Source organism: Phyllobates terribilis, unplaced genomic scaffold (assembly GCF_046119375.1).
Source record: "Phyllobates terribilis strain yellow unplaced genomic scaffold, ASM4611937v1 Scaffold_2__4_contigs__length_985480577, whole genome shotgun sequence".
Classification (NCBI taxonomy): domain Eukaryota; kingdom Metazoa; phylum Chordata; class Amphibia; order Anura; family Dendrobatidae; genus Phyllobates; species Phyllobates terribilis.
Window position 1 is genome coordinate 793930524 of NW_027362762.1, and position 72089 is coordinate 794002612.

Consider the following 72089-nt stretch of genomic DNA (forward strand, 5'->3'; position numbering starts at 1 on the left):
CTGCCTTCCATTTCATTGCAGTGTGTCGGTCAAGCTATTCACACTAGGTGTCTGTGAAGAATACTATTAGTAAATTACAGGCCTGCTATTTAAAACCGTGGTTCTCTGTCAGACATATCACATATAACAGTGTTCCAAAATCAGCCATTTCTAGTGAACGTGGAAAATATTGTCCTCCATTTAAAATGGGCAAGGTGCATAGCAAGGGATGGAGAAGTGGACGTGATGGTGATGGTGCATGCAGAGGCTGAGGCCGTGGGCAAGCTGAAATTGTGCGACAATAAACACCCACATCTTGTCGCCCGACCTTCCTGTCCCAATTGCTAGGGGACCGCAGCACACCACTATTGAAACCAGAGCAATGTCAAAAGGTTGTTGGTTGGATAGCAGATAATGCTTCCACTCACTTTGCCACCACCACCACCACCCTGTCTTCCACTCGGTCAAGTCTCAGTAGCCGTGAGTCTGGACTGCATATTCCTCACCCTGATCCTCCTTCCTCCCACCATGCCGAGTGCCCGGAGACAACTGATCCCACACTTGGACACTCAGAAGAGCGGTTCACTTTTCCATTTGTAGATTCGGGCCTCTCGCTCAGCCAGCTTCAAAGGAGTCAAGAGGAGAACGCGTATAGCGGTGCCCAAATATTTGAGCGGGCAATGGTGGGAAAGTGCAATTACTGTCACAAGAGGTAGATGATGATGATGAGACACAATTGCCAGAAAGTCAGGAGGGGGACCAGGAAGCAGAAGTGGAAGACGAGGTGGTGGATGTTATTGTAACTGACCCAACCTGGCAGGGAGACATGCAGAGCAAGGACAGCAGCACACAGGGGGAGGGAGGCATAGCACCACAATAGGCAGGAAGAAGCAGTGTGGTGGCCGCAGACAGAAGGCGGGAAAGCATTCCCCGTAACACCAACACGATGGAAGTTGCCAGTACAACTGTTAGGTCTTCCCGAGTCAGGTTGTATTTCAAAGAATCTGCATATAACCCCAAAATGGCCATTTGCACCACCTGCCAGGCCAGAATCAGCAGGGGTAGCAAAACTAGCAGCCTGACCACCACCAGCATGATCAGGCACATGGCAGCAAAGCACCCTACTAAGTGGGCCGAACACTAGGGTCCAGAAACAGCGTCTGTGGGTGACACCACTGCTTCTTCTGCTGTTGTGTGTGCACTCCAATCCCCTGTCCATGGCGCATGCGAAGATGCCTCCCGCCCTGCACGTGTCGGTGCACACTCTCAACTAGCACCATCAGCAAGCACGTCCACTTCCTTGTCCCAGCACAGTTGTCCATATTCCAGTCTTTGGAAAGCAAGCGCAAATACGCAGTCAACGCCCCACAGGCCAGACTACTAAATTCACACATTTCGCGCTGCTTACGCTCGAAATATTGCCTTTTAGGCTCGTGGAAATGGAATCTTTCCGCAACCTGATGGCAGTGGCCGTCCCTCGGTACTTGGTCCCCACCCGCCACTATTTCTCCCGGTGTGCGGTACCCGCATTACACGTACACGTGTCCCACAATATTAGCCGTGCCCTCAACAACGAAGTTACTGGGAAAGTCCACCTAACCACGGACACGTGGACAAGTGCCTGTGGGAAGGGACGGTACATCTCGCTGACGGCACACTGGGTTAATATAGTGGAAGCCGTGACCCAGTCGGATCTTTTGACCAAACACGTCCTCCCAATGCCGAGGATTGTGGGCCCTGTATCAACATTCTACATTCACATTCTACAGCTCCTGCATCTCCTCCTCCTCCTCTTCAGCCTCCATCTCCAAAATGAGCATATCAGTCTGAAGCAGAAAGCACTTCAGCACTGCCTTGGCCAAGCAGCAACAGGCTGTGCTGAAGCTAATATGCTTAGGTGACAAACCGCACACCGCTGAAGAGTTGTGGACAGCTCTGAAAGAGCAGGCAGATCTGTGCCTGACACCACTGAACCTACAGCCAGGCATGGTCGTGTGTGACAATGGCCGGAACCTGGTGGCGGTTCTGAAGTGAGGCGAGCTCACACCCGTACCATGCCGGGCCCATGTGCTTAACCTCAAGGTTCAGCGGTTTCTCAAAACCTACCCAGATCGGTAGCATCTGCTTATCAAAGTACGCCACGTGTGTGCCCATTTTAGATAGTCAGCTACAGCTTCCGCCGCCCTTGCCGTGCTTCAGCAGTGTTTGCAGCTTCCAGTTCACTGACTGGTGTGCGATGTCCCCATACGTTGAAACTCTACATTGCAGATGTTGGTAAGGATTTGTGAGCAGAAGAGGGCAGTTGTTGACTACCAGCATCAACACGGCCGTTGGTTTTCAGGTCAGACTCCACACATAAGACCTCAGGAGTGGATATGGATGTCAGACATCTGTACCATACTCCAAAACTTTGAGGAGTCCACCAAGATGGTGAGCGGCGATGAAGCCATAATTAGCATCACCATCCCGCTTCTCTGTCTTCTGAAACACTTTCTGCTCACAATTAAAGAGGATGCATTGCAGGCAGAGCACGATGAGATGGCGCAAGGAACCATACAGGGTGATTCCACACAGCCCAGCCTCATCTCATCCCAACGTGGATTGGGTGAGAAGGAGGAGGAGGAGGAACAGGAGCTAGTTTCCTGCGCTATAGACGGTACTACCTGCACAACTGTCATACCGTCTGTTCAGCGTGGATGACCTGAGGACAGGGAGAAGGAGGATGAGGAAAAGAGCATGGTCAGTCGTCCTCTTGGTGAGGATATGGAAGTCTTGCCTCTTTGCAGTCTGGTACACATGGCTGAGTTTGTTACACTGCCTTTCCCATGACCCTCGCGTTGTCCAAATTTTGGGTGACAGTCATTACTGGTTGGTGAGACTTCTAGACCCACGCTACAAGGAGACCTTTCTGTCTCTTATTCCCTTGCCGGACAGGCCTAAAATGGGGCAGTACCAGAATGCCCTTGTTGCGGAATTCTTAAAAAAAATCCCATCTGAAAACGCTGGCGGCAGAGGTCACAGTTTGTTGGACAACCAAGGAGTACAGGCGAGAGAGACACAAATGCAATCCAGCAGAGGCAGAAGAACACTGTCAAAGTTCTGGGACAGTTTTCTCAGACCCTCCTATCGCACAGGCCCTGAGGCGCAGGGTACTCTCCCAAGGAGGGAAAAGTTTGAGGAAATGCTGAGGGAGTACCTTGCCGACCGTACCAATGTCCTCCGTGATTCCTCTGTGCCTTATAATTATTGGGTATCCAAGCTGGATACATGGCATGAACTGACTCTCTACGCCTTGGAGGTCCTGGCCTGCCCTGCCGCTAGCATTTTGTCAGAGTGGGTTTTTAGTGCCGCTGGTGGAATTATAACCGATAGGCGCATCCTCCTGTCAACTGAAAATGCTGACAGGCTGACTCTTATAAAAATGAACAAGAGAGCTGGATTGGGCCAGACTTCTCAGCAACACCGAATGATAGGAGCGTAGCATAAACTCAAATACAGTCTCTTTTTTTTGGGAGGTCTAACTCTATTTGCATGCACCTGTCTTCACACCCAGACATGGTATAAGCTCCTGATTTTTTCTATTTGCTCTTGTCCTCCTCCTTCTCCTCATCCTCCACCACCATATCACCACAATATCTACCATATCCCCATATCTACGTCTCTTGCAAGGGGCTTTAGAGTTCCTCCAAATTTTTGGCAGCCCTTGCATTCACTGCATAGGCAAACAGTACGGGAGACCCACTCCTTTCTAATGGGAACATGTCATTACTGTGGCCCAGCTCTATGTGTCTTTAAATTGGTATTTTTTTTTTTCCCAAATTTTGGCAGTCCTTGCAGTCACTCAGGGGCGGACCTACCGCCCGTGCAGCCGGTTCATTGAACGGGGGCCCCGGAGGGAGAGGGGGCCCCTCCAGCCTCCAGCAGGGCCGCCATCAGGGCATGACTACCCTGACTCCAGCATGGGGCCCGGCCGGTCGGGGCCCCCTCGGAGCCCCGTTGGGGCCCCCCTCTTGTGCGTCTCCTCATGGGGCCCCCCCACAGGAACCCCCGCCATCACATGACCGGAGATGTCCCTGCGCTCAGCATGGGCCCCCGGCCCCATGCTGAGGGCAGGGACATCTCCGGTCATGTGACGGAGCCGGCACAATACTTACCCCTCCCCGTGCCTCCGCAGCGTCCTCTGACTGTGACGTCTCAGGTCAGAGGGCGCGGTGATATGTTTACACCGCGCGCGATCTCCCCTGAGCTGTCACAGCCCGAAGACGCGGGCTATGCTGGAGTCCGGATCAGCATCAGGTGAGAAGTGAGGTGAGTATTTGATTTTTTTTTTTATGTATGGGGGCATGGGGCATTATATGGTGGGGGGAGAGTGGGTGTGACATCCTGCATGGGGCATTATATGGGGGGGTGGTGTGACATCCTGCATGGGGCATTATATGGGGGGGTGACATCCTGCATGGGGCATTATATGGGGGGAGAGGTGACATCCTGCAAGTGGCATTTTAAGGGAGGGGGGTGTGACATCCTGCATGAGGCATTATATGGGGGGGTGACATACTGCATGGGGCATTATATGGGGGTGTGTGACATACTGCATGGGGCATTATAAGAGGGGGAGGGGGGAATTGACATCCTGCATGGGGCATTATATGGGGGAGGGGGGAATTGACATCCTGCATGGGGGCATTATATGGGGGGGTGACATCCTGCATGGGGCATTATAACAGGGGAAGGGGGGAAGTGACATCCTGCATGGGGCATTATAAGAGGGGAAGGGGGGAAGTGACATCCTGCATGGGGAATTATAAGAGGCGGAGGGGGGAATTGACATCCTCATGGGGCATTATATGGGGATGGGGGGAGTGTGACATCCTGCATGGGGCATTATAAGAGGGGAAGGGGGGAAGTGACATCCTGCATGGGGCATTATAAGGGAGGGGGGCATGGCATCCTGCATGGGGCATTATAAGGGAGGGGGGTGACATCCTGCATGGGGCATTATAAGAGGGGGAGGGGGGAATTGACATCCTGCATGGGGCATTATAAGGAGGGTGGGTGTGTGACATACTGCATGGGGCATTATAAGGCGGGGGGGTGACCTCCTGCATGGGGCATTATAAGGGAGGGGGTGGTCTGACATACTGCATGGGGCATTGAAAAGGGGGGAAGTGACATCCTGCAAGGGGCATTATATGGGGGGGGGTGACATCCTGCATGGGGCATTTTATGGGGGGTAGAGGTGACATCCTGCATAGGGCATTAAAGGGGGGTGTCATCCTGCATGGGGCATTATAAGGGGGAAACAGCCTGCATGGAGCGTTACATGGGGGCCAATATTCTGTATGGAGTGTTATATGGGGGTCAGTATCCTGTATGGAGCGTTATATGGGGACCAGTATCCTGTATGGAGCACTATATGGGGACCAGTATCCTGTATGGAGCATTATAAGGGAGTCAGTATCCTGTATGGAGCATTATATGGTGCCCATAATACTGTATGGAGGACTATACTGTCCGCTCTGCACTGTGCGCTGTGAGGATTCGCCGGTTTCTGAGCTATTGTAGAAGTTACAATAGATATCGCTCATGTAATGTAGTAAGTGAAATCCTTGGTCTTGTACTATATATATATATTTCTCTGTGGTATCTGTGCATCATAAATCATGGTATGTGTTAAAGGGGCCCACTGAGACTCTGTCGCCGAGGGCCCACAAAAACCTGGAGCCGGCCCTGGGGGTAAGAATAACAAGTTTTATTTTTTTTAAATACAATTAATTAACTAGGAGTGGGGGGAATCAGAGATGCACTGGGGGATGAGAGATGCACGGGGGGGGGGGGGGGGGCCCAAAAAATTCTTGCACAGGGGCCCACTACAGTCTGTGTCCGCCCCTGCAGTCACTGCATGGGCATTACCACTATGGGAGACCCATTCCTTTATAATGGGAACTTTTTTTAAAAAAGGGGTATTGGGTTGCGTCCAAATTTTTGGCAGCCCTTGCAGTCACTGCATACGCAATAACAGTATAGGAGACCCACTCTTTAATAATGGGAACAACAAAGCATAGCCGACTGCTGTCCCTTTAAGAATAGTAAGGGCTGCCTGATGGCCCTATAAAAATAGTGTTTGTGACTTTCAGTGTCCCTCCTTCATAAATGAAACAGGATGTGTCTGATGATGTCTCACACACCACATGGCCACATTTCCTGGTGAATGCATTTTTCACTGTTGAAAGCAATGCAAAAGTGCAAAGATGCATCAAAAACGCTACACGTGAACATAGCCCAAGGTGTGGAGGAGAATTTTTGTTTTTGGTTATTTATTTTGCCTTATATACAAGTCATTACCCTGGAAAGCATGTTCCTTAACATTTCTTCCAGGAAAATTCATCTTGTTTTTGTTTTTGTATGTTTCTTTGTGAGTCCGTAAAAGTGGCATAATACCTCTGACAGCGTGTTGACAGCAGTGACCTGGGGGTCAGACATTCTTCCAGGGGTCTTCCCCATGCTGTTCCCATGTCATTTGAGCACTGTTCCCATCGATTTGGGCAATTTTTAGGCCCTCTGCAGACTGCTGGGGGGGCTGCCAGAAAAATGCTTGAGTTTCCCATAGACTTACATTGGACTCGTTACTTGGACCGAGCACTCGAGCATTCCAATTTGCTCGACCCGAGCAACGAGTACCCGAGCATTTCACTTCTCCGCTGCTACATCAGAGATCAGGGGTGTGTGGATGGCTTATTGCTGCTTTTTATGCAAACCAGCCTCCTGACCAAGGCTTATTACAGTCTGTGTGGGAATGATGTCCCTCCTTCCCCTCCCTCTTGTTCTGCACTGCCTTTCACCTTTACAACTTTTATATAATCTGTCAAGAAGCATGGAGTGAGAACTGTAGAAACAGGTAGATAGAAATGACAGATCATATACAAGCTGTGAAGGTGCAGGCAGTGTAGAACGAGAGTGAGGGGAAGGGGAGACATCAAACCCGCTCAGACTGTGATAAGTGTTGGTCATGGGGTTGGCTTGAATAATCAGCAGGATAAAAGTCACACTCCCTGAACTGTGACCGAGGGGAGGGAAAAGACTTGGGAGCAGCAGCTGTGCTGTGATGTGAAGTCACAGTGAGAAGTAGTAATATCACATGAAGTTAAAGAGGTTGTCCACTACTTTTACATTGATAACCTAGCCTTAGGATAGGTCATCAATGTCTGATTGGCCGGGGTCCGACACCCGGCATCTCCGCCGATCAGCTGTTATCGGTGTTAGCGGCGACAGCCGCCGCCGGAAGTACTCACTTGCCAAGCTGCTCCGTCTGCTTATAGTGGCCGAGGCTTGTTACTGAACATCTGCCTCTTATTCAAATCAATAGAAGGCGGATGTGTAGTACACTGCGGCGGACAGTGAGAAGTAGTAATATCACATGAAGTTAAAGAGGTTGTCCACTACTTTTACATTGATAACCTAGCCTTAGGATAGGTCATCAATGTCTGATTGGCCGGAGTCCGACACCCGGCATCTCCGCCGATCAGCTGTTATCGGTGTTAGCGGCGACAGCCGCCGCCGGAAGTACTCACTTGCCAAGCTGCTCCGTCTGCTTATAGTGGCCGAGGCTTGTTACTGAACATCTGCCTCTTATTCAAATCAATAGAAGGCGGATGTGTAGTACACTGCGGCGGCCACTACAAGTTGACGGAGCAGCTTGGCAAGTGAGTACTTATGGCCGGCGACACTGGTAACAGCTGATCGGTGGGAGTGCCAGGTGTCGGACCCCGGCCGATCAGACATTGATGACCTATCCTAAGGATAGGTCATCAGTGTAAAAGCAGTGGACAACCTCTTTAAATACAAGAACAAGTAAAGGGTTATAAGCCTTAAAGTATTAGACAGGATGTAGATTAAAATGCACTTTATCTCCGAAGAGTATCCCCTTCATACTATGCTGAATATAGCTATTCAGGCCATGTTGTAAATACTGATGGGTGAGCATGCTCGGCACTGCTCGATATTCGATCGATCATCGGGGTGCTAAATCGAGTAGGGAGCATTGCCGAGTATTGCGTGGTGCTCGAATGCTCAGAATCCTGTAAGTGAATTAACTGAGCCTGGTGCAGAGAGAGAGAAGAGAGAGAAATATTTTCCGTCCTCTGGAAAAATGCTGGAGTTTGCCATTCACTTCCATTATGCTAGCTACTTGAGTCGAGCACATCCGACGTGCTCAATTCGAGTACCGGGCACTCAAACATTTCCCTGCTCAATCAACACTAGTTGTAAAGTTTCCCATGCTTATTATTTTTATACTTACTTATATAGTGCCATCATATTCCAAAGCGCTTTACAGACGTTGTCATCACTGTCCCCATTGGGGCTCACAATCTAGATTCCCTATCACTATGTCTTTGGAATGTGGGAGAAACCGGAGAAGCCGGAGGAAACCCACACAAACACGGGGAGAACATACAAACTCCTTGCAGATGTTTTCTTGGTGAGATTTCAACCCAAGACCCCAGCGCTGTAAAGCAGCAGTGATAACCTCTGAGACACCGTGCTGGCCAATATTAGAAAAAAAGCGGCCAAACATGATGCTTTCAGCATGATTGGCTGACCATCTAATATGTATAGGGGCATCCCAACTGCCCCCCTCAGATTAAGTCCGGGAACATATTTATTGGGCGGTTAGAATTCAGTCACAATCCTTTTGTATTGACAAAGAACGCATCTTTAGCGTTCGAAACGCGTTGCCCTGGCTATACTATGTGACTATGGAATCTGTTTTTAAAGAGCTTTTTTCACAATAAAGAAATCTATTTTTTTTAACTATTCATGAAGCTGGTAATCTTTTCTTCTTTTGCTGTGGAACTACTGCGAATGGTTCATCGCACCTTGCTTCAGGACGTCATTGCTCAGGTGAGCTGGTGTTACCTTATTACTACACAATCCTTTTGTTTTTGAAGAGATGTCTCTGCACTATGATTCAAGCAGAGCATTTCAGTACATGTAGGCATTGAGAGACATAGCTGTTGGCCAAAAAATGGTTAGGCAAGCTGATATCTAATGTGTTTGGCCAGCTGTGTAGTATCAGTCCTATTTAATATAAACCCTTTTATTGTCTTTTCATTGTATTAATGTACTTCATAAAAATGGAAGAGAACATTTCCATCATACTCACATTTTATGAAACACCTGTCTTTATTTTCCGGAGTGCCATTCCAAAGCTGCTGACCGACCAGAAATATCCAATGCAAAAACCACAAGGATGATGTGGTACAGGAACCGCTCTGACACGTTTCTGGCGCCTACTGCACCCTTAGTCATAGAGCTGTTCCTGTACCACATCATCCTTGTATGGATTTTTAAAGATATGTATTTGGAATAAAGCTTGACAATTTTTTTATTATTGGATGTGCCTGTCCACCTCTTTTTTGCATTGTATTAATGTAGTTTATAAAATGAGTTAACTGGAATCTATGGCAGTCAGCTGGATTGTAATTTTGCCCACACCGAAGATTGGCGCTGCTGACATATCTTGCCCGTAGACATATATACTGTCACTACAATATCTGCATTCATGAATAGCTGTGAGTAGGTAGGTAAGCGATAAGACTTCCTGACAAGTAAGGCACTAAAGTATAATGGCTGTTCATGCAAACATTACACTTGATTGGCATGAGAACCCATTATTAACACTTTATTTAGCCGTGTTGTTTGTATGTAATATGTGAAACCAACTCCGTACACAATTTTACGTTAAAACAATATATAAATCAGACAAGAGCGAACACGCAACCTGCATAGCATGGCTCCCGTTCCTGCTGCTGGTAGGCTGAAGAATTATTTGTACCGCCTGGAGATTATGTCAAGAGTCAAAAATATAAAATAATGAGCCAATTACATTGCTATTTGCAGGGAGCGCACAGACAATTAACGGAAAAAGAATGGGGATTGATTTTTTTTCTCGAAAGTCAAACAAAGACATGATTTTCCGAAAGTGACATTAGGCACAGAATAAGCACTTTGGGGTATTAACAAGTGACTTTGACTTTTCAAGTTCTCTAAACACGGAGTGATTGGATTTAGAAAGTACCAATCAGTTGAAGTAACAATCAGCAACATATCACAGTCTATCGACTGAGATTCTTGTTGTGTTCACTTAATGCTCCATTAGGGTAATTCAAAGCACCACCAATCTGAGTAGGAAATAATTGAGTGCTTATCAAGGAAAGCCCCAGTGTTCCCCGGTGCTGCCGAGTTCTGTGACCTTTTAAACATTGTGATTAGCATGCCCAATATACGTGTGCAGCAAATGATGGCTGAGAAAACAAGTTGTCCTCAGTGTTCAGCTGTGGTTTCTTGGCCTCGGTTTAGAAAACTAGGAAAACTTTCTTTGTGTGAAAAAATTAGGCTTCATGTGGATTTGAAGCCATTGTCTGGATGCAAGAAGTGGTAACCTATCTTTCGCTATCTGAGCCCTAACGTGCTGATTAAATGAAATCATCTCGCTGCAAGGGGATTCGTGACAGCCGCATGCCCGGATTAGCATGACAATCTAATGGCGGGCAGAGCAGAAAGCTGCGGAAGGACAAGAACTTCTTATGTCTGAAGCTAAATGGGAAGAGAAGTGTTAGACATCAAAGCTGGATCAGTAACTTCTACTTATTAAAACTACCTGTAAGTGATTATTATAGATTAACAAATTAAATTAAAAACTGTAACATTTTAATCCATTATTCCCACAATTTCATTTTATCGATCTCATATAGAACTGTTTGTACTAATATTCCTGCAAAATGACAAAACCTAAGTTATGAGCAATGATATAAAAAAGGGCCGGAGGTTACAGGGTTAATAGAGCTAGTCATTCAGAATCAGGGAACATATGTTGTTAATGTATGAGTTTTGCGTAATTTGTGTGTTGTATGATTTTTGCTCTGAAAGTAAACTAAAGATATAACATCTATATTTCATTCATTATATTAACCCCTTCATGGCATGGCGATTTTCCTTTTTTTTTTTCCTTTCTTCTCCTTCTTCAAAGAGCCATAACTTTTTTTTTTTTTTTTTCCAGCCATATAGCCATAGGAGGGCTTGATTTTTTTTTTGCGGGACGAGTTGCACTTTTCAATCACATCATTAATTTTACCACATAGTGTACTGGAAAATGGGAAAAAAAATCCAAGTGCATTGAAATTGCAAAAAAAAAGTGCAATTCCACGATTGTTTTTTTGGGTTTTTTATTTACCATGTTCACTGCATGGTAAAACTGACCTCGCAATATGATTTTCCCTGTCAGTACGAGTAAATTATCTTTATTATAAATGGCGGGGGAAAAAGGGGTGATTTGAACTTATATACAGCATATATTTTTTTAAACTTTTTTTTGCTGTTTTTATTAGTCCCCTTAGGCGACTTGAACCCATGATCATCTGATCGCTTGTGCTTTATGCTTGTGCATATAGTAAAAATCACAGTCACCTTTGAAGCCCAGCCACAGGCAGGGTTTCAAGGGAGCTCCATGATGACAAACACAGAGGTCTTCAACAGACCCCGACTGTCATAGCAACCCATTGACGACCCACAATCGCATCACATAGAGGGCCCAAAGGCCTAATTCTGTTTTTAGTTAGTGCTGGATCTTACCTGCCCTTTAAATTTGTAGGCTTTTAGCCCTTGAGAGGCATGATGCTTGGTTAGGGTCCCATCAAAGAAAGGTCGTCTTGTGGCTGTTAGTGGGCTCTCATGAATTGGCCAATTTATGCTCTAAGAACCTTCACTTTCATAAGTATATAGCAGTAATGCAGTACATCTTAGCGCTTACAGCGTGCTGCTGTATTCTTTTGTTAGCCTAAGTTCACATGATGAGTACTTGGTGCGTTTTTGACGCTGCATATTTTCTCTTCACAAAAACACAGCATCTTACAATTAAAGTGAATGGAATTTAACCCCTTACGCATTAAAACGCTAATGCTAAGGGGCATTATTCCCTCTTCGTCGTTTTAAAACGGTAATCGGGAATAAGTGAATAGCGCCTCCATAGTCTGAAAATATCCGTGGGTAGGTGAGACCCTGGAGAACATGATCAAGGCCGATATTTTTGGTCACAGATCACGTGATCATCATTATTCAATGGATAACGGCGATATAACATGTCAGAGGAGAGAGAAATGATGTCCCAAGCTCCCCACCGTACCTCCACCATCCCACAGGCTATACTGCTCCGTCCCCTGAACCTCCACCTCCTCTTCATGAAAAAAATGGCATGCTTATGGAAAGTGCGCCCGCCAAGATCTGCCAGCTGCCACCCAGCAACAGCAGGGAATTTTCCTATTGGTTCCAGACTTTTGACCACAGTGATCAAAAGCCTAATACTTAGTAAAACATCTCTATGGGATCTCTATGTCATCCCCTTTATCAGATTAAATGTTTTTTATTTTATCATTTTTATTTCTTTCATTCTTTGCCATTAGGGTTAGGGTTGGGCTTGGGGTTTTTTCAAAAGTAAAAAAAAACAGGATGTTGATATGACGAGTATGCACCGAGTATCGCGAGTGCTCGAGTGACATGCTCGAGCCCCCACCTTGCATGTTTTGCGGCTGTTAGACACCCAAAAAATGCAGGGATTGCCGGCCTACACAGGCAATCCCTGCAAGCCGCATTTGTGTGCATTTGTCATACTACACAGCCCCTCACATATCTGCCAATTCATGAAGGGGGTGGAGATGTCATCAGTATTTCTCACTTGTGCTGCCCCCGCCTTTATCATGGGGGTCTGCTGCATTCTGCTTGTGCATTGGTAATTTGACCTGGTGTTGGTAAGGCTGATTTTTTTTCTGTGATGTTTTTTTAAAATGTTTAACCCCTTTAACATCCTAACAAAATAAAATGACATTTGAAAAATGATTCAGATGTAAAGTAGATATATGGGAAATGTCATTTATTAATTATTTTGTACAGCATGACTAACTGGTTTAAGGATATAAAGACTGAAAGTTTGAAAATTTCGATTTGTTTTTTCTAAGGGGTAACATTTCTGCTTGTGGAGAGAGACATGTTAATCATGTCAAGGTGAGGAGACTTTTAAAGCTGCAATGCTCCTCTGGGAAATATGCAAATTGTCTCTTCAGAGAGGATGAGGACTAAAGTTGACGCGCCCCTGGGCCTGTGTCGCGCAGCGTTGCGCACGCGGGAGCTTACCCGGAGCCGGATCTGTTGAGGGTTGTAGTCTCGTGGCGGTGACCCGGTCCGTGCCCAGGGAGTCAGACTAAGTGGCGCTGTATCAGCGGTAGATGATGGACGACTACGCCACCCGTTGAATGCAGCTATGGAGCTGCCGCTGCAGGGCAGACCGCTGAGGCCGGTGGTAGGATAGTGCAGCGTAGATGGTATAACCCCCAACGGGAGGGGTATGGCCTCAGGGCAGCCGACGTGGATGATGGGGGTAGCAGGAACCACTCAGAGACGATGCGGTGTAGTTCAGGGTCTTTACTGGTGACAAAGATAGACCCTCCCGGAGTACTGGCTAGCGGTTGGGGCCTTGTCAGTCCTTGAGCAGATGGGATCTCCCCTGGCCAGGCGGAGTTGTAGGCCTCCCAAACTGACTGTACTCTTCTGGCTACCTTGCTAGAAGCGAGTATAAGTAGCCCACGTCCCTGAGTGTACCGTGTGGTGCTCACCCGTATGGCCGGTGACTCGGGGCCTTCTAGTAGCTTCCGCTCCACGACGGCGGTGCTGGTCCCATGCGTGTGACCGTGCCTTCGGGTTTCTTGGCCAGAGGACCTGAAATCCCCTGCCTGACGGATTCTGCTGCTGGGTAGGAGTTAGTCCCCACAGCCTCGGACTCCGGGTCCGGTAAGAAATCTTCTCAGTCAGGGCGAGCTCTGCAGCTGCCAGCCCCTGACTCTTTGTAACACTGCTCCCACAGAGCTCCTGTTGTTTCTTCCTATATTTGCTTCTTTTCTCTACTTCTGGCATGGCCCAGGAGCTGGGCCCAGCCGGAGCCACAGCTCCCTGTCAGCCCTCCTGGCTGAACTCTCCCTCTCAACTCTCTAACCCTGCCTCAGCCCCAGGTTTATACAGGGGAAGTTCTTCCCCTCCCAGGACTGGGCAGGAGGTGTGGCATGCATAGGATTCCTGACCAAGAGACCTCCCACCTGCTCTCAGACATAACATCTCTATCACTGTGGCAACCAGACCCCTGGGGTGTCACATTCCCCCCTAGTGAAATTTAGTACTCCGGGACTAAACATATTTTTAGAAAAACATAACCAGGTATAAACAATAATAATACAATAAGAAAAACACATAAAGATGGTTACGGCGTGTCCGCAACCGGGTGCAGTCTTTGAAGAAAACAAAGGTGTCCATTTCACCAAAACAGGGAGACGTAACCAGGTAGGGGTCTGTCCTGCCCCGAGTCCTTAACAGTCTTTTAGTCCATCCTGGGTTACGCTCCACTAACTGTACAAAGGATTCCCGGTAAATCCACCAAGGACTCCTATAAATTACTAGAAACACATAATTATTTACAGGATATGGCCGCTCTCAGTCCTCGGCCAGTGGGGATAAGGATTGGCTGCTCACAGTCCTCAGCCTGGTAAGGGATAGGGGATGGCTGCTCACAGTCCTCAGCCTGGTAAGGGATAGGGACACACGGGGAACAATTCACTAATCCCAACGGGGACCATATTTTAATTAGCAGCAGTCCTTGTACCCTAACGGGTAACTATGTACAGCTCTTTATTCACGCTACTTCCCTTCAGTAGCTATGTCCTCTTTGTGCTCCCTCCTGAGGGTAGTCCTCAGACCCGTCCGGGTCCTCTTGGCTTTCCTCGTATTGGTAGTACTGCAGCTCCTCCTCGGTTAGCTGGGTTAGTATCTCTGCGACAGTCCTCCTCCCAGGTGGCCAGGACTTTACCCCCCTTTGGGCTGCCCCGGTTAATTGGGCCACCAGGATGCTCACTTTTTGCTCCTCTGTGAGGGGGTACACCTGGAAGAGGCTATCCAGCTTTTCTCTAAAGTCATGCAGGGTATGTGACTCCCCTGAGTACTGGGGTAGCCAGGCTGCCCCCGGGATATAGGGCATGGTGAAAGCCATGACCGCAACAGCGGTGGCGCTGGCGGGGGTTGAAGCGGTGAAGCTCTCCTCCGTATCCGGCATCCTTCTCCCCTCTAGTGGACCGTGGCCTACCTTGCGATGATCCTCTTCCGTAGGCCGCGGCTCCGCAGTGGATCGTCAGGGTTGAGGACCTTCCGTCGCGCTCCTGTGACGTCGGCGTCTGCTGGGCTCCTTCCAGGACCTTACGCAACGTCCGGACGTGAGGCGGGGCTTCAGTTCTCGCGCGCTTTCGGAGTCCACGCCCATCTTCTTCCCGCGCGGCGTCCTCAAGATGGCGTCCAATGGCGGGAAAACTCCACGTGTGGCGGGAAGAAGGCTGAAGATGGCGGGAAAACTCCACCGATGGCGGGAAGGAAGCGGAAGATGGCGCCGGATGGCGGGAATCTTCACCACAGGTAAGTTTGAACAGTCTTTTTCAGGCACGCAGTACCCGGTGGTTGCGGGCACGAGATCCTGCCGACTACGCCAAAAGTTGACGCGCCCCTGGGCCTGTGTCGCGCAGCGTTGCGCACGCGGGAGCTTACCCGGAGCCGGATCTGTTGAGGGTTGTAGTCTCGTGGCGGTGACCCGGTCCGTGCCCAGGGAGTCAGACTAAGTGGCGCTGTATCAGCGGTAGATGATGGACGACTACGCCACCCGTTGAATGCAGCTATGGAGCTGCCGCTGCAGGGCAGACCGCTGAGGCCGGTGGTAGGATAGTGCAGCGTAGATGGTATAACCCCCAACGGGAGGGGTATGGCCTCAGGGCAGCCGACGTGGATGATGGGGGTAGCAGGAACCACTCAGAGACGATGCGGTGTAGTTCAGGGTCTTTACTGGTGACAAAGATAGACCCTCCCGGAGTACTGGCTAGCGGTTGGGACCTGGTCAGTCCTTGAGCAGATGGGATCTCCCCTGGCCAGGCGGAGTTGTAGGCCTCCCAAACTGACTGTACTCTTCTGGCTACCTTGCTAGAAGCGAGTATAAGTAGCCCACGTCCCTGAGTGTACCGTGTGGTGCTCACCCGTATGGCCGGTGACTCGGGGCCTTCTAGTAGCTTCCGCTCCACGACGGCGGTACTGGTCCCATGCGTGTGACCGTGCCTTCGGGTTTCTTGGCCAGAGGACCTGAAATCCCCTGCCTGACGGATTCTGCTGCTGGGTAGGAGTTAGTCCCCACAGCCTCGGACTCCGGGTCCGGTAAGAAATCTTCTCAGTCAGGGCGAGCTCTGCAGCTGCCAGCCCCTGACTCTTTGTAACACTGCTCCCACAGAGCTCCTGTTGTTTCTTCCTATATTTGCTTCTTTTCTCTACTTCTGGCATGGCCCAGGAGCTGGGCCCAGCCGGAGCCACAGCTCCCTGTCAGCCCTCCTGGCTGAACTCTCCCTCTCAACTCTCTAACCCTGCCTCAGCCCCAGGTTTATACAGGGGAAGTTCTTCCCCTCCCAGGACTGGGCAGGAGGTGTGGCATGCATAGGATTCCTGACCAAGAGACCTCCCACCTGCTCTCAGACATAACATCTCTATCACTGTGGCAACCAGACCCCTGGGGTGTCACAGAACTCTAGTGCCACCTACAGGAAGTAGCAATCCTGAAAGTCAATAGTGACCCTTTAACGAGCCTTATCACATGACTTCATGATGCATAGATACGGCAGAGAAATATAGGTATGTAGCGCCCCGATGGTTCGGCCACTACAGGGGCATTGCACCTCAGCCCAGAGGTGTGATATTCCACTCCCAGGTAAGGATGGAGTATGGACCAGGGCTCAGTTAGCTGCATACAGCAAACACACCCCATTTCCGAGGGACAGCTCAACGGTGCTCCCACTAGACAGAAGTGCAGGCACGACCGACTATGTCCCTGGCTGGAGTGGGGAGGGGGGTGGAACACCCAGTGCTGTAGGGGCAGATAGGGGTTGGTTCCTGAGCGTAGGTAGGAGCCCATTGGTTGCTGGTCACCTGGGCTCATGGTCAGAGGGAGGTATAAAAGGTGGGCACCATCTTAGATCTAGGTTCGTTCGTTCGTTCAGCCAGAGGAGAAGACAGGGAGTAGAGGCTCTGTAGGAGCTCTACTCCAGGAGGGCCTAGTGAGAGGCCGAGGAGGAGGTGAAAGGGAGCTGAGATTTTGGCTCATCTTAGCTCCAAGAGAACGGAACAGAAAGGAACAGGAAGGAACTGAAAGGGAGAAGAAGAGACAGAGAAACAGAAGAGCTCAGGAACAAGAAGGTGGAAGGGACCCTAAGAACCCACGAGAATCCAGGGTGCAGGGTCAGGCAGATTAAGGGTACCGGATCCAAAGTTGGTGGAGGAGAAACAACCCTCAGCCAAAGACCGGTCGTCGTGATCATCTATTGGTGCGACACCTCATCAAACCAGCTAGGAAGGCACCATATAGGACAGCGGAGGACGGGGCCCACGTTTAACCGCACAAGTCCGCGGTAGCTGGACAAAAGTGGGTCACTGGTGAGGCAGGCCAGAGAAAGGATTAAAGGGGGTCCTGTGCCATGCTCCTGAACTGCCTGGGAGTTGACCGAGCCCCACACCTGGTGGACGCAGCACGGCTTGGGCGGTCACTGCTGACAGAAGTGACCCGGAACAAATGAACTGTGAGTAAAGACCCTGGGCTGTAACTTGTTGTCTGTGTGCTCCTTCGCGCCTCCAGCACTACCGGTACTGGGACTCTCACCACCATCACTCCCAACATCCACTACACTGCCCTGGGGCCGCACTCTTCCCGTGGGGAGTCACACCATTCCAGCTGCATTCATCATGAGCCCCAGCGGACTGCCTTGCAGCGGCGGTTCCTAATAACCGCAATCCACGGGTGGCGTAGTCGGACATTATCTGAAGCACGTAGCAGACTACCATTGGTCTGACCACCCTGAGCCGCGGGACCGGGCCACCACTACTACCCCCATCGTTCTCCTATCGCCCGGATCTGCGTGCCCCACGGCCCAGGTGGCGAGTCAGGTATATAACACAGGGCCCACGCTGTCCCCTCATCCTTCACATATGCAGATATGCACACATGCACAGTAGGCAGTCATGCACACACAGTACGCAGATATGCGCACACACACACAGTACGCAGACATGCACACACACACGCAGTACGCAGACATGCACACGTGCACACACACAGTACTCAGTCATGCACACACACAGTATGCAGACATGTACATACAGTATGCAGACATGCTCACACAGTACGCAGACATGCACACACACAGTACGCAGACATGCACACACACACAGTACGCAAACATGCACACACACACAGTACGCAGACATGCACACACACACAGTACGCAGACATGCACACACACACAGTACGCAGACATGCACACACACACAGTACGCAGACATGCACACACACACAGTACGCAGACAAGCACACACAGACACAGAAACATTAGAAATATTTTTAATATGGGGATTGGGGAAGCTGGCAACAAGCCTCGCTCACCTGCCTCCGGGCTGTGTCCCATCCACCTCCTCGGGCATGTGGCTGTACATAGCCGCCGGCGTGTGTTTGATGGCCGTCACAGACCATCAGGGGGACCCACTCGCCGTCGGGGCCCGGGCCACTCTCCCCAGCATCTGTGCAGGGCCGCTGGCACTGTTTGAATGCTGTCACTTCACCAGACATGGCGGAGCGCAGAGCACTGTGTGGCTGTGTCTGCTAGTAATGACGTGGCAGGGGCGACACACAAGCACAATTAAAGGCGCAGTGCCGACCCTGCTGCGTCATTACTACCAGACATAGCTGCACAGCGCACTGCGCGGCCATGTCTGGTAAAGTGACAGCGCTCAAACAGCACCAGCAGCCCTGCACAGATGCTGGGAGAGTGGCCCGGGCCCCAGCGGTGAGTGGACCCCTCTGATGGTCCAGGACCGCGAAACTTGCCCGGGTACGCGGGTGCTGACGTGGCGCTACATCAATTCTTACCCTTAATAACCTTAAAATAAACATATGACTGCTTGCGACTTGGTAAAAATGGCCACAGCAGCCTTTTATTAACTTTACACACAAACTTGGGGTGTCCACAATCCTAGCGCCCCAAACATTATAAACAATGTAAACATTCTAAAAATATTAAATAACATTAAACAGCTGACAGCTCTGGTCCAGAGGCATAACCCCCAACCTTCCGAATTTTTCCTTGGCCGCACCGCACCTAATAAATAACCCTAACTTTGCAGGACCTACGACCGCAAGTTAACTTGACTTATCACAGAAGCCACCATACCCTAATAGTGTCTTCCAACCAAAGGCCATCACCACTTGACCAGCCTCTAACCCAGACCTATCACCCCGCCGCTGTGACATAAAAAATACTTATTATCTATTTTTTTTTATAAACAAAAAAACGAAAAAAGAAAAGGGGTGCGTGAATGGGCAGCTGGATCCAGGAAGCAAGAGAGGGTAAGAAACCCCTCCTACCTCTTAAATAGCCTCCCTTTTACCCTGCCCCTAAAACTCCCCCCACCAATCAGACTCCCTGCATGTACACCAGCAAAAAATCCATCCCATCCTTATTTTTCCCAAACAAGTTAACCCCTTTCACTCCCACCCTCTAAAGTTGTCATAAGGCCCTTCCTCCCTATGGGCTCCCTGGCCTTTCTATACTGAATAAATAGATGTTTTGATTTTTTTTGTAATGTATTCATCATTTGCATATTATTAATATGTCTATCGATCCTGTGATTTCCATAATTCCACAACTTTTCCTTCTTGGTGTTGCAATTTCAATCTTGAGAAGTGTATACAGTGGATATAAAAAGTCCACATACTCCTTTTAAAATGTCAGGGTTTTGTCGTGTAAAAAGAAAATCATTCCAAGAAGAATAATTTCCAAACTTTTTCCACCTTTAATGTCACCTATAATCTCTACAATTCAAATGAAAAATAAACTAAAATAATTATGAGTGGACAAAAAAAAATATAGAACTAAAATAATGTGGTTGCTAGTGTTGATCGAGCACTAAAATGCTCGGGTGCTCGAAGCTTGGGCCGAGCTCACCGTGATACTCGGGTGCTCGACCCGAGCAACGAGCCTAATGTTAGTCTATGAGAGACCCGAGCATTTTTGCGGCGGCACCCCCGACAGTCAGTAGAAATCCTAAAAAGTGCCCAAAACGATAGTGACAGTGCTCAAATGACATGGGGACAGCATGGGGATCGCCCCAGGAAGCATTTCTGACCCCCAGGTCACTGCTGTCAACAACGTGGTCAGAGGTATTAAGCCACTTTTACGGGCTCACAATAAAATGATCAAAAACAAAACTGAAACTGTTTTCCTGTGAAATATGTTAAGGAACATCCTTTCCAGGGTAAAGACTTGAGTATAAGGTAAAATAAATAACCAAAAGCAAAAATACTCCTCCACACCTTGGGCTATGTTCACAAGTAGCATTTTTATGCGTTTTTGCACTTTTGTATTGCTTTCAACCGTGACAAATGCATTCACAGGAAAATGTCATTTTAACATTTTATAACCTTATCTGGCCATGTGCTGTGTGACACATGCATACAGTGCTGAAAAGACATGGGAACAGCATGGGGAAGACCCCTTGAAGCATCTCTGACACCCAGGTCACTGCCTAAAAGTGTGCCCATAAGAAGTGATCCTTGCCACATCAGAAGATGCAGACTTGCAACTATCCCCGTGTAAGTCCTTGTCCCAGGGCAGTGTTCAATTGTACCTCCCCCGTTCCTTGCAATGCAAGCGCAAGTATGCAGCCTGCCACCCACCCACCTCCAGGCTGCAATACCATACTGCTTGCTTGCTTGCACTTGAAATTGGGCCTTTTCGGCATGTGGAGGCGGAATCTGGCCACCACGTCATGGCTGCGTCGGCGGCCTGGTATCCATACTCAGTCCCCAGCCACCCGGCGGCCGGGTGTCCACGCTTGGTCCCCAGCCGCCAGGGGGCGGCCGGGTGTCCATACTCGTTCCCCAACCGTCCCGCGGCCGGGTGCCCATAAACGGTCCCCAGCCACCCCTATTTGTCCTGGTGCATCTTATACACAAGCGCGCATACCAAAACATTACCTGTGCCCTCCCCAGTGCATTTAGTGGGAAGGACAGCCTAACCACAAACACGTGGACAAGTGAATGTGGCCAGGGATGGTCCATCTCACTGACGCCTTCACACTGGGTTAATATTGTGGAAGCCGTGACACAGTTGGACACTGGGATGCAACACGTCCTCCAGACAAAGAGAATTGCGGGTCCTGGGTCAATCAGGCTTCAACACAAAGTTCAGAAGGTAGACAGCAGCAGTGGTCAGCCTCCTACACAACGAGTAAATTATTCATGATAATGAGGCCATCCATCTCCTTAGCTTTCTGTTCCTTGGAATGCAAGCGCATGTATGTAGTAGCGGCTAGGCCTGAGGTGGTCAGCGTTTTGGCGCATATCCTACCTCCTCTGAGGATTGCTGGATGTTTTCCTGCTACTATCCCAGTTCTATGACTCTCGTTTAAACAAAGCTTCAGGTGATGAATGATGGATGAGGTGGTGGCAAAGGAGAAAGAGCAGGAGGAACAGGGACCATTCACATCAATATCAGGCCAGCCAACCACACATGTCTTGTAGGATATGTTTCTGTACCAAAAGGAGCGGTTCGGCTACACAGTTATAGGGCATACAGTGAGTGCAATGCCTACCAAAATTTTCGAGGCACTCCAATGCCCCTTGGAAGTGACATGGAGGTCAGAGGGCCTTAACTAAACCGTTTTTTCCATTTATAGCAACTGGGTCTCCTGTACACTGTTGGCCTAAGCAGTGAATGGAAGACTTTCCAAAAATTATGAGGAACTGCAATGCCCCTTGAAACAGACGTGGATTACAGCGTACTAAAAATGTTCTACCCATTATTGGGGAGTGGGTCTCCCTTAGTGTTCGCCTATGCATTGAAAAGCAAAAGCTGACTAAAATTAGGAGGAAATGAAATGCCCGTTGGAAGAGTCGTGGAGGTTAGAGGTAATTAAAAACAACATTTCAATGCCCCTTGGAAGAGCTGTGGAGTTCAGAGTGGTTTAACAAGACGGTTTTATTGCCCCTTGGAAGAGACGTGGAGGTCACAGTAGCTTAACAAGACAGTTTTAATGCCCCTTGTAAGAGATGTGGAGGTCTCAGTGGAATAAAAAGACAATATCAATGCCCCTTGGAAGAGTGGTAGAGGTCGCAGTGGAATAAAAAGACAATATCAATGCCCCTTGGAAGAGTGGTGGAGGTCGCAGTGGAATAAAAAGACAATATCAATGACCCTTGGAAAAAACGTGGAGGTCACAGTAGCATAACAAGACAATTGTAATGCCCCTTGGAAGAGACGTGGAGTTCAGAGTGGTTTAACAAGAAGGTTTTAATGTCCCTTGGAAGAGACGTGGAGGTCACAGGGGAATAAAAAGACAATATCAATGCCCCTTTGAAGAGACATGGAGGTCACAGTAGCTTAGCAAGACGAATTTAATGCCCCTTACAAGAGCCATGCAGTACAGCATATTAAAAACATTATTCCCATTCTTGGGGAGTGGGTCTCCCATAGTCTTTGCCTATGCCTTCCATGCAAAAGCTGCCAAAAATTAGGACGGAGGAACTTGCAATGCCCCTTACAAGAGCCATGCAGGACAGCATATTAAAAACATTATTCCCATTATTGGGGAGTGGGTCTCCCATAGTCTTTGCCTATGCCTTCCAAGCAAAAGCTGCCAAAAATTAGGACGGAGGAACTTGCAATGCCCCTTACAAGAGCCATGCAGTACAGCATATTAAAAACATTATTCCCATTGTTGGGGAGTGGGTCTCCCACAGTCTTTGCCTATGCCTTCCAAGCAAAAGCTGCCAAAAATTAGGACGGAGGAACTTGCAATGCCCCTTACAAGAGCCATGCAGTACAGCATATTAAAAACATTATTCCCATTATTGGGGAGTGGGTCTCCCATAGTCTTTGCCTATGCCTTCCAAGCAAAAGCTGCCAAAATTTAGGACTGAGGAACTTGCAATGCTGGCAGCACGGACCACGGTCACCCTGGTGGTATAGTGGCGGTGGAGGCTGAGGATAAGGAGAAGAGCAAAAAAACAGCCGAAATGAGGAAGCGTATAACCATGTGTGGGTGTGAAGCGGTGCATGGGAATACACCTCCCAAAATAACACAGTGGATTTGACTTTATGTTACTCTGCTGTCATTTGGTGGTGATGAAAAGTCTGGCCCAATCCAGCCCTTGTTCATTTTGATAAGGGTCAGCTTGTCAGAATTGTCAGTTGACAGGCGAGTGCACTTATCAGTTATAATTCCCCCAGCAGCACTAAAAACATGCTCCGATAACACGCTAGCGGCAGAGCAGGCCAGGACCTCCAAGACGTATAGAGCGAGTTCATTCCAAGTGTCCAGCTTGCATACCCAATAATTAAAAGGCACAGAGGAATCACGGAGGACGCTGGTACGGTCGGCAAGGTACTCCCTCACCATCTTTTGAACTTTCCACTCCTTGTGAGAGTACCCTGCGCCTCAGGGCCTGTAAGCTGGACGGGTCTCAGAAAACTGTCCCAGAATGTTGACAGTGTTCCCCTGCCTCTGCTGGATTGGAGTTGTGTCTCTCTCGCCTGTACGCCTTGGTTGGGCAACGAACTGTGACCTCTGCCACTAGCATGTTCAGATGGGAATTTTTTTAACAGTTCTGCAGCAAGGGTCTTCTGGTACTGCCTCATTTTTGTAGACCTCTCCACCTCAGGAATAAGAGAGTTAAAGTTCTCCTTTCAGCGGGGGTCTAAAAGTGTCACCAACCAGTAATGACTGTCACCCAACATTTTGATAACGAGAGGGTCACGGTTAAGGCAGCGTAACATAAAGTCAGCCATGTGTGCCAGACTGGTAACGGGCAAGACTTCCGTGTCCTCACCAAGATGACGACTGACCATGCTCTCCTCCTCCTCCCCCCCCCTGTCCTCAGGCCACCTACGCTGAACCGACGGTATGACAGTTGTACAGGTACTACCGTCTACAGCGCATGATACCAGGTCCTGTTCTTCCTCCTCCTCCTCCTCCTCCACCTCTCCCTCATTGTCCCCCAATGCACGTTGGGATGAGATGAGGCTGGGCTGTGTGTAAACGCCCGCTACGGCTTCTTGATCCATCTCATTATACTCTGGCTGCAATGCCTCCTCTTTAATTCTCTGCAGAGAGCGTTGCAAAAGACAGACAAGTGGGATGCTGACACTAATGATGGCGTCATCGCCACTCACCATCTTGGTGGACTCCTCAAAGTTTGTCAGGATGGTACATATGTCAGACATCCAGGTCCACTCCTGAGGTCTTATGTGTGGAGTCTGACCTGAATATCGACAGCCTTGTTGCAGCTGGTACTCCACAACTGCTCTCTTCTGCTCACAAATCCTTTGCAACATGTGGAGGGTAGAGTTCCAACATGTGGGGACATCACACACCAGTCGGTGTGCCGGAAGCTGCAAACGCTGCTGCAACACAGCAAGGGCGGTGGAAGCTGTAGCCGACTTCCAAAAATGAGCTGACAGTCGGCGTACTCTGACGAGCAGATCTGGCAACTCGGGGTACGATTTAAGAAACTGTTGAACCACGAGGTTAAGCACATGAGCCAGGCATGGTACGAGTGTGATCTCGCCTCGCCTCAGAGCCCCCACCAGGTTACGGCCATTGTCACACACGACCATGCCTGGATGTAGGTTCAGCGGTCTCAGCCACAGATCTGCCTGCTCTTTCACAGCTGTCCACAACTCACAAGCAGTGTGAGGTTTATCACCTAAGCTTATGAGTTTCAGCACAGCAAGTTGCCGCTTGGCGGAGGCAGTACTGTAGTGCTTCCAGCTTGTAACTGATGTGGTGATATCTGAGATGGAGGCTGAACATGAAGAGGAGGAGGAGGATGATGCGCAGGAGCTGTACACTGTGGGGACAACTCTGACTGACACAGGGCCCGCAATCCTCGGTGGGGGGAAGGATGTGTTCCGTCCCAAGGTCCGACTGGGTCTTGGCTTCCACTATGTTTACCCAGTGTGCCGTCAGGGAGCTGTACCGTCCCTGGCCACAAGCACTTGTCCACGTGTCCGTTGTCAGGTGGACTCTCCCAGTAACTGCGTTGTTGAGGGCACGGCAGATGTTTTGGGACACGTGCTTGTGTAGTGCGGGGATGGCACACCGGGCAAAATAGTGTCGGCTGGGGACCGAGTACCGAGGGATGGCCACCGCCGTAAGGTTGCGGAAGGATTCCGTCTCCACCAGCCTAAAAGGCAGCATTTCCAACGCAAGCAGTTGTGAAATGTGCGAATTTAGGTCTGGGATTTGGACACTTGAACGCTGCGGTGGGACGTGGACGTGGACGTTGATGCTGTTTCTTGAGAAACTGCCATAACAAGTGAAGACTGAGAGGAGGGGGCATCTTTGCGTGCAGTAGGGACAGGGCATTGCCTTGCACGCACAACAGGGGGTTCTCTTACACGCACAACAGCGGAAGAAGCAGTGGTGACACCCGCTGACACTGGTCGTGGACCCTGGGGTTCGCCCCAGAAAGTCGGGTGCTTTGCTGACATGTGCCGGATCATGCTGGTGGTGGTCAGGCTGGTAGTTTTGTCACCCCTGCTGATGCTGGCCTGGCAGGTGGTACAAATGGCCTTTTAGGGTTTATCAGCAAAGTCTTTAAAAAAATTCCAGACTCTGGAAGACCTACCGGTTGTACTGGCAACGTCCCTCGTGTTGGTGTTACGGGGAATGGTTGGCCGCCTTCTGTCTGCGGCCACCACACTGCTTCTTCCTGCCTGTTGGGGTACTCTGCCTCCCTCCCCCTGTGTGCTGCTGGCCTCGCTCTGCGTGTCCTCCTGCCACGTTGGGTCAGTTACTAGATCATCCACCACCTCCTCCTCTTCCACTTCCGCACCACGGTACTCCTCCTCACTTCGTGGCAATTGTGTCTCGTCATCGTCCACCTCTTGTGACAAATTGCCAGCGTCGACTTCCTGTGGCCGTGGCTGTTCAAATATTTGGCCATCGCTACTTGGGATCTCCTCTTCCACCACTTCAAGCGGAGCAGGCGAGGGGCCCAAATATGGAAATGGACCAGTGAACAGCCCTTCAGAGTGTCCAACTGTGGGATCAGTTGCTGTCTGACGACACTCGGCATGGTGGGAGGAAGGAGTATCAGGGTGAGGAGGAGTATGCGGTCGAAACTCACGGCTACTAAGACTTGACCGTGTGGAAGACAGACCGGAGGTGGTCGTGCCCAGGTGACTGGAAGTATTATCAGCTACCCAATTAATAACCTGTTCACACTGATCAGTTGGCAATAGTGGTGTTGTTGAGTGCTTCCCTAGTAATTCGGTCAAGAACTGGAAGCGAGAAGATGTGGCTGTTGGTTGTGGCACATTTTCACCTTGGCCACGGCCCCGTCCTCTGCATGCACCATCACCAGAACGTCCAGTTCCACGTCCCTTGCCAAGCGCCTTGCCCATTGTAAATGAAGTAAAATAGCTTACACTCGCACTATCAATGGCAAAAGGGTAATAAAAAGGAGATTAGAACCGTGGAAGAGGAAAACCACAGTTCTATTTCTCTGGCCTACACCAGAATGTTTTAAATAGATATATTTGTGTCTGAACAGTCAGCGAGACACTCAAACTGTTTTTTTTAGGTAAAAAGGCAAAAAGGTGGATTACACCCAGATTTGAACCGTGGAAGAGGAAAACCACAATTCTAGTTCTCTGGCCTACACCAGACTCTTTTAAACAGATATATTTGTGTCTGAACACTCACAAACACACTAAAAAATGTTTTTTTTTTGGGGGGGGGGAATACTAAAAGGTTAATAAGACGGGTATTTGTACAGTCTGACTGAGGTAAAAAAAAAAAAGGATTTAGATGAAAAAAAAAGGATTTTTCCTGGCCCCTGAGACCTGGGGCTAAGTCTAGCAATTTGAGCAGCAGCACACAGGACTGTAATGCAGTGTTTATTGGTATAACCACTGCGTCTCCTATACAGCCTGCCTGCCTGCCTGATATCTGGTATGGATATTAGTCCTCAGAAGGACTGTTTGCTTGATTTTGCAGGCTTTAGAGACCCTACGCTACCTATTTCGCAGTATAAGTCTCTCCCTAGCTCAGCAGCACTCTCCCTTCACTGTCTGATCCGGAGCGACTGTGTCCAAGATGGCGGCGCCCGGTTTTAAATACTCGAGGTGACGCTGTGCGGCCAGCCAATCACTGTAATGCCCACAACCAACATGGCTGCGGCATTACAGTGACTGGCTGGCAATCCCTGCATGTTCATTGGCTCTGTAAAGAGCGCCAAACATGCAAGGCGGAGACCCAAACTCCCGCCAGAGTAACCCGAAATGCTCGGTGCTCGTCGAACATCCCGAGTAGTGAGATGCTCGGGCGAGTACCGAGCAGTGTCGAGCATGCTCGCTCAACACTAGTCATCACCCAAAACTAAGTGTGAATTATGTTTTACATTTTTTGCTCCCCTTCTCCTATTTTGAGCAAATAAAAATTCAATCTCTAGGCTCGTACAATAGATTCCCTGCATATTTAGTGATGTTGCTTTTAACTTGGATTTTTATAATATCTCTGGTATTTATGTCTTGTCACTTGCCACTCTGTTGTAAGCTTCATAATGAAACAGAATGTTTTTTATATGGATGTGCTGTCATTGTATGATTTATTTCTTCCATGAGCCGCGATGTGTCCAAATAGAATATCCAAACTATTCAGAAAGTGGCCGGACAAGGGGATTTGGAGGATGGTTACAAATACAAAATGTAGATGATAGATTAACAAAAAAAGGAGCTGGAAAAGCATAAATAAAGGCTCCAGCACACAGACTGCAACCCACCAAGCTATGGCACATAAGTAAGCAAAAAAGAGGGTAGCACTTTCTAGAAAACTAGATGGTGGCCCGATTCTAACGCATTGGGTATTCTAGAATAGGTATGCGGCCGACCGGGCGCAATCAGCAGAGCGGTATTTAAATTCGGCGCCAAAATCGCTGATTGGTCGAGGCCGGCAACCGCGACCAATTAGCAAAGCGGTGTTAAAATTTGGCGCCTATATCGCAGATTGGTCACGGCCGGCGGTCGCGACTAATCAGCAGAGCGGGGTTTAAATTTGGCGCCAATAATGCTGATTGTTTGCGGCCGGCGGTCGCGACCAATCAGCAGAGCGTTATTTAAATTTGGCGCCAATAATGGTGATTGGTCACGGCCGCGACTAATCAGCAGAGCGGTGTTTAAATTTGTCACCAATAATGCTGGTTATTCGTGACCGGTAACCGCGACCAATGAGCAGAGCGGTGTTTAAATATGGCGCCAATACTGCTGATTGGTCGCGGCCGGCGACCAATCAGCAAAACGGTGTTTAAATTTGGCGCCAATACTGCTGATTGGTCGCGGCCGGCCACCGCAACCAATCAGCAAAGCGTTGTTTAAATTAGGAACCAATCAGCAGAGCGGGGTTTAAATTTGGCGCCAATCTCGCTGATTGGTCGCGTCTGGCATCAGCGACCAATCAGCAGAGCGTTGTTTAAATTTGGCGCCAATAATGCTGATTGGTCGCGACCGCCGGCCGCAAACAATCAGCAGAGCGTTATTTAAATTTGGTGCCAATCTCGCTGATTGGTCGCAGCCGGCCACCGCGACCAATGAGCAGAGCGGCGTTTAAATTTGCCGGCCATCTCGCTGATTGGTCGCGGTGGCCGGCCGTGACCAATCAGCAGAGCGGCGTTTAAATTTGCTGCCCATCTCGCTGATTGGTCGCGGTGGCCGGCCGTGACCAATCAGCAGAGCGGCGTTTAAATTTGCCGCCCATCTCGCTGATTGGTCGCGGTCGGCCGGCCACCGCGACCAATCAGCAGAGCGGCGTTTAAATTTGCCGCCCATCTCGCTGATTGCTCGCGGCCGGCCACCGCGACCAATCAGCGTCGTATTAGTGTGGGCCCGGGAGCGGCGCTGCTTGTGCGGCTCTGTATTAGCGAAGACCGGGGAGCGGCACTGCCTGTGCGGCTCCTTCTGCTGGAGAAGCCAGGAGATAAGCGGCTACTCGCAGCAGAAGCATCCCGACCGGCAGTTCCGCTCCCCGGTCCTCCGTTCACACTTGCTGTCGGGAGATCAGCGGGCCAAGCCGCTGATCTTCCGACGTTAGCCGCATGGAGGTCAGCGGCGCCGGTCGGGGTAGTTGTGCTGCTAGCGCCGCTCATCTCCCCGCTGCATCGCCGCTGACCTCCGTCCAGCAGATGAGCCGCTAACGGCCGCCATCTTTTTTCAGAAATCCCGCGGCGCTGATTGGCCGCTGCCGGACCAATGAGCAACGCGGGATTTCCTGGACAGACAGACAGAAAGACAGACAGACAGATAGACAGACAGATAGACAGACAGACAGATAGACAGACAGATAGACAGACAGACGGGATAAGACAATTATATATATAGATGACATAAAAAATGGTGTATTTATTGGCCCGTGTGAACAGGTGGAAATGTTTCAGCTCAAAAGTAAGTGGATTTTCAAGGTAACTAAACAAGCCTCATCGGGTCTAAGAAATCTATTTAATAATGTGAACAGTTTGTATTGTGGAGTCTGCTCCACTTCAGAGTTATCACATATATTGGGAATAACTCTTTCCCGTCTAAGGTAGTTTTCACCTTCCTGACCAGGCCAAATTTTTTAAACTTATGTGCTATTTTATGTGGTAATAATTTTTTTCTTGACACGTTGTACTTTATGTTAGTGGTAGATTTAGGTCAATATGATTGGCATTTATATTAAAAAAATAGAAATTAGATGAAAATTTTGAAAAAATCTCCATTTTTGAATTTTGAATTTTTTATGTCCTTAAAAACTTTATTTTGGTGCCATACTGCAGAAAAAAAGTAATAAATAACATTTACCATATGTCTACTTTAAATAAGCTCTATTTTAATTTATATTTTTTTGTTAGGATTTTTTATAAGGGTTAAAAGTTTAGCAGTAATTTTTCTTTTTCTCAAAGAAATTTCCAAACCCTCTTTTTTTAGGGGCCCTTTACACATTTGAAGTGATTTTGAGGGGCCTATGTCACGTGTACCCCTCAAGATATTCAAAACTGTATTCAGAAATTTTGTATAACCCACAGGGCTTCACGCTGTTAAATGAAAAATTACTTTTTCTGCACAAAAATATTACTTTAGCTCTCAATTTTGTCATTTCAGTAACGGAGCAGAAGAAAATAGACAAACGGCAGGGCTTGAAAGGCAAGGAGCAAAATTTTACATTGGAGCACAATTTTGGCTGGAATAGATTCCATATGCCATGTCACATTTGCAAAGCTCCTGAGCTGCCCAAAGAACGGAAAGCCTCTAGAAAAGGCCCCATGTTAGTTACTGCATTCTCAAGGAATTCAACTAAGGGCATGCTGGCCATTTTACATCCAAAGATGCTTCACAAAAGTTTATAATATTGGAACAAGAAAAATGTTTTCTATGAAAATGTTACTTTTGCCCCAAATGTCTCAGTACACTGATGTCCCATAAGAGGCTGGAACCTATTTTTGGGGCCCATAGCTGGGTTCAGAAGGAAAGGAGCGCTATTTGGCCTTTGATAAGCTATTTTGGAAGTGATAGACCATAAATATCATGTCACATTTGCGGAGCTCCTGAAGTGCTAAAATCAAAAACCTCCCACAATTACCCAAATTATAAAAACGACACCCACTATGAATTCATTTAGGGGTGGGGTGAGCATCTTGAACCCACAGGCATTTCAGAGAATTTTATAACACTAGGCTGTGAAAAAGAAAAAAAAAATTTTTTTCCACTAAGATGTTGAAGAAGCCACAAATTTTCATTTTTACAAGGGTAACGTTGAGTACATCAATACTCCATATGTGGTCGGAGACTACTCTTTGGGCTCAGAAGGGAAGAAGCGCTATAAAACTTTTGGCTCACAATTTTACCTGGAATAGATTGCAGATGACATGTCACATTTCAAGAGCCCATAAGGTGAGAAACCCACAAAAACTCCCATAATTTACCCCATTTTGGAAACTGTATCCCTCAAGGAATTCATTTCTGGGTGTAGTGAGCATCTTAAATCGGGTAACAAGTCACTAAACACTTGGAGGTGAAATTGAAGAATGACATTTTTTCAACCAAAATGTTGGTTTAGCCCCAACGTTTGAATTTTTTTACAAGGATAACAAGAATAATTGGACCCTATAAATCATAATACAATTTTCTCCTGAAAGTACAAATCTCCAGTATGTGTCCAGATAATACTGTCCAGGCACACTGTAAAGCTCAGAAGGGAAGGTGTGTCAATTGTGAGTGCAAACTTTGCTAGAATGGTTTGGGGTGCCATGTCATATCAGCAGAACGCCTGATGTACCAGAAAAGCAGAAACCCCCAAAGTGACCACATTTAAAAAAAAACTGTACCCTTCAATGAATTTAGAGGTATAGTGAACATGTTGACACCACATGTGTTTCACTGAATTTTATTAATTTATCAGCAGGAGATTATCACGCACAAGATGCACTAAGGAAATCCACATCTATGGGAGATTTAAAAAAAGACTCATTGGTCAATCTGAAAACCCATATAAATGAGAATTGTGTACTATGTGGCAGACCATTCGGATGAGAACACAAAGAAAGGAGAACCACCTGATGCAATCGGTCACATGACGCGGGTGCCCACAGGTCCTGGTCCCTCCTGACTGCGCATGCGCAATCATCCTGACAGACCACATCACATGGTTTAGAGCACATATCGTTGATGCTGGTAGGCAGGCTTGGGTACCCGCCCCTCCTGACTGACACGCTAGGGTGCTTCCGGTTTAGTTTTAGGCAGCCGGATACACGTTTATTTTGCCGGTGCCTCATTTGATTGGCCATACTTCCTTTTTAATCTTGGTTGGTTCTAAGGAACAACATCCCCTGACGAAGGACTCTCCGTCCGAAACGCGCGTCGGGGCTATGCCGCAATCTCCCTCTTTAGACTCAGCAATCAGGTATAGTCAATCTCTTTGGCCTCCTCCCCTTCCACATTGCATGAGCATTACAGAGCTACAATTTACCCTTCTATAACCGCATATCTATATGGGAGAATAGACACTGACCATTATCTATCATAGTTGGTTGTGTATGGTGCCTGGTGACATTACAGTTTATTCACCTGAAGTACTTACTATTTTTATTTATTTTTTGTCACCTCATGCATCATTCGGGCACCAAGTACTGCCACCACCGTCACATTTGCTAGATTGGCTTTGACATACCTGCTGCATTTGTTGCATACCAAGTTTTCTGTGGTCCAATTTTATTATGTTCATTGATTACATTGATGTTGTATTTGCATTAATCTGATTGCGGACAATCTTGTGTCTGTAATACCACTATGACCATTTCGTTAATAAAGGTTTTTTATATAGCCAATGTTTAATTGATTTTTGGACCTGACATTCGGTGGTTCTCCTTTCTTTAGGAGATTATCACTGCCTGACTAGGTCTCATGTGCAGGCCAGTCAGGTTAATCTGTGTAACCCAGCCCCTACCATTGATTGGCAGTTTTCTGAAACTGTACAGTGTACATAGGAAGCTGTCAATCAGCGGTGGGGGAGGGGTTACATCGAGCTCAGCATTTATAGCACTGCTATATCTACACCAGATAAAACATGGATTATATCAAAACTGTACCAAGCAGTCCAGTAAGTGATACATTGCTTGAATCAGGCTTTCTTGCCCTATATTATGCTGCTTTCAGATTACATAGCAAAAACCTGCCGTCAGATTCCCTTTAATAGAGTATATAAGTAATTAGTTGCTTGTAAACTAAAATTTGGTTATACTTTTTTGTTGGTGCCTTAAGTTTGATTCAGTTGGGGTTTCTCTGTGTACATTTAGAATCACATTCATTTAGACTGGCGTTACGCACATAAGTTTTAATGCAGGGGCTTGCTGGAGTACAATGTGCCTTATTCATTAAGTAGAGTATGACTCTTCATGGACTAGGTGTATCTGATAACCAGTGTGCGCTGTAGCCAAACGTGTCCTCCAATTAGTGACTGGAGTACACTTCTTGAGTAAGTTACACCACTAGAGTGGCATAATGTATCATGATTTGAGTAGCCGCGCCCTGTCCATATCCTGCACATTCTATCTCATAATAGTGGAGCTGGCGTTTATGCTAAACATTGCAACTTATTAACGAGTAGTGATGAGCGAGCACTAAAATGCTCGGGTACTTGTTGCTCGAATCGAGCAAATTGGAATGCTCGAGTGCTCGACCCGAGCAACGAGCCCAATGTAAGTCTATGGGAAACTCAAGCACTTTTCCGGCGGCACCCCACCCCACCCCGATGAAACATACAAAAACTAAACCAAAATGGATTTTCCTGGGAAAAATGTCAAGGAACATCCTTTCCAGAGTAATGACTTGTATATAAGGCAAAATAAATAACCAAAAACAAAGATGCTCCTCAACGCCCTTGTGAATAGCTTCACTGACACACTGCTACAAACTGTAAATGGAAGACAATATTTTACACGCTCGCTACAAATGGCTGGATTTGTACTGCAGTTATATGTGATATGTCTGATGGACGCCTACGGTTTTATATAGCGGGCTTGCAGTTTCCTATTATTCACAGCGACCACCTGTGAATAGCTTCACTGACACACTGCTCCAAACTGTAAATGAAGGATAATATTTTCCACGTTCACTACAAATTTCTGAATTTTTGTCGCTGTAATATGGGATCACGTCTGATGATGGAAAAGATCTGGCTGTATTCTGCAGTGCTAACAAGCAAATGGAAAAGTAAAATGGTGTACTCTGGATTGCTTTTTTTAAGCAAATGATCAGGATTAAAATAAAAAAAAATTAGCTCTGGCCCCTGATATCTGGGGCTATGTCTACGGATATCGGTAACAGCAGCAGCAGACAGAACGTGCAGTGGACCCTCTTGTGCTGTGTACACTGCCACAAACCCTGCCTGCCTGCCTAACTCGTGCTATCAGGATTAATATATGCAGCTGAATTAGTCCTCAGAAGGACTGTTAGTTCAGATGGATATATATATACTCCTGGAGAACCACTACCTATATGTAACTATTACACCACCAATTCTCCCTCACACAGCAGCACCTCTCCCAATTCTGCCTGTTTCCGGGATAGACTGTGACGAGCATAGCGGCGCCCGGTCTTATATAGACTCGATGACGCTATTCGACCAGCCAATCACTGTAATGCCACAACCAACATGGCTACGTCATTATAGTGTGTGGCAAACAATCCCTGCATGTTCATTGTCTCTCTAAAGAGCGCCAAACATGCAGGGCGGAGACCAGAGCTCCCGCCCGAGCAACCCAAGAAATACTCGCCGAGCATGTCGAGCAGGGTGATGCTCGAGCGAGTACCGAGCAGTTGTGAGCACGCTCGCTCATCACTGTTAAGGAGTTTTACACAAGAATTCCAACACAAACCCCTTAATGAATCAAGCCCTTAGTCTATATAAGGGTTGTCCACTACTAGGACCAACCCTTCTCAATTACTGTTTCCACGAAGTAAAGTAATAGCAGCTATACTCACCTCCAGTGGTGGCGCCATTCCAGCTGGATCACTGAGGGGCTCCTGCAGGAACTGAGCAGTCAATGTCTTTGATCCTAGCTGTTATATTTAATTTACCCCTTTGATGCCGCAACCTATAGTAACAGTGGAATCTAGGTTGTTAAATAAAGTTAGGGGGCTTTCTTAGTCAATAAACCTACACAATGGCCCCCACAGCTGCAATGTTAAATCATGCCTCGCAGCATCGCGCAATGAAGCAACCAGGTTCACGCTTTGTATAGGCACTAACATAAAAAAAGTAAAACAATAAAATAAAATGTTTATAAAAAAAAATAACATGCATCCCTGTTCTTTGATATGGACTTGGGAACTGAGCTGGCAGATGATAGCTGTATTATTCAGCCATCATCTGCTTCTAACAATTGCGAGTGGAGGGAAGCTCAACCCGCAGCTGTCAACCTGTTGAATGCTGCTAACAATCTGTGACGACAGTATTTGCAGCGAGTGGCCCAAGTGGGATACAATATTCTAACTGCCTATCAGCGCCCCTGTGATGTGATTGTGGGGTGCTACAAGGGTTGCCATGACAGCCTTGGGTCTGCTGAACACGCCAGTGCTTGTCATGACAGTACTCCTTTGAACACCAGCCTGTGGAGAGTAGGAGACTGTGATTTTTGCTATATACAGAAGCAGGGCTGCCACCAGGAGTTTCAGCACCCCATTCTGGCAAAATTTTCGGGCCCCCTTGAGACGCCACCCCAGCTCCGCTTCCGTCTCTTGAATCTTCCATACTCCCACCACCCAATCTTGGAAAAACTCCACTTCTGCACCACGTCCTTACCAATCACACATTAACAGTTCCCATCAAACACTATATCACATAGATAGAAAGCAGCTTTTGTTTTGGCCAAAAGATTTTTTAAGCCTGCAACCACGACAAGGTAGACTCCTTTGGCAGGGCCCTACTCTACTCTAACCTATTAAACATTTCTTAAAATATCCAATACTCTTTTTATGGATATTTTTATTTATTTTTCTTTAAGGGAATGTGTCACATACATTTTTAAACTAATTGAAATCAGATTGTGATAATTTTTTATAATCTGTATTTCTGATTGCAGATTATTGTATTCTGTTTTCTGTACATTTATGGAAGCTGCTCTCTTGCCTATTTGGAGATATGGACATTAGACATTATAGGGGACTCTATGTATTTCCTTGGGACAGTTTTCTTTACATGTTTTCATATTTAGTGACATGCAGATGTCATTGTGCAGGAAAGGGGAAGAGGTGAACTGTGACACTGCCTAATGTGAATGGTGGATTCTGTTATCTCTCATTGTAATCCTGCTTGTTATAATAATGAAGTGACTGATGAAAAGGGATCTCTTCTGGATGTGTCAGTCTATTAGAAAAGCAGTTTCTGATTATTTATTATTTTATGATATAAGGGGTGACAAACTTTAAAGTAAATTCTTTCAAAACTTTATGATTAAAAGGATTGGCCATTTTCTGGTTATTGTTGACCAATGTGTTTGAGATGATGATAAGGCACTTACTAATATGGCCTTTCTTGAATTTTGGCACTAAATATGAGATATGGGAAATAGAAATATAGTCTATATTGAATTTCGTCACTAAGTGCCTTTTATTCCTCTCACAAACACATTGGTTAACAATAACCAGAGAGTGGTCAATGCCCTTAACATAAAAGCTTCGTAACACATTCCCACTAAACATTTCGCTCTTTTTCATAAGAGTCATTTAGTTAAATCCTTTGGTCAATTATGTAAAGTGCAAATTATAGTGTCAGTAACAAAACAAACAGAAAACAAAACAATGACAACATGTATAACCAATTAATACAATGAAAATAAGGTCATTTTGTGAGGTCAGGAAAATGCAATATAAAAACAACAAACAGTATTGCACACGATCTAAGGAACTGAACCATAACAATAAAGATGTATTTCATAAATCTAAGAACAACAGACAATAGTGCACTCTATCCTTAGAACTGAGCCCTAATAATAAATGGGTATTCCCATCTGGGGCACTGATAGTACATCGCTGGGTCAGTCAGGTGCAGGTCCCACAACTGAAACATTACTAACTGATCTCTTACATCTCTCTAGTACTATGACTTTGGGTCAGTAAACCCGCAGTCAGGCTAGGATACTCATCCATAATACAGGGGAACATTCATGGCATAAATACACTAATGTAAAACTGGCTGCAATGTAGAAGATGTGAAGTGCAAATTTACATATGTGGAACAGGCAGTCGTCTTACCTTCTGGTTAGCAAAATCCTTAATCAGGTCTTTTATATTCAGGCGTCTGGAGAGCTCATGCTCAATTGATAGAAGGGCTAGGCTGTTCAACCGTTGTTCTGTCATTGTAGGACGCAGATAGTTCTTGACCAATGAGAGATTGATAAATGCTATCTGTACTTCTGCTACTGAAAGTGGTAGGGTGCTAAAAATTCTGAGTGCAATACACACCTCTCCATATATTCCTTGAAGCTCGAATTTGTAGATGGCATTTAGTAAATCCAGTGGACCCATATTGTCTGTAAATGTAGCTTCATAAACTTTCCGAAGATGTTGCAGCTCAGAAAGTAACGAAGATGTGAGATCTTTAGGGTATGCAGAGATCAATTCTTCAGTGGATGCCACCAGATTTTTTTCACTAATTGTCCTTGTGGCGCCCCTGAGGGTTCAGTCGCCACAGAGGTACTGCACCTCACCCAGAGGTGTGGTGTCTCCTTCTCTCAGGTAAGGAGGGAGTGCTGCCCGGAACCCCAACACCTGCATCCAACACTACACTGCTCCAGGCCGGCTGGAAGGGCAAGATGCAATGTGTTTCCTGCTGAACCCTGACCATGGCTGGAGTGGGGGGAACCCATAGGTAGGGGGAACCAATAGTGGGTGTGGGTGGAGGAAGTAGTTTAAGGGCACACTATAGTAGTAGGTATATAAAGGGGAGCCATTTTAGGGTGGCAGGAGAATTCGGTAGAGGAGTCAGTGGAGTACAGTCAGGGAGCAGAGGTGCTTTAGGAGCTCTGCTCCACAAGTAGGGCCCAGTCCTAGAGGCACAGGTGGGGAGCAGAGGAGTAGGCTCCGTTCTAAGAAGGGATCCTAGGGGGTACGGCGAGTACAGGACGGCACCCGTACTCCCCGCATCTGTCAGAAGACAGAGGGATCGTAGGCCACAAGAAGGGCCGGTACTCCTAATCTGCCTGAGGAAGTGCTGAACCCCTGCCTGGTGAACGCAGCGCGACGTGGGAGGCCGACAACTGTACAGTGCACCAGTGGAACTGTCATAAGAACTGTGAGTAAAGACTCGGATGACTGCACCGCACTGCCTCCGTCCATTCTTTATCTTTCCCTCCCTGCACTACAACGCCCAGTGCAACTTACACATCCTACACTGCCCTGGAGCAGGCTCTACCTGTGGAGAGCCGCACCATCCCTGCTGCCGTAACACCAGCTCCAGAGGACTGCTCCGCAGCAGCGGCCCCCTTTAGCCGCATTCCACAGGTGGCGTCACGAACACTATTCCAAAACCCCATATAAATAGAAGAACCCCCCTTTTTACTGACCGCCCTGGGTCACGGACGGGGCCAGCCATCGTGATATCCCCTATACCGGCATCCAGAGGCCCGGCTGTCGAGTACCCCACAGCCCTGGGGGCGCGTCAGCCTTGGCGTCACGAACAGGATATGTGACCAACCCGTTATCAGCGGGTATTGTGTGCCTAAAGGACTGTGTTATGTTACTGAATGTGGTGCCCGCCCCAGAAGAACGGGCGCCATTATGTGCGTGATCAAAGACAATAATATGGAGCCTCCCATCGTGGGCTGGGTCCCAGAATGGCGCCAAAAGCACACCCTGCCCCTTGCAACTGTGACTGTCCGCGTAGATGTGTTCGTCAAGGCAGGGAGGCCGTCAAAAGGAGTGACCGACAGCAAACAGCCATGGGACCGCCCCCCAAAAGAGGAGAGGAGGAGGAGAGAAGGAATGGAGACAGGGTGTGGTCTTAACCAGTCTAGACAGACCGCACCCGGCAGCCAGCATGGATGGACACCAAGACTGAGCCTCCGCCTCTGGCCTGCTACAGTGGCAAGCGACCCCCCTCACCCTGGAGGGAGAAGCCAATAAGTTATCCCCGGAGGACGCGGAGTTCCTCCAGAGTGAAGTCCTGGAGCTGAGCCAACAAGTGGAGCGGGCCCAGCAAGCAGCGGTCACCAAATGGAGGAGCGAGCTGCTGGAGAAGTTGGCAGCACGGCGGAGAGCAGCACCGGATGCCAGCAGCGGCACCCCAGCCCCGGCGGAGCCAGCGGAGCACCAGGAGGCCGTATACAGCACAGGAGCAGGTAGGAAGGAATCCCCTGTCCCGGGCGCTGCAAGCGCCGACCTGCTCCTGGGCCTCTTTCACCAGCACTCCCCGTATTCTGCCATGCCCTCTCTGGAGCAGCTGCTCTGCCCGGAACCTCCACCCCCGGGCACTGGCTCTGAGGATCCTCCACTTAGTGCCCTCCCGGAACCTTCACTCCCGGGCATGGAAACCAGGAACCTTCTACTTGGTTCCTTCCCGGTGCCTCCACCTCCGGCACCCGAGTGGGTGTACGGCGCGCCGGTCTTCTATTGGTCCGCCCGGTTCGAGGACCAGCAGCCGTGCCTGCTACTCCCGACACCAGCGCCCCTGGTTGCCTACTCCGGCGGAGAGGAGTTTTGCTGGGACAACCGGGGAGGGGGGACCTGATGCGGTTCCCGCGGGAGACCCAGGCCGAAGCCCTGCAGAGGAAGGAATTCCGCAGGCGGGAGCTCCAACAGTTGGAGAAGGAGCGGCACGCTCGGCGGGCGCGTTGCGAGTGTCTGGAGGCCCGGAACAAGCCCCCGAAGGCTCAAGATCGACAGGCGGAGTCAGCCCACCCCAGCCCCCGTGATGAAGGACTCGTGGTAAAGTTTGACCTGAAGGCTGGGTGGGGCTTTATCAGAGATCCTAAGTTTGCAAGGGACATTTTTGTAAACCGGCAGGATGTGGAGCCCGAGCTGGAACAGGGCCATCCCGACCGGAACCTATACCCCGTTGACCGAGTCACCTATACACGTCACCATGGGGAGCACGGGTGGTACACCCTGCAAGTGTACCGCGTCATCGAGGACACCCCCCCGCAGGACATACCTTATGACCCGGCTGGGTCAGGTAAGAACGAAAAGTACCCCAGGCGGGGACCCCACTACTAGGCCAGTAGTTGGGACTAACTGTAAATAGTCACCCTTAAGGGTACCACCAGTTTTCCTAATAGTATGTGCATAATTACCCGTCAGCGTATATAGACTCCAGGCTGGGGACTGTGAACAGCCAGAAACTGATCGTGTAAATAGTTCTGCACTGCTTAAAGTGCACCCTATTGGTTTTACATTGGCAACCATGACCTCAGAAGAAAAACCCGTTTGGTGTGGCGGAAGACGTGGTCCAACTCCAGGATCACCTATACCCTGCAGCCATGCCCAGGGCCTACGTTGAGGGTTTGCGGACGAGTCCCTCATGCTGCTACTGTTATACCCTGTTACAGAAATGTTATTAAAAAGTGCTCTTATAATGTTTGATAAATATACTTGTAACGTTAAAGTGATGTGCCTCCCATAAATGGAAGATAGTTTTATAATCTTATATGCGAATGCATTCTTAAAAATTTGCATGTCAGTAATAAACCCTGTTTTTATTTTTTTCCAGCCCGGGGACGTGCTGTGTTTTACCAGGGGGGAGTGTGGCGCCCCTGAGGGTTCAGTCGTCACAGAGGTACTGCACCTCACCCAGAGGTGTGGTGTCTCCTTCTCTCAGGTAAGGAGGGAGTGCTGCCCGGAACCCCAACACCGGCATCCAACACTATACTGCTCCAGGCCGGCTGGAAGGGCAAGATGCAATGTGTTTCCTGCTGAGCCCTGACCCTGGCTGGAGTGGGGGGAACCCATAGGTAGGGGGAACAAGTAGTGGGTGTGGGTGGAGGAAGTAGTTTAAGGGAGCACTATAGTAGTAGGTATATAAAGGGGAGCCATTTTAGGGTGGCAGGAGAGTTCGGTAGAGGAGTCAGTGCAGTACAGTCAGGGAGCAGAGGCTTTTTAGGAGCTCTGCTCCACAAGTAGGGCCCAGTCCTAGAGGCCCAGGTGCGGAGCAAAGGAGTAGGCTCCGTTCTAAGAAGGGATCCTAGGGGGTACGGCGAGTGCAGGACGGCACCCGTACGCCCCGCATCTGTCAGAAGACAAAGGGATCGTAGGCCGCAAGAAGGGGACCGGCCCCTGGTTCAGCCGTGTTACTCCAGGTCTCGGCTGGGAAAACCGGAGGCTTCTGGCTTATATAGTCAGTTGCCGAAGCCGCATTCTAATCCCCGTGAGGTTCAAGCAGGTCCGGGAACTTCGACGCACAGGAGGGACTTCAGAGCACCCGAGCGGGATTGAGAATGGGCAGCGCAGGGCAGGAGGGAGAAACGCAGCGTGACGTGGGAGGCCGACAACTGTACAGTGCACCAGTGGAACTGTCATAAGAACTGTGAGTAAAAACTCCAGAGGCCCGGCTGCCGAGTACCCCACGGCCCTGGGGGCGCGTCAGTCCTCACTTTAAGAACTGGAGCAAACAACTTGCAGACATCTTCCATTGATCTGAGGCGCTGGTGAAAATGACAAATTATAGTGTCCATTGCCACAAGAAGGCCATTAGCTTTGAAGTACTCTTCAGGATTTGCAGCTTCATGATGCTTTGATTTTTTTTGGCACTATTGTTGAGCATTCAATAGGTACTTTGCAATCTGAAATCTGCTACCAAACTAGCTTCAGAAAGCAGAGTGGGACACTTTTCCATGAGTAATATCGTTTCTTCAGAGAGAGGTTTAATGTTGGCAGCTCCAACTTCCAAAAGAGACAGATCTAGATTGTAGTATTTTGTTTCTCTCCTCAAAAGTGGTAAGAACTTTTACCCAAAATGTTGCTAAAATCACTGCCGTGAAAGAGAAAAAATAGTCTTAGACATCTTCAGCTTCAGAATGTGCATCATTTGTAAGTTTTCCGTAAGAAAGAACTTCAAGAAACTTCAAAATGCTTGGCAGCCTCTATTCTTGAGCTCCACCGGGTGTCACTTAGACCATGTAAAGGCCTTCCAACTGCATCAAGTTGGAAGACCGTTGCTAAACAGAATGTATAGCCGGTTTACGTTTCCAAAAAACGTCTTCATTTCAGGACAGCTTGCAACAGCATGAACACCCACAAAGTTTATAGAATGGGCAGTGCAAATACAAAAGAGAGCCCTTGGAAATTTCACCAGAATTTTGGCCCTTACACCTTTAATCCTACCAGACATGTTCGCTCCTTTATCATATCCCTGGCCTCTGCAGTTTTTGAGGTCAATGGCATTCTCATTCAGTCTTGATATAACCATGTCCTCAATTTTTTCTCGTGTCTTCTGAAAAAAAATGAAAAATTCCAAAAATCTTTATTGCACATGCCAAATTCCTGTTTGGGGATCTCTGGAGACATACCTCAAAACTACAACGTTCTGTTCAGTGCGAGACTCTGCATTGTGGCCGCAAGATTGTCCTTCATATACATGTTCTAAAATGGAACTTGGACATGAAGGCATTGGCTCTTCTTCCATCTCCATAAAAACAGTGGGAGGGAGCACTTTGTGAGAAGGACTCTTTGGTGACATGGTACTGAACCGTGTTTCCGCAGATTCTTCTGTTAACGCACCAGTTGGCATAGCTGCACCCTCTTTTTACGAGTGGGTGCGCGCGTGCACCTCATCACTTTGGGGCCCTCAACTCCTGCATATATTGTGCCGCAAGAACCCGGGTGCGCCGGCAGCTTGGGAACACAGAGCGTCTGACGTCACTGATGTCAGATGAGGCCAGCCCACTCTGCTGCGGCCATACAGTGTAAGTAGCTGCGGCTGTGAGTGACTAGGGCCCAGATCTTAATAAAGCCGGCGCGGCTTCAGTCACTGCTCAGTACATAGTAATCGGCTGCTCTAACCGCGCACCGTCACTGACTGACAATGTAAAATGTTCTGCGCATAGCTATTTATAATGGAGTGCAGATATTGTGGTGCATATACTTACCGCCAGTGTATGAGTAGATCTGCTGACTCCTTTATCTTCGATGTCTTCCATTGGGATCCGCTGTCATCTTTATGCTCAACTGCATAAAAAAAAAATCCGGCCTCCTTCCTCCCCTTAATAGCCGGCCATCACACACCTTTTCCCAACACCCATGACAGCATTGTCATGAGTGTGAGGAAATCTTACTACTGGTAATGGTAAAAATGATCATAGACATGTGCAATGATGTTTGTTTAAAAAAAAAAAATCTGGCCTCCTCCTCCCCTTAATAGCTGGCCATCGCACACCATGTTATTTCTTCTCAGCCCAAGACAGCACCGAAAGATGGAGCTGTCATGAGCAAGGGGAAAATCCAATTACCGGTTAGTGTAAAAAGTTCTGCACATGTCTATGATTATAGTGAAGCGCAGGTGTTGTAGCGCTTATACTTACCGCCAGCATATGAGTAGATCTGCTGGCATCTCTTTCTTCCACTGGGATCCGCTGTCATCTTTATGCTCACCTGTAAAAAAAAAAAAAAATCTGGCCTCCTTCCTCCCCTTAATAGCCGGCCATCACACACCTTTTCCCAACACCCATGACAGCTTTTTCATGAGTGTGAGGAAATCTTACTACCGGTAATGGTAAAAATGATCATAGACATGTGCAATGATGTTTGTTTAAAAAAAAAAAAAATCCGGCCTCCTCCTCCCCTTAATAGCTGGCCATCGCACACCATGTTATTTCTTCTCAGCCCAAGACAGCACCGAAAGATGGGGCTGTCATGAGCAAGAGGAAAATCCAATTACCGGTTAGTGTAAAAAGTTCTGCACATGTCTATGATTATAGTGAAGCTCTGGTGTTGTGGCGTTTATACTTACCGCCAGCATATTATTACAATATCTGGCTTCTCCATCTTTAGAGTCTGTCTTTGGGGTCCCTCAGTGTTGTGTCCATGGTCATCTTCATTCCAGCAGTGTTTCCAGATGATCAGTAATGTTCACTCTTCGGTTCTTCAAGGTCTTCTGGAGGCTGAGGAAGACAGCTCGCTCTGGTGACTATGGAGCTGGTGTCTTGTCAAGGGTTTCCATGTTGACAAAAGAAAATCCCTTGAACATGGCCTGGTCCTTTGCTGATAGAGGTGACTTTTTGGCCTCTGCTGCTTCTAATTTCTCCAGATGGTGTGGTCGAGAACGGTGATGAGCTTTAGTTGGCTATAAAGCAAAAAAAGAATCATAACATTAAGAATATAACTTTTTATCACATTCCTGGTTTTAAACTGCACTAAAATTACCAAAATCTTAATCCTTCTGGAGAAGGATGATGTCCACGTTAACTTGAAAGTGAAAAGTGAAATGATCTGAACCATCAGACCAGGACCTGCAGCTCTGGATGATGTTGGTTTAACAATGTTAGTGTCAGCGGTAAATAATACTCAACAGAAAGTCAACACCAAAAAATGATAGAAACAACTATCAGCTTTCAATAAGTGTTCTCTACCCATCATTGTTTGCCCTATGCAGAGATGATGGAGCAATGTGATCTGGACATATACTTACTACAGGGATGTGTGGTGGAGGCACTTTCAGGGCTTCCACAGAGACCCAGTCAATACACTGAAAAAACACCTGCTCTCTGATGTTACCATGGACTCCTAAGCGTCTGACTGGATCTTTCTGAAGGAGCTAAAAACAATAAAGTAAAACCCATGAAGGTAAGTGGTAGAGACAATAAAACATTCTCACGACATCACCATTTAAATGAATATTATACAACCCCTAGTACTAATAACTTGGAGTTATACTGACCTGTTTAATGATGTCATCAATGCCGGAGGATGCCTCATCGAGTGTCAGATGGTACGTACACTCACTGGTAACCATATCTTTTAAGATGACACCAAAAGAATACCAGTCTACTCCGGCGTTATACTCCTTGCCAGGAAAAATCTATCATGGAAGAGAGAACAGAAAGGTCAAAATGTTAACACCCCATGGACTATAATTTTTGTGAAAACTAAATAGGAAAGCACTATTGTCTGCACCTCAGGAGCCATGTAGCCCGGTGTTCCAGCGTATTCGGTGGCTGTTCGGTCTCCATGCATGTTGTCAATTGCGAGACCGAAATCTGTGATCTTAATATGGCCCGTTTCAGCCACCAGGATGTTCTCGGGCTTGAGGTCTCTGTGGATGATGCCCTTGGAGTGGAGGTACTGGATTCCACAGACCAGTTCAGCGGCATAGAATCTGACAAAAAGACATGAATGAGTGTAGCTTCCCGTGGAGAAGACCAGAAACACCAAGATCCAGCCAATATTATCTACATGATCGACCAGAACAAGATGACTACAGTGGTGGCCAAAAGTATTGGCACCCCTGCAATTCTGTCAGATAATACTCAGTTTCTTCCTGAAAATGATTGCAATCACAAATTCTTTGGTATTTTTATCTTCATTTAATTTGTCTTCAATGAAAAAACACAAAAAGAATTGTCCTAAAGCCAAATTGGATATAATTCCACACCAAACCTAAAAAAGGGGGTGGACAAAAGTATTGGAACTGTTTGAAAAATCATGTGATGCTTCTCTAATTCATGTAATTAACAGCACCTGTAACTTACCTGTGGCACCTAACAGGTGTTGGCAATAACTAAATCACACTTGCAGCCAGTTAACATGGATTAAAGTTGACTCAACCTCTGTCCTGTGACCTTGTGTGTACCACATTGAGCATGGAGAAAAGAAAGAAGACCAAAGAACTGTCTGAGGACTTGAGAAACCAAATTGTGAGGAAGCATGAGCAATCTCAAGGCTACAAGTCCATCTCCAAAGACCTGAATGTTCCTGTGTCTTCCGTGCGCAGTGTCATCAAGAAGTTTAAAGCCCATGGCACTGTGGCTAACCTCCCTAGATGTGGACGGAAAAGAAAAATTGACGAGAGATTTCAACGCAAGATTGTGCGGATGGTGGATAAAGAACCTCGACTAACATCCAAACAAGTTCAAGCTGCCCTGCAGTCCGAGGGTACAACAGTGTCAACCCGTACTATCCGTCGGCGTCTGAATGAAAAGGGACTGTATGGTAGGATACCCAGGAAGACCCCACTTCTTACCCCGAGACATAAAAAAGCCAGGCTGGAGTTTGCCAAAACTTACCTGAGAAAGCCTAAAACGTTTTGGAAGAATGTTCTCTGGTCAGATGAGACAAAAGTAGAGCTTTCTGGGAAATTGCATCAACATAGAGTGTACAGGAAAAAAAAAGAGGCATTCAAAGAAAAGAACACGGTCCCTACAGTCAAGCATGGCGGAGGTTCCCTGATGTTTTGGGGTTGCTTTGTTGCCTCTGGCACTGGACTGCTTGACCGTGTGCATGGCATTATGAAGTCTGAAGACTACCAACAAATTTTGCAGCATAATGTAGGGCCCAGTGTGAGAAAGCTGGGTCTCCCTTAGAGGTCATGGGTCTTCCAGCAGGACAATGACCCAAAACACACTTCCAAAAGCACTATAAAATGGTTTGAGAGAAAGCACTGGAGACTTCTAAGGTGGCCAGCAATGAGTCCAGACCTGAATCCCATAGAACACCTGTGGAGAGATCTCAAAATGGCAGTTTGGAGAAGGCACCCTTCAAATATCAGGGACCTGGAGCAGTTTGCCAAAGAAGAATGGTCTACAATTCCAGCAGAGCATTGTAAGAAACTCATTGATGGTTACCGGAAGCGGTTGTTCGCAGTTATTTTGGCTAAAGGTTGTGCAACCAAGTATTAGGCTGAGGGTGAAAATACTTTTGTCTGGCCCATTTTTGGAGTTTTGTGTAAAATGATCAATGATTTGATTTTTGCTTCATTCTCTTTTGTTTTTTTTCCTTGCAAGCAAATTAAATGAAGATAATAAGACCAAAGAATTTGTGATTGCAGTCATTTTCAGGAAGAAACTGAGTATTATCTGACAGAATTGCAGGGGTGCCAATACTTTTGGCCACCACTGTATATACAGAACATATAACAAATCCTGCCAGATCCCACTGATGAATAATGGAGCCACTAAGGTTTCTGTCGCTGCAGTCTACAATATTTTTGATATAAAAAGCACCAGAACCCAAAGGCATATAATATGACGCGCCCCCTGGGCCATGTTCAAGGGACACCCGGAGCCGGATCTGGATAGGGGTAGTAGTCCTTGTGGCGGTGACCCGGTCCGTGCCAAGGGTGGTCAAACTACGTGTGTGGCAGTCTTTGTAGATGTTGTTTAAGTGTCGACTACGCCACCCGTTGATTGCGGCTAGGAGGCCGCCGCTGCAGAGCAGACCGCTGAGGCCGGTGGTAGGATTGTGCAGCAAGGATGGTATAACCCCCAACGGGAGGGGTATGGCCTCAGGGCAGCAGATGTGGAAGATGGTGGTTGTGATGGTGCAGCAAGGAAGCTCAGAGACATGCGATGCAGTTTCAGGGTTTTTACTCACAGGTGTTGCTCTGGTCACTCCGGCCTTGAGTGACCACCCGAGCCGTGCTGCGTCCACCAGGTGTGGGACTCGGCCAACTCCCAGGCAGTCCAGAGCGTGGTCCTGAGCTCCCCTCTCTTCCTTCCTCCTGGCCGTTCCCACCAGGGATCCACCTTTGTCCGGCTCCCTCGGGCCTCTTGGTGGTAAAACCTTCTCTGGCTTTCCTGACCCTATTCGTGGTGTGCCTTCCTGGTGGATGTGGTGAGGGTCGTGCCAAAACTTGACCACGACCTCCGGTTCCTGGCTGAGGATCATTAGCCTCCACCAGTTTGGGATCCGGTACCCTGATCTGCCAACCCTTCACCCGTTAACTTGTGGGATCTCAGGGTTCCCTCTTGTCCTGCGTCTCTGGGCCTTTCTTCCTCCTCCTCTCCACTACAGGCCTGGCCCTGGAGCTGGGCCCAGCCGGAGCCACAGCTCCCCGTCAGCCCTCTCTGAACTCTCCCTCTGACTCAACCCTGTCTCTAGATGGTGCCCACCATATATACTCCCTCTATGTGTGAGCCCAGGTGACTAGCACCCAATGGGCTCCTACCTCTATGCCCAGAGTCCCTCCCCTATCTGCCCCTACACTACTGGGATGTTCCTCCCCCCCTCCCACTCCAGCCAGGGACAGACGCTGTCGTACCTGCACATCTATCTGGTGGGAGTACCGTTGTTCTGTCCCCCGGAAATGGGATGAGTGTAGTGCATGCAGCTAGCTGAGCTCAGTCCCACACTCCATCCTTACCCGGGAGTGGAATACCACACCTCTGGTTCGAGGTGCAATACCCCTGTAGCAGCCGAGTCCTCAGGGTGCTACATTCCCCCCTGGTAAATCACAGCACGTCCTCGGGCTGTAAAAGAGTAAACAAAACATACAAAATTTTTTTTTTTTTAAAGTACACACTAACATATAAAACATTATAAAAAACATTATCAGAAAATATAACGTACAGGTAATTTCTTATATTAACATTTTAGCAGTATAAACTTTCAATATAAAACTCTTTTATATAAATCATTCTTGTTCTTCCGGCCACGGTGCAACTTGTGACCGGGTAAAGTGCAACAGTCACTGGAAGAAAACAGCAGTTCTCCTATAAAACCGGTAGGGGGCGCCTTAGGAAGCGCAACTATTTACAGGATATGGCCGCTCTCAGTCCTCGGCCAGTGGGGAAAAGGGATGGCTGCTCACAGTCCTCAGCCTGTGGGGATAGGGAATGGCTGCTCACAGTCCTCAGCCTGTGGGGATAGGGACACACAGGTAATAGTTCCACGCTAGTCCCAACGGGGACCACACTTCACTTAGCAGCAATTCACATAACAGTTCTTGTAACAGTTCTCATACCCCAACGGGTAACTATATACAGCTCTTTTGTTTATACTACTTCCCTTCAGTAGCGGTGTCTTCTCCTTGTCTCCTCCTGAGGATAGTCTTCAGACCCGTCCGGGTCCTCTTGTTCCTCCTCATACCGCAGCTCTTCCTCCATCAGCCGGTGCACGTGAAGGGCGTACGGTCCTTTGGCACACTGATGCCGGGTGAAGGTGACCTCGTCACCCAGGTAAAGGTCACGTCCACGGTGTCCCTCCGGCAGATGGCTCTCGACATCCCTGCGGGTAACAAAGACGTCGCCGGGGGTTTTGTGATCCCTGATAAAGCCCCAGCCGTGCTCCAGTTGGAACTTGATTACAGTCCCGGTGGCGCGGGGACCGTGGGCTGCACGGGGGTTTCGCCGGGTCCGGCTTTTCTGCTCCGCACTTTGGACCTGCAGCCGCTCCTCGCGGACCTGCCTCTCTCGCCGTTCTCTGTTGAAGACCTCTAGTTGTTGTCGGCAGCACTCCGCACGCTGGGCTGCGGCCGCCCGGGTCTCTTGGGTGAACCCCATGAGGTTTTCACCGGTGGGGTCCCATGCGAACTGCGCCTCCTCCAACGGGAGTGGGGTGATCTTGGCGGGCGCCGGAGCCGGGATCAGGGGCTCACACAGGGGCCTTTCCTTCCGGAGTCGGGGACTGAGGTACTCCGGTGGCCACTCAAAGGGCTGCCCATCCGGGCAAGTATGTTGCGCAAATAGGTCTTCGCCTAGGGGCAGCACTGTGGAGGTTGAGGGCGCGATGGGGGCAACGGCGCCCGGATTCACCAGGCCTTGCGACCAGGCCGGTGGCACTCTAAAGGTGAAGGGCACTGTGGAGACGGCGGCGCCCGGGGGTACTCGGCCTTGCGACCAGGCCGGTGGCGTTTCCTGCTTGGCCGCGCTCAGGGTTAAGGCGCGTGACGTCACAGGGGACGTGGCCGCGGCTCCTGCCGCTTGAGGCCTAGTTCGGAGCGGTGGCGGTGCAGCAACGGGCACGGTCGGTGGGATCTCGGGCTCTGCGACGGGGAGCTGGGGCAGGCTTACGGCTACTAGGCTTGGGGTGGTGACGTCCCCTTTACCTGCTTCCATCTCTTCAGCTTCTTCCACGGCGTCGTCTCCGGCCGTCGTCCCTTCTGCACCATCTTCAGGGGCAGGCGTGCTCCTCGTTGCGGGTGGCGTCCTTTGCTGGCGGGTTCCAGCCTGCAGGGCCATTTCTCTGCTCCACTCGGTCAATACTTCTTGTTGCACTCGGGCCATCTTCCGAGCCAGGCCCTCCAGCGCGGTCTGTGCATGCTCCCGATCTCTGGGGAGCTGTGCCAGGACCTCCACCAGGCCTTCTGGGGTGGCGGCCTGCAGCAGGCTCCTGACCAGCGGGTCGGTGCTGCCTGACTCTCCCTCCATCTCCGGGTGCGATCTTTCCAGACTCCTCCAGGCTGCACCCATCCTCTCTCTTTTGTTCTTGATCCGCCCATCCTGAGGGTGGTCCCGGGGGCCACTTGGTGATTGTCAGTTCCAGGGGCAGACCCCCCACTCTGATGGACATTTCTATCCTTGCAGTCTCTGCTGGTGGGGGCGGTCTTTGCTTTTGGCGCTCTTCTGGGACCAGGCCCACGATGGGAGGTGGCCTCTTGCCACCCTCTGGCACGCCCATAATGGCGTCCGCTCTGCCAGGGCGGGAAATCGTCTCAGATGGCGGGAATCGTCTCCTAATGGCGGGAAACTCCGTGGATGGCGGGAAAAGGCTGCAGATGGCGGGCAAACGGCGGGAAACGACCCGAGATGGCGTCCGATGGCGGGGACCCTCCGGAACCGGCGGGAGACTTCTTCTTACGGTAAATATGAACTTTTCTTCAGGCACGCAGTACCCGGTGGTTGCGGGCACGTAATCCTGCCGACTACGCCAAAGTTGACGCGCCCCCTGGGCCATGTTCAAGGGACACCCGGAGCCGGATCTGGATAGGGGTAGTAGTCCTTGTGGCGGTGACCCGGTCCGTGCCCAGGGTGGTCAAACTACGTGTGTGGCAGTCTTTGTAGATGTTGTTTAAGTGTCGACTACGCCACCCGTTGATTGCGGCTAGGAGGCCGCCGCTGCAGAGCAGACCGCTGAGGCCGGTGGTAGGATTGTGCAGCAAGGATGGTATAACCCCCAACGGGAGGGGTATGGCCTCAGGGCAGCAGATGTGGAAGATGGTGGTTGTGATGGTGCAGCAAGGAAGCTCAGAGACATGCGATGCAGTTTCAGGGTTTTTACTCACAGGTGTTGCTCTGGTCACTCCGGCCTTGAGTGACCACCCGAGCCGTGCTGCGTCCACCAGGTGTGGGACTCGGCCAACTCCCAGGCAGTCCAGAGCGTGGTCCTGAGCTCCCCTCTCTTCCTTCCTCCTGGCCGTTCCCACCAGGGATCCACCTTTGTCCGGCTCCCTCGGGCCTCTTGGTGGTAAAACCTTCTCTGGCTTTCCTGACCCTATTCGTGGTGTGCCTTCCTGGTGGATGTGGTGAGGGTCGTGCCAAAACTTGACCACGACCTCCGGTTCCTGGCTGAGGATCATTAGCCTCCACCAGTTTGGGATCCGGTACCCTGATCTGCCAACCCTTCACCCGTTAACTTGTGGGATCTCAGGGTTCCCTCTTGTCCTGCGTCTCTGGGCCTTTCTTCCTCCTCCTCTCCACTACAGGCCTGGCCCTGGAGCTGGGCCCAGCCGGAGCCACAGCTCCCCGTCAGCCCTCTCTGAACTCTCCCTCTGACTCAACCCTGTCTCTAGATGGTGCCCACCATATATACTCCCTCTATGTGTGAGCCCAGGTGACTAGCACCCAATGGGCTCCTACCTCTATGCCCAGAGTCCCTCCCCTATCTGCCCCTACACTACTGGGATGTTCCTCCCCCCCTCCCACTCCAGCCAGGGACAGACGCTGTCGTACCTGCACATCTATCTGGTGGGAGTACCGCTGTTCTGTCCCCCGGAAATGGGATGAGTGTAGTGCATGCAGCTAGCTGAGCTCAGTCCCACACTCCATCCTTACCCGGGAGTGGAATACCACACCTCTGGTTCGAGGTGCAATACCCCTGTAGCAGCCGAGTCCTCAGGGTGCTACAATACAGCACCGAAGTGAACAGAACCAACCCTAGACATTTATGTACAGTTATGATCGGGATTGTAGGTAACATAAAATGTACCTTGCGCTGGGGATGTCAAGCCGCCCCTTCGTCAGTAGGAAGGTGTTAAAGTCCCCGCAGCTCACGTATTCCAGACCAAGCAGCACATAGCGCTGTAGCACAGAAAAACGTATAAGGCTATGTGCCCACGATGCAGAAATGAAGCAGAAAATTTCTGCAGCATTTCTGCATCTCCCTGGCAGAAAAAACGCATGCAGATTGACAGAATACATGCGGATCCACATGCGGATTCACATGCGTTTTCGCATGCAGATTGACAAGCGCTTTCCAGGCGATAGCATCACTTGGAAAGTGCTTGACAACTAGGTCACACTGTATAAATCCATGCAAACAGCATGGATTTATACAGTGTGAACCGTAAAAATTAAAACAAATAAAGCTATACTCACCCCCGAGGCCCCGGCGTGGCTGCAGCGCTCGTTCCTGTCTGGTTCCTGGATGCCGGCATATCGCGAGACAGAGCGGTGAAGGGCCTGCGGTCACATGACTGTGACGTCACCGCAGGTCCTCAAGCGATGCCGGCATTCAGAGAGAAGCCGCCGGACAGGTGAATATAAACTTTATTTGTTATTTTATTCTTTTTTTACAGGTAGAATGGTACCCAGGTCTGGATGAGAGTCTCCTGTCCTCCAGAACTGGGTACCATCCGCACATAGAGACGCATAGAAGCCGCTTGTAAAAATGTACAGTCGCGGTTTCTATGCGTCTCAATGCAAGTCAATGGCTGGAGTTCCGCTGCGCTTCCGCAAAATTAAATGACATGCTGCGGATTTTTGTACGCAGCATAAACGCTGCGGAAAAATCCGAAGCATGTGCATAGAACATGCGGAATCCCCTTGGGGACCATGGGGTGCGGATTACCTAGCGTTTCACAAGCATTTATGCTGCGGAAATTCCGCAGCATAAACGCTTGAAAAACGCTACGTGGGCACGCAGCCTTAGTATATTTATATGCAGGTAAAGTTGCCAAAAGATTACAATATCTACACACATACTGCAGAATAGGTCAGTATAACTATAGGCAACAGGATAAATGGAAGGTTGATTGTATACATTTCCCATTTAAGAGGGATTACATTTCAGATGTCCCAACATTTTTTCAATGTTCTAGCTGACGACCATATGAGGCACCTCTAATGACAAATGACACCTTAGGGATCATAATGATGCTCCTGTGAAGGGTTATTTAAATATGCGGTTATGTATAATGATTTTCTTTAGAGTGGCATACAGAGATTTAAAGGACTGCTGTACATTTTGTTCAATTAATATTCAATGTAATTTTATTTCAGACATTTACAGGGAGTGCCCTGTTATTACTGAGGCTCGGGTCAAGCATGGTGCCAGTCAGAGGTTTACTGCCTCAGGGGGGGGTTTACTGCAGGGGGATATTTACTGCCTGGGGGGTGTATTTACTGCTTGTAGGGGGGGTATTTGCTGTGTGTGTGAGGGCATTTACTGTGTGTGGGGTTGGTGCAGACACAGTATGGTTAGTGGGGGGATGAGTGTGGACACTGTATGAGGAGCGAGGGGAAAATGTATGCGGACACAGTATTGGGAGCGAGTGTCACGGGTGTGTCAGAGGTGACAGACAGTCACCCTGCAGTTGGTTGCAGGAGATCTCTACGTTTGGCATTACAGACATCTTGCTAGAGGCTGTCTGTCTCTAGGACCCAGCGGCTACCTCCCTCTGGCTAATTAGCTCCCTTGTCTGGGTGTATAAATAACTGGTGTGTCTGAGAGGGAGGTGCCGGCGATATTCATTACTACTTGTGAGGCTTTAGCAAGAGCAGTACTTTGTCCTCTCTGGAGCTTGAGGCCGTGTGTGCATTTGTATGGAGTCGTCTAAAGCTAAGAGTCTGGGCTCCCTTTCACTTTTCCTTTTGTGTTGCACTAGTCTTTCCCACACCTGGCACGACATTATCACCGGCCGAGCACGTTTTGAAAAGGAAAAAAAAAATCTGACATTTTTTTTTCTTTCTCTGTGTGTTTTTGGGCGTGGACCTTTTTTTCCCCTTTCTCCCTTTGTACGGGTTCAGTTGCAGAGCTCGCAGAGCAGTTCCACTGTCTGTCTCTGGAGGTGAATGACCTCCACTGTGAGGTTCAGCAGCAGCATCAGCGGTTACAGGTCGCCAATCTGAGGGTCTCTGCAGGTAGGCCGTTCCAGCCTGAACCCAAGGTTGCCCTCCCGGACAGGTTCTCAGGAGGTAGGGATACATTTTTTGTATTTAAGGAGGCATGCAAATTATACTTTAAACTTCATCCTTACTCCTCTAGTAATGAGGAGCTACGGATTGGTAATGTGATCTCTCTATTACAGGGAGATCCTCAGTCATGAGCGTTTTCTTTACCGCAGGACTCGGTTTGTCTCCAGTCTGTGGAGGGGTTTTTCGAGGCTCTGGCCCTCATCTATGATGACCTTGAACCAGTATTGGGGGAGGTGGAAGAACCCATGCAGTAAGGGGGTGTCTCTGCATCATACATCTCCCCGGAGATTCACAAGAAAAAAGGCATTTTTTTTTTGTAGGGAAAAAGGAACATTTTGTTGGGACCTCTCCTTCAATTCCTACACAAAGGGAGACTCGATTAACTCTTGGTAGTCTGTGGCCAAACTGCAGTTCCTGCTTTGTCCTGACAGCAGAGGTGGTGCTAGAGAGCAAAACAAAAAAAATTTCTCTGTTTGCTGACAGTGGAGCCGGAGACAGCATTTTGGATGCTGAGTTTGTGGAAACTCATGGTCTTGCTTGCTAAACCGATTTCCATTTTCGCCATCGACTCGGTGACCCTTGCAGAGAGAGCATTTACTAATATTGTACATAATGTAAAACTGAGGGTGGGGTCAGTTCATTGTGAAATCATCCCTTGCTATGTTCTGGACAATCTACCCACACTGATTGTCTTGGGTATTCCTTGGCTTGTTAAACATAATCCGTTGGTGGATTGGCAAACTGGGGAGATTATTGAATAGGGAGATTACTGCCATGAGAACTGTCTAGATATTTCACTTGCTACTGTCTTTACGGAAATATTACCTGCTTTTCTGTCTGGTTTTGAGGACGTTTTTTCTGAGAGGGGATGTCAGGATTTGCCTCCTCATCGTGCTTATGACTGTCCTATTAACCCGGAGCTAAACTACCAAAGTCCAGACTGTATAATCTTTCTGGCCCTGAGAGACAAGCCATGAAGGATTTCATTGCGGAAAATCTGGAGAAGGGACATATCAGACCCTCATCTTAGCCCGTGGCTACAGGTTTCTTTGTGAAGAAAAAAGATGGTGGTCTACGTCCCTGTTTAGATTTCCAGGAATTAAATAAAATTACCATCCGTGATCCATACCCTCTTCCTCTGATTCCTGATTTGTTCAGCCAGGTTGTGGGAGCTAAGGTATACTCCAAGTTGGATTGAAGGGGAGCCTACAACCTGGTTAGAATCAGAGAAGGGGACGAATGGAAAACAGCGTTCAATACCCCGGAAGGACATTTCGAGAGTCTGGTTATGCCTTTTGGTTTGACCAATGCACCTGCGGTATTCCAGCATTTCATAAATTATATTTTCCATCATTTGGTGGGGAGGTTTGTGGTGGTCTGTCTGGACGATACTTTGGTTTACTCCCCTGATTTTGAGACTCATCGGGGGCATGTTAAGCAGGTACTCCAGATATTAAGGGATAGCAAACTTTAAGCCAAACTAGAAAAATGTGTTTTCGCTTTTCAGGAGGTGCGGTTTTTGGGGTACTTGTTGTCATCTTCGGGTTTTCGGATGGATCCGGAGAAGACCCGTGCAGTCCTTGACTGGGAACGTCCCGAGAACCTGAAGGCTCTACAACGTTTTCTGGGCTTTACTAATTTTTACCGGAAATTCATCCAGAATCACTCTGTTATTGTGAAACCCCTTACTGACATGACTAAGAAGGGGTCTGATTTTTCCAAATGGTCGGATTCTTCCATCCAGGCTTTTTCTTCCTTAAAGAATCATTTTGCCACTGCACCTATACTCAGTCAACCCGATGTTTCTCAACTCTTTATTGATGCGTCTGATGTCGGGGTTGGGGATGTGTTGTCTCAGGATTCGTCCCCTGGTAAATGGCGTCCATGCGCCTTCTTTTCTAAAAAATTGTCTTCGGCTGAGAGAAATTATAACGTGGGTAATAGGGAACTTTTGGCGATCAAATTGGTGTTCGAGGAATAGCGACATTGGATGGAGGGGGCTGTCCATCCTATTACTGTTATTACTGACCATAAGAACCTGTCATATATCCAGTCAGCTAAATGTCTCAACCCTAGGCAAGCCAGATGGTCCCTGTTTTTTAATAGGTTCAATTTTGTTGTCACTTTTCATCCAGGGGTCAAAAATGTCAAGGCTGATGCTTTGTCCCAGAGCTTCCCTGGTGGTGGTGACCATGAGAACCCTGCCCCGATATTACAGAAAGGTGTAGTCATTTCGGCACTTTATCCTGAACTGGAAGGTGAGGTGCTGGAGGCACAGGGGGACGCCCCTGGCTCCTGCCCTTCAGGAAAGTTATTTGTACCATCCAATCTGCGCTGCAAAGTAATTAAGGAACATCATAACTCTGTGCTTGCTGGGCATCTAGGTGGTAAGGCAACCGCAGACCTCCTCGCTCGTCATTTTTGGTGGCCGGGGTTGCATCAGGATGTAATTGAACACGTAGCTGCTTGTAGTATTTGCACGCGTTCTAAGGTTTCGCATACCCATCCGTCTGGTACTCTTCTTCCACTACCTATCCCTAGTAGGCCATGGACACAATTGTGCATGGATTTTATTACTGACCTACTGGTTTCTGCAGGCAAAACGGTGGATTTGGTGGTAGTAGATAGGTTCAGTAAAATGGTTTATTTTGTTGCATTGCCTGCACTTCCAAATGCCAAGACACTTGTTCAGGTGTTCATAAATGAGATTGTGAAGCTTAACGGGGTTCCCTCCGATGTGGTGTCAGATCGGGGGACCCAGTTTGTTTCCATGTTCTGGAAGGCATTCTGTTTTCGACTGGGGGTGCAGCTGTCCTTTTCCTCTGCCTTCCACCCTTAGTCGAATGGACAGACCGAGCGTGTCAATCAGAATTTGAAGACCTACCTCAGGTGTTTCGTTTCCGAAAATCAGGAGGATTGGGCATCCTACCTACCACTGGAGGAATTTGCCATTAATAATCATCGTCAAGAATCCACTGGCATGTCACTGTTCTTCGGTGCATACAGTTATCACCCACAGTTTGATACCTTTAGTGGGGGAGAACCTTCAGGAGTTCCTGAGGAGGAACGGTTTGCTTTGTCGCTCTCCTCTGTATGGCAGGGTGTGCTGAGTAATTTAAAGATCATGGGAGACAGGTATAAACATATGGCTAACAAAAAAAGCTTGCAAGGTCCGGACCTGAATGTGAATGACTTTGTGTGGTTGCCTACCAGGAATATAAGACTGAAAGTTCCTTCTTGGAAACTGGGACCTAGGTTTATTGGTCCCTATAAAATAACCGCCGTCATTAACCCAGCAGCGTTTCGTCTTGAACTTCCTCAGGCCCTTAAAGTCCACAACGTGTTCCATAGGTCCTTACTTAAAAAATATGTGGAACCTCTTGAACCCTCGCCTCTACCACCGCCCCCAGTAATGGTTGATGTTAATCTGGAGTTCCAGATTCCGAGAATTGTAGATCCTCATCTCCAACGTCATTCTCTACAATACTTGGTGCACTGGAAAGGCTATGGTCCAGAGGAGAGGATGTGGGTTTCAGCGTCGGAGGTGAACGCTCCCAGATTGGTTCGCTCATTTCACACCTCTTTTCCTGAGAAACTCGGTCCTGAGTGTCAGGAGGCCACTCATAGAGGGGGGGGTACTGTCACGGGTGTGTCAGAGGTGACAGACAGTCACCCTGCAGTTGGTTGCAGGAGATCTCTACGTTTGGAATTACAGACATCTTGTTAGAGGCTGTCTGTCTCTAGGACCCAGCGACTACCTCCATCTGGCTAAATAGCTCCCTGGGCTGGGTGTATAAATACCTGGTGTGTCTGAGAGGGAGGTGCCAGCGATATTCATTACGACTTGTGAGGCTTTAGCAAGAGCAGTACTTTGTCCTCTCTGGAGCTTGAGGCCGTGTGTGCATTTGTCTGGAGTCGTCAAAAGCTAAGCAATATCCCCCTGTTTGACTACCCTTGTTGTCTATAGAGTTTAGTGGAGATCTACTAGTGCTCATCTCCTCCCATCCCTAGCCTTAGCCATACACCAGGGAAAGTCAGGGTGAGGCACCCGTGTGGCGACTGATGAAGAGCCAATAAAGGGATGGTAGTTGAGACAGGTGACACTAGACCAGACTAGGAGGTCTCCCCTTCCCCCTCTTCCCTAGAGTTTGATTTCCCTTTCCCTTTTCCCTTTGTGTTGCACTAGTCTTTCCCACACCTGACAGTGAGGGTGATGGGATGGGTTCAGACACAGTTTGGGGAGTCGTGGGGATGTGTGTGGAGGCAGTATTGTTTAGTGAGAGGGTAAATGTATGAGGAGGAAGGGGGAAATGTGTGAGGAGACTATTGAGGGGAATAGTGCGAGGAGACAGTATGGGGGATAAAAGTGTGAGTGGGTACAGAATAGAGACTGAGTAGTGTGGGGGGGTACCATAGGGAGACAGTGTAAGAACACAGCCAGGAGGGGACAGTATACCAAGGAGGGGATGAGCAGTGTGATGAGAGGGCACAGAATAGAGATTGAGTAGTGGGGGGTAAGCATTGGGGAACAGTGTAAGGACATAGCCAGGAAGAGATAGTAAGCCAATGAGGGGGAGAGTATGGTGAGGGGGCATAGTATAGACACTGGGTCCTATAAGGGGGACACAGTGTGAGAGGACAGTGTGAAGAAGGGGCCCAGTATGGAAAGGAGAGTGCAGTGTACAGAGCATGTACCATAGGAGGGACAGTGTGGGGGTCATAATTCATGCAGGGAATATAGTGAGGGGCAATTATTTATTCAGGGGTTCAGCATAGGACACATTTTTATTCAGGAGCATTATAATGCCATTGTTATCTTTAAGGGCATCGTGTGGGGATGTGCTGTAGAAGATTAGAGAAGATAGAAGTCTACAGAGACGAGCTTTGGATGAGAAAACTCATCATGGAGTCTGGACAAGATGAAGAAGAAAAGAAAGAGAACGACTAGAAACAACATCATCTATAAAGGTACCTGGATGTAAATGTTATTTGTGATACTGACTCAGTACTGATTCTTATATTTTTATTTATGTTAGAAGCATTAAAAGGATTGTCCAAGTTTGTGGTGAGTCAGCAGTCCCTCTATGTGACTGCAGGCTTCTGAATTCTAACAGCGCACTGCACACTGTCAGGCTTCTCTCGTGCTGGCGATTTGCATACATGTGGTCACATGCCAACTAGACATGTGTGGCCTAACTCAATGAAAATGAATTGAGTGAGGCTGGATACGTCTAGTCGGAATTGGGCCAGAAGTATACAAATCGCATACTTGTGCAAGGGAGACTCCTAAAAGTGTGTACCGCATGTGCTGTGACTGCCCTTTAATTATAAAATGAAGCCCTGTAGAATGCCAATCCTAACACTGTGTAATATACTCACTGTCAGGATTCAGCTCTGCTTGCAGGTTCCAGCAGTCATCACACAGTCACTTCACTCATATGTGAGCAGGGGAGGGCTGGGTCAGGGGGTAGAGGGGCATATGCCCCCTGGGCCGGTCATTAAGCAGCTGATTAAGGCCACTGGTGGGTCGATGCTGTTGTATACAGTGGGTGCAGGCCAGTTGCATCACAGTGGAGCAAACACGCCCACTGACTGCTGTGTGCGTCCGTCTGCTGAAGTAGAGGGAGCGCGGCTGCATCTTCTTACTGACGGAGAGGAGCATGTGGGCAGGACAGACAGGGGGCATCTGTGAGTACGAACTTCAGCTCTCTGTGTGGTGAGGAGATGGCAGGACGCTGCTCACCTGCTGATAAATCCAGGGCCGGGACCTGTATTGTGTGGGGTCCTGTATTGTGTCTGTGGCCGCTCTGATGATTTCCCCTGAGATTTATTGCAGGAGTCTGAACCCTCAGGGTCGCTCTGTCAGTGCCAGGTCATCGGCTCCAGCGTCACCAGATCCATAGGAAACTTCAGTCTGCTGCAATAAATCTCTGTCCCTATACCTCAGAGTGACCAGAGACACAATACAGAATCCGGCACTGGACTGATCAACCCTGAGTATGGATACTGGACATCACATGTTATATACAGGTGCTTCTCACAAAATTAAAATATCATCAAAAATGTAAATTATTTCAGTTTTTCAATGCAAAAAGTGAAACTCATATATTAAATAGAGTCATTACAAACAGAGTGATCTATTTCAAGTGTTTATTTCTGTTAATGTTGATGATTATGGATTACAGCCAATGAAAACACAAAAGTCATTATCTCAGTAAATTAGAATAATTAATAGTGTTGAGCGAACATGCTCGACACTGCTCAGTACTCGCCCGAGCATCTCACTACTCTGGATGTTCGGCGAGCACCGAGCATTTCCGGGTTACTCGGGCGGGAGCTCGGGTCTCCGCCCTGCATGTTTGGCGCTCTTTACAGAGCCAATGAACATGCAGGGATTGCCAGCCAGTCACTGTAATGCCGCAGCCATGTTGTTTGTGGGCATTACAGTGATTGGCTGGCCGCACAGCGTCACCTCGAGTATTTAAAACCGGGCGCCGCCATCTTGGACACAGTCGCTCCGGATCAGACAGTGTAGGGAGAGTGCAGCTAAGTTAGGGAGAGATTTATACTGCAAAATAGTTAGTGTAGGGTCTCTAAAGCCTGCAAAATCAAACAAACAGTCCTTCTGAGGAGTAATATCCATCCCAGGTATCAGGCAGGCAGGCAGGCTGTATAGGAGACGCAGTGGTTATACCAGGGGTCTCAAACACGCGGCCCGCGGGCCGCATGCGGCCCCTCCGGCAGCTTCTTGCGGCCCGCAGGCACAGACCCCCTAATGATCGCGGCTCTCTCCAGCAGCCGCGGACATCAGCGCTGTAATGCAGAGTATTGCCGCTCAGAGATCGGCTCTCTGCACCGCAATACCAGTGTCAGCCGCCGGCCTATCAGAGGCCAGCAGCTGACCTCTGCGTCCCAGCGCAGCGGCGTATGACGTCACTGCCATGCGCAGATGTCAGCTGCTGGCCTCTGATAGGCCGGCGGCTGACACTGGTATTGCGGTGCAGAGAGCCGATCTCTGAGCGGCAATACTCTGCATTACAGCGCTGATGTCCGCGGCTGCTGGAGAGAGCCGCGATCGTTACGGGGTCTGTGCCTGCGGGCCACAGGTGCAGAAAGGATGCCTAGGGAACGGAGGACAGGTGAGAATCTTTTTTTTTTTTTTTTCTCTGTCATGTGAAATACAGCACTGGGGACCTGTGCTCAGTATAAGGGGGGGCACTGTGTGCAGTATGGGGGGGACGGGGACCCTGAGCGCTGTATGGGGGGACGGGGACCCTGAGCGCAGTATGGGGGGGGACGGGGACCCTGAGTGCAGTATGGAGGGGGGACGGGGACCCTGAGCGCAGTATGGAGGGGTGACGGGGACCCTGAGCGCAGTATGGGGTACGGGGACCCTGAGCCCAGTATGGGGCAGGACGGGGACCCTGAGCCCAGTATGGGGCAGGACGGGGACCCTGAGCACAGTATGGGGGGGACGGGGACCCTGAGCGCAGTATGGGGGGACGAGGACCCTGAGCGCAGTATGGAAGGGGGACGGGGACCCTGAGTGCAGTATGGAAGGGGGACGGGGACCCTGAGCGCAGTATGGGGCAGGACGGGGACCCTGAGCGCAGTATGGGGCAGGACGGGGACCCTGAGCGCAGTATGGGGGGGGACGGGGACCCTGAGCGCAGTATGGGGGGGACGGGGACCCTGAGAGCAGTATGGAGGGGTACGAGGACCCTGAGCGCAGTATGGAAGGGGGACGGGGACCCTGAGCGCAGTATGGAAGGGGGACGGGGACCCTGAACGCAGTATGGGGGGGACGGGGACCCTGAGCGCAGTATGGGGGGGACGGGGACCCTGAGCGCAGTATGGGGGGGACAGGGACCCTGAGCGCAGTATGGGGGGGACGGGGACCCTGAGAGCAGTATGGAGGGGTACGAGGACCCTGAGCGCAGTATGGGGCAGGACGGGGACCCTGAGCGCAGTATGGGGCAGGACGGGGACCCTGAGCGCAGTATGGGGCAGGACGGGGACCCTGAGCGCAGTATGGGGGGGACGGGGACCCTGAGCGCAGTATGGGGGGGACGGGGACCCTGAGCGCAGTATGGGGGGGACGGGGACCCTGAGCGCAGTATGGAAGGGGGACGGGGACCCTGACCGCAGTATGGAAGGGGGACGGGGACCCTGAGCGCAGTATGGGGGTACGGGGACCCTGAGCGCCGTATGGAAGGGGGACGGGGACCCTGAGCGCAGTATGGGGGTACGGGGACCCTGAGCGCAGTATGGGGGGGGGATGGGGACCCTGAGCGCAGTATGGGGGGGGGGGACGGGGACCCTGAGCGCAGTATGGGGCAGGACGGGGACCCTGAGCGCAGTATGGGGGGGGACGGGGACCCTGAGCGCAGTATGGAGGGGGACGAGGACCCTGAGCGCAGTATGGAAGGGGGACGGGGACCCTGAGTGCAGTATGGGGGTACGGGGACCCTGAGCGCAGTATGGGGGGGACGGGGACCCTGAGCGCAGTATGGGCGGGAACGGGGACCCTGAGCGCAGTATGGGGCAGGACGGGGACCCTGAGCGCAGTATGGGGTAGGACGGGGACCCTGAGCGCAGTATGTAGGGGGGATGGGGACCCTGTGTGCAGTATGGGGGGGGACCTGGATGGGGGACATGTCTGCAACATAAGGACCAGGATTGGGGACCATGTCTGCAATATGGGGGACCATGTCTGCAATATGGGGGACCTGGATTGGGGACCATGTCTGCAATATGGGGGACCATGTCTGCAATATGGGGGACCTGGATGAGGGACCATGTCTGCAATATGGGGACCATGTCTGCAATATGAAGACCATGTCTGCAATATGGGGGACCTGAATGGGGGACCATGTCTGCAATATGGGGGACCATGTCTGCAATATGGGGGACCTGGATGGGAGACCATGTCTGCTGGATGGGGGACCTGGATGGGGGACCATGTCTGCAATATGGGGGACCTGGATGGGAGACCATATCTGCAAGAAGGGGGACCTGGACGGGAGACCGTGTCTGCAATATGGGGGACCTGGATGGGAGACCCAGTCTGCAATATGGGGGACCTGGATGGGGGACCATGTCTGCAATATGGGGGACCTGGATGGGGGACCATGTCTGCAATATGGGGGACCTGGATGGGAGACCGTGTCTGCAATATGGGGGACCTGGACGGGAGACCGTGTCTGCAATATGGGGGACCTGGAGGGGAGCCGTGTCTGCAATATGGGGGACCTGGAGGGGAGACAGTGTCTGCAATATAGGGGACCTGGAGGGGAGACCATGTCTGCAATATGGGGGACCATGTCTGCAATATGGGGGACCTGGATGGGAGACCGTGTCTGCAATATGGGGGACCTGGACGGGAGACCGTGTCTGCAATATGGGGGAACTGGAGGGGAGACCGTGTCTGCAATATGGGGGACCTGGAGGGGAGACCGTGTCTGCAATATAGGGGACCTGGAGGGGAGACCGTGTCTGCAATATGGGGGACCTGGAGGGGAGAAAATGTCTGCAATACGGGGGACCTGGAGGGGAGACCGTGTCTGCAATATGGGGGACCTGGAGGGGAGACCGTGCCTGCAATATGGGGGACCTGGAGGGGAGACCGTGCCTGCAATATGGGGGACCTGGATGGGGGACCATGTCTGCAATATGGGGGACCATGTCTGCAATATGGGGGACCTGGATGGGAGACCATGTCTGCTGGATGGGGGACCTGGATGGGGGACCATGTCTGCAATATGGGGGACCTAGATGGGAGACCATATCTGCAAGAAGGGGGACCTGGATGGGAGACCCAGTCTGCAATATGGGGGACCTGGATGGGGGACCATATCTGCAATATGGGGGACCTGGATGGGGGACCATGTCTGCAATATGGGGGACCTGGATGGGAGACCGTGTCTGCAATATGGGGGACCTGGAGGGGAGACCGTGCCTGCAATATGGGGGACCTGGAGGGGAGACCATGTCTGCAATATGGGGGACCTGGATGGGGGACCATGTCTGCAATATGGGGGACCATGTCTGCAATATGGGGGACCTGGATGGGAGACCATGTCTGCTGGATGGGGGACCTGGATGGGGGACCATGTCTGCAATATGGGGGACCTGGATGGGAGACCATATCTGCAAGAAGGGGGACCTGGATGGGAGACCCAGTCTTCAATATGGGGGACCTGGATGGGGGACCATGTCTGCAATATGGGGGACCTGGATGCGGGACCATGTCTGCAATATGGGGGACCTGGATGAGAGACCGTGTCTGCAATATGGGGGACCTGGATGGGAGACCGTGTCTGCAATATGGGGGACCTGGACGGGAGACCGTGTCTGCAATATGGGGGACCTGGAGGGGAGCCGTGTCTGCAATATGGGGGACCTGGAGGGGAGACAGTGTCTGCAATATAGGGGACCTGGAGGGGAGACCGTGTCTGCAATATGGGGGATCTGGAGGGGAGACCGTGTCTGCAATATGGGGGACCTGGATGGGAGACCGTGTCTGCAATATGTGGGACCTGGAGGGGAGACCGTGTCTGCAATATGGGGGACCTGGAGGGGAGACCGTGTCTGCAATATAGGGGACCTGGAGGGGAGACCGTGTCTGCAATATAGGGGACCTGGAGGGGAGACCGTGTCTGCAATATAGGGGACCTGGAGGGGAGACCGTGTCTGTAATATGGGGGACCTGGAGGAGAGACCGTGTCTGCAATATGGGGGACCTGGATGGGAGACCGTGTCTGCAATATGGGGGACCTGGAGGGGAGACCGTGTCTGCAATATGGGGGACCTGGAGGGGAGACCGTGTCTGCAATATGGGGGACCTGGAGGGGAGACCATGTCTGCAATATGGGGGACCTGGAGAGGAGACCATGTCTGCAATATGGGGGACCTGGAGGGAAGAACATGTCTACAAGATGAGGACCAGTTCAAAAGGTGTATAGAAAATAAAATGGTATCACTAAAAATGTCACTATGTCATGCAAATAATGCGGCCCCCCAAATTAAATGTTTTTCCGTGTGCGGCCCATATGCCCAGCTGAGTTTGAGACCCCTGGGTTATACCAACAAACACTGCATTACAGTCCTGTGTGATGCTGCTGCTGAAATTGCTAGACTTAGCCCCAGGTCTCAGGGGCCAGGAAAAATCCTTTTTTTTTCATCTAAATCCTCTTTTTTTTTTCCTCAGTCAGACTGTACAAATACCCGTCTTATTAACCTTTTGGTATTTCCTCCCCCCCAATAAAAAATTGAGTGTGTCTGTGAGTGTTCAGACACAAATATATCTATTTTAAAAAGTCTGGTATACGCCAGGAAATTAGAACTGTGGTTTTCCTCTTCCACGGATCAAATCTGGGTGTTATCCACCTTTTTGCCTTTTTTCCATAAAAAAAAAACAGTTTGAGTGTCTTGCTGACCTTTCAGACACAAATATATCTGTTTAAAAGATTCTGGTGTAGGCCAGAGAAATAGAACTGTGGTTTTCCTCTTCCATGGTTCTAATCTCCTTTTTATTACCCTTTTGCCATTGATAGTGCGAGTGTAAGCTATTTTACTTCATTTACAATGGGCAAGGCGCGTGGCAAGGGACGTGGAACTGGACGTTCTGGTGATGGTGCGTGCAGAGGACGGGGCCGTGGCCAAGGTGAAAATGTGCCACAACCAAGAGCCACATCTTCTCGCTTCCAGTTCTTGACCAAATTACTAGGGAAGCACACAACAACACCACTATTGCCAACTGATCAGTGTCAACAGGTTATTAATTGAATAGCAGTTAATACTTCCAGTCACCTGGGCACCACCACCTCCGGTCTGTCTTCCACACGGTCAAGTGTTAGTAGCCGGGAGTCTCGACCTCATACTCCTCCTCACCCTGATGCTCCTTCCTCCCACCATGCCGAGTGTCGTCAGACAGCAACTGATCCCACATTTGGACACTCTGAAGAGCTGTTCACTGGTCCATTTCCATATTTGGGCCCCTCGCCTGCTCCGCTTGAAATGGTGGAAGATTAGATCCCATGTAGCGATGGCCAAATATTTGAACAGCCACGGCCACAGGAAGGCGACCCTGGCAGTTTGTCACAAGAGGTGGACGATGACGAGACACAATTGCCACGAAGTGAGGAGGAGGACCGTTGTGCGGAAGTGGAAGAGGAGGAGGTGGTGGATAATCTAGTAACTGACCCAACGAGGCAAGAGAACACGCAGAGCGAGGCCAGCAGCACACAGGAGGAGGGAGGCAGAGTACCCCAACAGGCAGGAAGAAGCAGTGTGGTGGCCGCAGACGGAAAGCGGGCAACCGTTCCCCGTAACACCAACACGAGGGACGTTGCCAGTACAACCGGTAGGTCTTTCAGAGTCTGGAATTTTTTTAAAGACTCTGCTGATAACCCAAAAAGGCCATTTGTACCACCTGCCTGGCCAGCATCAGCAGGGGTGACAAAACTACCAGCCTGACCACCACCAGCATGATCAGGCACATGGTAGCAAAGCACCCGACTTTGTGGGGCGAACGCCAGGGTCCACGACCAGTGGCAGCGGGTGTCACCACTGCTTCTTCCGCTGTGTAAAAGAACCCCCTGTTCTGCATGCAAGGCAATCCCCTGTCCATACTGCATGCAAAGATGCCCCCTCCTCTCAGTCTTCACTTGTTATGGCAGTTTCTCAAGAAACAGTATCAACTTCCACGTCCACGTCCCACCGCAGCGTTCAATTGTCCATATCCCAGACCTTTGAACGAAAGCGCAAATTCTCAGCCAACGCCCCACAGGCCACAGTCCTAAATTCGCACATTTCACGACTGCTTGCGCTGAAAATGTTGCCTTTTAGGCTGGTGGAGACGGAATCCTTCCGCAACCTTATGGCGGTGACCGTCCCTCGGTACTCGGTCTTAAGCCGACACTATTTTTCCCAGTGTGCTATCCCCGCACTACACAAGCACGTGTCCTAAAACATCTGCAGTTACTGGGAGAGTCCACCTGACAACGGACACGTGGACAAGTGCTTGTGGCCAGGGACGGTACATCTCTCTGACGGCACACTGGGTAAACATAGTGGAAGCGGGGACCCAGTTGGACCTTGGGACGGAACACATCCTCCCCACACCGAGGATTGCAGGCCCTATGTCAGTCTGCGTTGCCCCCACAGTGTACAGCTCCTGAGTATCATCCTCCTCCTCATGTTCAGCCTCCATCTCAGATATCACCACATCAGTTACAAGCTGGAAGCACTGCAGTACTGCCTCAGCCAAGCGGCAAAAGGCTGTGCTGAAACTCATAAGCTTAGGTGATAAACCTTACACTGCTTGTGAGTTGTGGACAGCTGTGAATCAGCAGGCAGATCTGTGGGTGAGACCGCTGAACCTACATCCAGGCATGGCCGTGTGTGACAATGGCCGTAACCTGGTGGCGGCTCTGAGGCGACGCAAGATCACACACGTACCATGCCTGGCTCATGTGCTTAACCTCGTGGTTCAGCAGTTTCTTAAATTGTACCCCGAGTTGCCAGATATGCTCGTTAAAGTACGCCGCCTGTCAGCTCATTTTCGGAAGTCGGCTACAGCTTCCGCCGCCCTTGCTGTGTTGCAGCAGCGTTTGCAGCTTCCGCCACACCGACTGGTGTGTGATGTCCCCACATGTTGGAACTCTACCCTCCACATGTTGCAAAGGATTTGTGAGCAGAAGAGAGCAGTTGTGGAGTACCAGCTGCAACAAGGCTGTCGATATTCAGGTCAGACTCCACACATAAGACCTCAGGAGTGGACCTGGATGTCTGACATATGTACCATCCTGACAAACTTTGAGGAGTCCACCAAGATGGTGAGTGGCGATGACGCCATCATTAGCGTCAGCATCCCACTTGTCTGTCTTTTGCAACGCTCTCTGCAGAGAATTAAAGAGGAGGCATTGCAGCCAGAGTATGATGAGATGGATCAAGAAGCCGTAGCGGGCGATTACACACAGCCCAGCCTCATCTCATCCCAACGTGCATTGGGGGACAATGAGGGAGAGGAGGAGGAGGAAGAACAGGAGCTGGTATCATGCGCTGTAGACGGTAGTACCTGTACAACTGTCATACCGTCGGTTCAGCGTGAGTGGCCTGAGGACAGGGGGGAGGAGGAGGAGGAGAGCATGGTCAGTTGTCATCTTGGTGAGGACACGGAAGTCTTGCCCGTTACCAGTCTGGCACGCATGGCTGACTTTATGTTACGCTGCCTTAACCGTGACCCTCGCGTTGTCAAAATGTTGGGTGACAGTCATTACTGGTTGGTGACACTTGTAGACCCCCGCTACAAGGAGAACTTTCACTCTCTTATTCCTGAGGTGGAGAGGTCTACAAAAATGGGGCAGTACGAGAAGACCCTTGCTGCAGAACTGTAAAAAAAATTCCCATCTGAACACGCTAGCGGCAGAGGTCACAGTTCGTTGCCCAACCAAGGCGTACAGGCGAGAGAGACGCAACTCCAATCCAGCAGAGGCAGGGGAACACTGTCAATGTTCTAGGACAGTTTTCTGAGACCCGCCCAGATTACAGGCCCTGAGGCGCGGGGTACTCTCACAAGGAGTGGAAAGTTTCAAACGATGGTGAGGGAGTACCTTGCCGACCATACCAGCATCCTCCGTGATTCCTCTGTGCCTTTTAATTATTGGGTATCCAAGCTGGACACTTGGAATGAACTCGTTCTGTATGCCTTGGAGGTCTTGGCCTGCCCTGCCGATAGCGTGTTATCGGAGCGTGTTTTTAGTGCCGCTGGGGGAATTATAACTGATAAGCGCACTCGCCTGTCAACTGACAATGCTGACAAGCTGACCCTTATCAAAATGAACAAGGGCTGGATTGGGCCAGACTTCTCATCACAACCAAATGACAGCAGAGTAACAAAGTCAAATCCACTGTGTTATTTCGGGAGGTGTATTCCCATGCACCACTTCACACCCACACATGGGTATACACTTCCTCATTTTGGCTGTTTTTTGCTCTTCTCCTTATCCTCAGCCTCCACCACCACTATACCACCAGGGTGATTGTCGTCTGTGTTGCCAGGATTGCAAGTTCCTCCGTCCTAATTTTTGGCAGCTTTTGCATGAAAGGCATAGGCAAAGACTATGGGAGACCCACTCCCCAATAATGGGAATAATGTTTTTAATATGCTGTACTGCATGGCTCTTGTAAGGGGCATTGCAAGTTCCTCCGTCCTAATTTTTGGCAGCTTTTGCTTTGAAGGCATAGGCAAAGACTATGGGAGACCCACTCCCCAATAACGGGAATAATGTTTTTAATATGCTGTACTGCATGGCTCTTGTAAGGGACATTAAAATCGTCTTGTTAAGCTACTGTGACCTCCACGTCTCTTCCAAGGGTCATTGATATTGTCTTTTTATTCCACTGGGACCTCCACGTCTCTTCCAAGGGGCATTAGAACCGTCTTATTAAGCTACTGTGACCTCCACATCTCTTCCAAGGGGCATTAAAATCGTTTTGTTAAGCTACTGTGACCTCCACGTCTCTTCCAAGGGGCATTGATATTGTCTTTTTATTCCACTGGGACCTCCACCACTCTTCCAAGGGGCATTGATATTGTCTTTTTATTCCACTGTAACCTCCACCACTCTTCCAAGGGGCATTGATATTGTCTTTTTATTCCACTGGGACCTCCACCACTCTTCCAAGGGGCATTGATATTGTCTTTTTATTCCACTGGGACCTCCATGTCTCTTCCAAGGGGCATTAAAATCGTCTTGTTAAACCACTCTGAACTCCACGTCTCTTCCAAGGGGCATTAAAACCGTCTTGTTAAACCACTCTGAACTCCACAGCTCTTTCAAGGGGCATTGAAATGTTGTTTTTAATTACCTATAACCTCCACGACTCTTCCAACAGGCATTGCATTTCCTCCTAATTTTAGTCAGCTTTTGATTTTCAATGCATAGGCGAGGGAGACCCACTCCCCAATAATGGGTAGAAGGTTTTTAGTACGCTGTAATCCTCGTCTGTTTCAAGGGGCATTGCAGTTCCTCATAATTTTTGGAAAGCCTTCCATTCACTGCTTAGGCCAACAGTGTACAGGAGACCCAGTTGCTATAAGTGGAAAAAAACTGTTTAGTTAATGCCCTCTGACCTCCTTGTCACTTCCAAAGGGCATTGGAGTGCCTCGAAATTTTTGGTAGGCATTGCACTCACTGTATGCCCTATAACTGTGTAGCCGAACCGCTCCTTATGGTACAGAAACATATCCTACAAGACATGTGTGGTTGACTGGCTTGATATTGATGTGAATGGTCCCTGCTCCTCCTGCTCTTTCTCCTTTGCCACCACCTCATCCATCATTTATCACCTGAAGCTTTGTTTTAACGGGAGTCATAGAACTGGGAGAGTAGCAGGAAAACATCCAGCAATCCTCGGAGGAGGTAGGATATGCGCCAAAACGCTGACCACCTCAGGCCTAGCCGCTACTACATACATGCGCTTGCATTCCAAGGAACAGAAAGCTAAGGAGATGGATGGCCTCATGATCATCAATAATTTACTCATTGTGTAGTAGGCCGACCACTGCTGCTGTCTACCTTCTGAACTTTGTGTTGAAGCCTGATTGACCCAGGACCCGCAATCCTCTATGTCTGGAGGACGTGCCGCATCCCAGTGTCCAACTGTTTCCCGGCTTCCACAATATTAATCCAGTGTGAAGGCATCAGTGGGATGGACCATCCCTGGCCACATTCACTTGTCCACGTGTTTGTGGTTAGGCTGTCCTTCCCACTAAATGCACTGGGGAGGGCACAGGTAATGTTTTGGTATGCACGCTTGTGTATAAGGCGCACCGGGACAAATAGAGGTGGCTGGGAACCGTGTGTGGGCACCCGGCCGTGGGGCGGCTGGAGACCGAGTATGGACATTCGGCCGCCCCCTGGCGGCTGGGGACCAAGCGTGGACACCCGGCTGCCAGGCGGCTGGGGACTGAGTATGGATACCAGGCCGCCGACGCAGCCATGACGTGATGGCCAGATTCCGCCTCCACATGCCTAAAAGGCCCAATTTCAAGTGCAAGCAAGCAAGCAGTATGGTATTGCAGCCTGGGGGGGGTGGGTGGCAGGCTGCATACTTGCGCTTGCATTGCAAAGAATGGAGGAGGTACAATTGAACACTGCCTTGGGACAAGGACTTGAACAGGGATAGTTGCAAGTCTGCAGCAACAGGTGCAGGGCGGGAGGCATCTTCGCATGTGCCATGAACAGGGAGTTGGCGTGTACACACTACAGCGGAATAGGCTGTCCTTCCCACTAAATGCACTGGGGAGGGCACAGGTAATGTTCTGGTATGCACGCTTGTGTATAAGGCGCACCGGGACAAATAGGGGAGGCTGGGGACCGAGTATGGACACCCGGCCGCCCTCTGGCGGCCAGGGACCGAGTGTGGACACTCGGCCGCCGGGCGGCTGGGGACTGAGTATGGATACCATGCCGCCGACGCAGCCATGACATGGTCGCCGGCGTCTGCCTCCACAAGGCTAAAAGGCCTCATTTCAAGTGCAAGCAAGCTAGCAGTATGGTATTGCAGCCTGGTGGTGGGTGGGTGGCAGGCTGCACACTTACGCTTGCATTCCAAGAAAACAAAGCAGATGCTAACTTCTATCAACATCATCATGCTCCTCACCTTGGCACTCTCAACTCCCCTGATGAAGTAGCCAGGGCCCACCGGAGGAGTCTGGTTGTCTGGTGGGCTCGTCCAATGCTGCCCTAAAGCAGGCCAGGCTAAGAAAAGTGTGGGGAAGGTTACCGGGACAAATAGTGGCAGCTGGGGACTGAGTATGGAGACCTCGCAGCCGACGCAGCCATGAGGTAGTGGCCAGCTTCGGCCTCCTCTAAACTAAAAGGCCCCATTTCAAGTGAAAGCTAGCAGTATAGTATTGCAGCCTGCGGGTGGGTGGGTGGTTTGCTGCACATTTGCGCTTACATTGCAAGGAATGGGGGAGGTACAATTGCACACTGCCCTGGGACAAGGACTTGCACGGGATAGTTGCAAGTCTGCATCTTCTGATGCGGCAAGGATCACTTCTGATGGGCACACTTTTAGGCAGTGACCTGGGTGTCAGAGATGCTTCCAGGGGTCTTCCCCATGCTGT